At 43.6% G+C, this 68,174-nt stretch overlaps 1 protein-coding gene across 1 annotated transcript; it reads right to left on the bottom strand.

Moving 5' to 3' along the window:
- Nucleotides 1-29,939: 29,939 nt before the first annotated feature.
- On the bottom strand, nucleotides 29,940-60,304 carry gpam (glycerol-3-phosphate acyltransferase, mitochondrial). Its single transcript, XM_007903609.2, has 21 exons — nucleotides 60,182-60,304; nucleotides 58,379-58,501; nucleotides 57,396-57,469; nucleotides 56,078-56,191; nucleotides 55,340-55,489; nucleotides 54,150-54,249; nucleotides 49,266-49,399; nucleotides 47,486-47,585; nucleotides 46,399-46,611; nucleotides 44,015-44,128; nucleotides 41,981-42,066; nucleotides 41,362-41,477; nucleotides 40,686-40,756; nucleotides 39,981-40,245; nucleotides 37,797-37,939; nucleotides 37,245-37,322; nucleotides 36,410-36,535; nucleotides 35,821-35,941; nucleotides 31,699-31,767; nucleotides 31,085-31,143; nucleotides 29,940-30,513 (listed from the first exon to the last, which is right to left on the bottom strand). The coding sequence occupies exons 1-21, from the start codon at nucleotides 60,278-60,280 to the stop codon at nucleotides 30,397-30,399; spliced, it is 2,472 nt and encodes an 823-aa protein (XP_007901800.1). The 5' UTR covers nucleotides 60,281-60,304; the 3' UTR covers nucleotides 29,940-30,396.
- Nucleotides 60,305-68,174: the final 7,870 nt, after the last annotated feature.

Raw genomic sequence — 68,174 nt, 5'->3', positions numbered from 1 at the left:
TGAGATGTTAAAACCAAGGTTCTTGTTCAGGTGGACATTGAAGATCCCATGGCGCTATTTGAAAAGAGAAGGGAGTTTTGACTAGTGTGTCCTGGCCAACAAGCCCTCAGATAAAATTGGTTATTCACTTCACGGCTGTTTGCGGGACGCTGCTTTGCGCAGAATTGGCTGCGGCGTGCCACGCTCACAAAATGCACAGTCGCTACACTTGTCAGTAAATCCTGCGAAGCGCTTTGAGGCACCCTCTTTACGTGAAAGACGCCGTGTCAAATGCAAGGATTATCATTAGTAATGGCTTTACATGTGACCAAAATTTAATTGGTGACAGCCACTATTTCATCTCCATGGGCCAGGCGTTGGACCCAGTGTTGGGACAGACATTGCCTGGAGATGTTAAGGGAAAGGATTTTCACATCGACCATATCTAATTCCTTTAGGAGAAATAAACCCCCATCTGCCATAGCCCCCTGCTGACAGGCTCCAGCCTTTCTGTCACTTCTGACGTATTGTGCCATGTAAATTCATCCGGAGCTGCAGGCAAACTTGCCATTTGGCAATACTGTATCGTGAGAATGATCCCTGGTGTTAGAGGAATGAGCTATGAACAACGACTAGACAAGCCCGCAAAACACATGCAGTCACTCCACCTTACAGTATATCCTGTGAAGCACTTTCAGAAGTCTCGACGACATGATGAGGGCGAAATAGCAAACCCAGAGCAATACTTTAGGATGCCCCAAGACAGCAGAACAAGAGGACAGGTTTAGAGTTTGTAAAGGGCAATTTCAGGACTGACACCAGCAAACGTTTTTCTTTATCAACAGGGTAACTAATAACTGGAACATGTGGCCAGAAAAGATGGTATGAGGCCTGGACAGTGGGACTCGTTTAAATACACAGCATTCTGGAGAGTGGTGGCTACAATTAAATGTATTTAAGGGTAATTCAACTTTTTTTTAAAAAAAAGCAAAGTTCTTTTAATTTTAATTAGGTTACGTTTAATTGTAGAGCAAAAGACTGTTTCCGAACCAGCCTGTAAAGATGAATTTTTTTGGGGGTCAGCCGGTTGTGGCTGACACGCGCAGAAACACATCACGTTCGCTTAAGAGTCTCCAAACCAAACTGAGATTTCCATGCATCGCAGCTACAGATGGAAATCCCAGAGATAAATAGTTGGAATGAAATGCGCACTCTCTCTCTCTCTCTCTTTTCCTGGAGGGACATGTCCTATTTATCTCATGAGGTGCAGGTTGGCGAGAGCCAAGGCTTGGGGGAGCTGTCGGAGTATAACCTGCTAATCACCTGTAAAGGGTCCGTAACTCTGTCTGTCCAGCGCCTTGGGACGTCCTCCCGATGTGAAAGGCGCTATACAAATGTAATTTTGTTGTTGTTGTCGTCGTAAAGTGAAGCCGAACAGCTCAGCATTTTAATACAATTCCATGTTCCCCTGATTTCAGATCCTACATTATTTTTTGGCAGCTTTTACAGTGCCTGCCAGGTTGCCGTGACTGATGTTTTAAGTGATCAGTGGATTTTTTTTTTGCTCCGCTCCTACTCTGTAGGCAGGGACCGTAAAATGATCCCCAGGAGTGGCAATAAAAGCCAGCGTGTTTTAATGCTTTTGTGATACATTTATTGATAACGCAAATCTGCTTAGTTATAGGGTTATGTAATTGTTTGATTGTCTGGACGGTTGCCTTATGAGACACAGGTTGCGTATCGCTGGTGAGTTTCCTTAGTCCACACGCCTCGGTTTACCTAACAGTAAGTAGGAACCCGGTTGCTAATTGATTGGTCAGTAAATTGATTGCAGGGGGTAATAATCCCTTCAAAATTAAATAAATTTAAATAATAATAATAATTTGGTCACTCAATCAACGACTGTTTGTGGGACGCTGCTGTGCGCAATCGGCTGCCGCGTTTCGCCCACAAAATACAGTCAATTCACTTTACAGTGTATCCTGTGAAGCGCTTTGAGACGTCTCGAAGACGCGATAAGACGCTATATCGAATGCAAGGATTATTATAACTTCTTCTCGCAGAGCCGTGGTGAAGCTACGGTTAAAGGAAAAAGCATCAAGGTATTCCAGAGAATATTTGATCATACGTGAGCGAAAACAACAACAACAACAAATTACAGCCTTATAATGCTTTTCACGTCAGGAGGCATCCGAGAGAGGAATAAAAGGGGAATAGGACCAACTAGGATCGAATGGTCTGTTTGTGCATCTTTATTAATCTCTGTAACGCTGTATAACATACGTATTGCTTCTTTTGTTACATTCATCCTGGTAATGGTAGATCTTTTACTGAAGGCTATATTAACAGCGCCCTCAGTCATTCGGTGGATGTACCTCAAAGTTATTAATCCTCAACAACTGTTTCATTCCCCTAGCAACAGTCTCCATCTGAGTTGAATGTAGAACGTGATACGCTTTAAAGCAACTTATCACTCCACACCCCCACCACACCCCACCCCCCTTTCTCTCTCTCTCTCTCGCTCTCTGATAAAATGCTGAGAATGCATTTCTTTACCGCTATCTGAAGGAGTAGCTGGATGTTTTATTTGGCAGATTTCTGGGGGAGAAACGCACTCCGATCCTCCCTTTTCTGTCTCCTGATCATTTATAATTGTTTAAAATAATCCTCTCATTTGATCCAGAGCCTTATCACGTCTCAAAGCATTTCACAGGTTTCACTGTAAAGTAATAATAATAATCCTTTCATTTTGATACAGCGCCTTATCATGTCTTCGAGTCGTCTCAAAGCGCTTCACAGAAGATACTCTAAAGTGAATTGACTGTATTTTGTGGGAGAAACGCGGCAGCCAATTGCGCGCACAGCGACCCACAAACAGTCGTGGATTGAGTGACCAAATTATTATTTTTTATTATTATTTATTCATTTGAAGGGATTATTACCCCCGGAAAGTGATCTGCCAATCGACTAACAACCGGATTCCTACTTACTGCTGGTAATCAAAGGCGTGTGGAGTAAGGAAACTTACCCAACGTTTCGCCCTGCTCAGGAATCGAACCCATGCCCTCTCGCTTGTGAGGCGAGCGCTCTAACCACTGAACTAATGGGTCGGTCAAGGTCCTGGAGGGTGACTGGGATCCTACAGAACAGCTCCCGAGCAAGAGGAGAGGGCAGTGGCTCAGAGGATGTGGGAACAGCAACAACAACCAACATCATCATCATATTGCATTTACACAGTGCCTTGTACATTGGGAGAACGTCCCAAGGTACAGACAGTCAGGGATTTGGACCTGAGCAGGGGTTGGGATCAGGAGGGTGGCTGAAATGCGCCGTCGAAGAGGAGGGTCTTGAGGAGACAAGGGAAGGGGAGAAGCAAAGGGACTGTGGGATGGATTTCCAAAGGTGGAGTGGGAGAGAACTTGGACGGAAAGATTGCAGGGCAAGGAATCTTCTGGCTCAGCTGGCAGCTCAGTCTAACTCAGGATCCGACGCACATTAATGGTGTGATGTCGGCCGAGAAATTTATACCCAGATGAGTCAGTCAGCTCCGAATCAACTCGATAGCCCTCGGCAGGAACTCAGCTTGAGGACTCAGGAAGCGATCATAAATCGACGGTTTCAGTTACTCAAATGGTCACATCCCGTGATTTATCTCTTCGATTAACGTTTAGGTCGCAATTGTAACGTTAGCCTACGAGTAAATGATCAGGTTCAGCGTGTTATTAATCTGGCTTTTGATAAGTTCTTGTGAATCACTGTCAGCCGCCGGGGTCTGTGTCTGTCTTTGAAACAAACCTCTTTCAAAGTTTTATCACGAATGGTTCGGATTACGTGAAGACGGAAAAGAGAGTAACAGACCCTCTCAGAGTAACGGGCAGAGCAAAATTTTAGGGGTTGTTATTTGCAGTGTTTCTTAACACTAATAATAATAATCCTCGCATTTGATATGGTGTCTTATCGCGTCTTTGAGACGTCTCAAAGCGCTTCACAGGATGTACTGTAAATTGCACTGACTGTATACTTTGTGGGTGAACCACGGCAGCCAATTGCTCACAGCAGAGTCCCACACACAGTCATGGATTGAGTGACCACATTTTTTTTTACTAATTTATTTATTTTGAAAGGGTTATTACCCCGGGAAAAGCGATCCGCCAATCGACTAACAACCGGGTTCCTACTTGGAGGCGTGCGGAGTAAGGAAAACTTGCCTAAGGGTTCACCCCACTCAGGAATCGAACCCAGGTCCTCTCGCTTGCGAGGTGAGCGCTCTAACCAATACCCTGAGAACTCCACAAAGTGTGTGTGTGGGGGGGGTGGTTGGGGGTGGTAGTTCTCAGTTTGGTCTCAGTCAAGCCCTAATTTCTGATTAATTAGGCTTCAGCCTGATTCACGAAGGTAGCGCTTTCATCTCTGAGTCTGAAGTTTGTGAGTTCAAACCACCACAATGGGAATGTGAATGACTTGTGAATAAAACTGGGCTGACACTCCAGTGTTGTGCTGGGGGGAGCTATTGTTGGAGGTGCTGTCCTTCAGTTGAGACATTAAACCAAATTCCCCTCTGCCTGTTCAGGTGGATGTTGATGATCCTAGAATAATAATAATAATAATAATAATGATTGGCGCTATTAGAAAAAGAAGAGAGTTTCTCTCTCCAATGGCTTGGGCAACAATTTCCCCCAGCCCCAAGTAAAATTGGTTATTCCGTTTATAGCTGTTTGTTGGCACTTGCTGGCGTGCAAATCGGCAGCATCGTTCGTCTACAAAATACACAGTCATTATACTATACAGAAAAATCCTGTAAAGTGCTTTGAAATGGCCGCCTGATGTGAAAGGCACTAATAGCAAACGCAAGAATTGTTATTGTTATTATTATAATTAGTCAGCTTTCATTAGCAGCTCTTTACAAAGTACTAAACTGCAGTACATTCGAATGATTTGTAAATCCACTAGCTCCAACAAAAAAATTGATGCTGTTATGAATTTCAACGTGACAATCCCCTTAAGGCACGATAGACGTGACTACTGCAAAGTGGGTGGGGTGGGGTGAGTATAAGGTGGAGCCAAGTATACCGATAGGGGGGAAATCGGGTAAATGGGACTCAGAGCGTTGCTTTTCAAAAGAGCCTCAGACAGACACGACGAGCCGAATGGCCTTTTTCTGTGCTGTACAGCTAGTTCCATGATCTCTGTGTCGCCTGTAGAAATGTACATCTGGTGTGAGCTCTTCGAGACCCTGCCCCAGGTGAAGAACGCTAAATATAAATGCAAGGTGTTGTCGTTGTCTTTGGACCCCTGGATCCAAGCCAGGCTGAAATTCACGTTACGCAAACAATAATCGTTTCTTCTGAACCCTCTGGGAGAGTTTAAGCGTTCTGGGAGGCGAGCCTGCATGATCGGGCGCGATACATAAATGCAAGTGGTTGTGGTGAACTGGCTGCCTTTTTCGTGTGAGCAGAGCATAACTCGTACGGCTCGGGGCATCAATGTTTCTTCACTGATGAATACTGAAGAAATCTAAGCAAAAGTAATAGGTTTCAAATAGGACTGCATCATGTCATTTCAGGAGGAGTCCACCATCCCCTCCAGCTGTGAAGAGTTAAAAGGAAACGCTTATTATAACAGTCCCATTGCCGCTGACAATACCTCTCCAACTTAATAAATAATAATAATAATCCTTGCATTTGATATAGCGCTTTTCACGTCTTCTCGACGTCTCAAAGCGCTTCACAGAATAGACTGTAAAGTGAATTGACTATATTTGTGGGCGAAACGCGCAGCCAATTGCGCACAGCAGTGTCCCACAAACAGTCGTGGATTGAATAACCAATTTATTATTGTTTGTTTTTTGGAGGGATTATTATTAGGCTCTGTGTGGAGTAAGGAAACTTGCCCAAGGTTTCGCCCTATGCCTGGAATTGAACCCAGGTGTCTCGCTTGCAAAGCGAGTGCTCTAACCACTGAGCTACAGGACTCCACAACTCAGTGACATATAATGACTTGAATACGTCTCAAAGCACTTTCAGGATTTATGTATAGTGAGGTTACTGTGTACTCTGCAGACTCCCCACCCCACCACTAGATAAAATAGGCCATTAACATCAGGGCTATTTGTAGGACATTGCTGTGTGCAAATTGGCTGCCTGCAAAATAGACAGTCACTATACTTTGCAATAAAATCCTGTGAAGTGCTTTGAAACAGTTCGACATCAAATGCAAAGAATTACTATCATTATTATGATGATGATTATTATTTAATATTATCATTGATTATTATTAAAATAAGTAGAGTCCTGTAGCTCAGTGGTTAGAGCACTCGCCTCGCAAACGAGAGACCTGGGTTCGATTCCAGGCAGGTCACGGAGCCTGGTGCGGGTGAGGACCCAAACTACAGAGTTCTGGATGATCTGCAGCTTGTGGAGGGAAGAGTTGGGAAGGCCAACAAGGATGGAGTTTCCTTAGTCGAGCCTCGAGGTGGACGAACGCGTGTATGAGTGCTTTGGCGGTGAGGGCAGTGGTGGAGTCGGGCAATATTGCAGAGGTGGCGGAAGGCAGAGCGCATCATGGGCACGGATATGGGGGAGAAAGGACAGTCAAGGGTTGAACAAGATATGGTTCCTGACTGGCTTGGTGAGGTGGAGTGTGCAACCACGGATGTTGATGCTGTCAGTGCCTGAGGTGCTGAGGAAGGAATCCAGCATCTCCTCACAGTCAGAGCTTGGCCCTCACAGCCCTCCACAATCTTGCTTCCCCCTACCTCTGTGACCTGCTAACCCCATATCAACCTGTCCGCTCTCTCCACTCAGCAGGGGGTGGCCTGCTCCAGGTCGCCCGCCCGGCCCACCCGACCATCGGCGATCGGGTCTTCAGCCTCTCTGCCCCCACCCTTTGGACCTCCACCCCACAGTACCCTGATCCCACCCCCCAGCTCGGGTCCAAATCCCTGATTGTCCAGCACTTTGGGACGTCCTCTTGACATGAAAGGTGCTGTGTAAACATAATTGCGTATTGTATTATAATCAGCCTGTTCTGGAAACTCTTTACACCCTCTCCCTTCTAACCCCCCCCACCCCCACCCACTACCACTGAGCCAGGCTGACACGCACTAACCGCTACCATGATCAATCCCCACAATGGGACCAGGTTTTCCGTGTGCATTTGAACAGCACCACTTTACACCTTAGATGTTTAATCAATTAACAAGCAGCCAACGAGACAATTAATTGCTGGATGTGTAATGGCATCCAGGGGACCTGGGTTAATAAGGATTTACATTCGAACGATCTGTCGCCCGACCCAGTGAACACAGAAACCATGGCAACCTTTTTATTTCCTTTATTGCTCTTGATTTATTTTGTCTTTCACTCGTCGGGAAGATAATACCAACGGCACATTTTCGTCGGCTGAAACCTCTTCCGCAGAAGTAATTTGTAATTGTTTGATGGGAGGGGAGGAGGGGCGGAATGGGAGAGTGAGGCGGGTTCACTTGCTGTCGATTGCTACAGCTTCAGCCATGGGGAGGAGAGCTGACCAGTTTCTGGGTGGAGATGACATTAATGTTTAACGACATTAATGTTCAATAACTTAATGACGTGAATTGGTCACTTCAATCCACGACTGTTTGTGGGGACGATGCTGTGCGCAATTGGCTGCTGCATTTAGTCCACAAAATATACAGTCAGTTCACTTTACAGCATATTCTGTGAAGCACTTTGAGACATCTCAGACGTGATAAGGGACTACATCAAATGCAAGGATTATTATGTTTCAGCTTTCGCTATTTATTGCAGTAATAACAAGCCTTACACTTGGTATACTGGAGCCCTTTCACGTTGGGAGGAGGTCTCAAGGCACTTCACGGGATTTTCTGTCAAGTGGAGTGACTGTATTTTTGTGGAAAAACACGCCAGACATTTTTACACACAGCGGTGTCCCACAAACAATCATGTGACCAATTATATCTGGGAAATTGTTGGCCAGGACACCGGGAGAGAGAAATTCCCTTCTCTTTTCGAATAGCGCCGTGCAATCTTTACCATCCACCTAGACAGGCAGACGGGACCTCGGTTTAACCTCTCGTCCGAAGGACGGCACCTCTGACAATACGACCACCAACTCACCCCCGCGCCACACACTTCCCAGCGCTGTCAACTTAGTCTAATTGCGTTCAAATTCCTGACGTGGGGGGGGGGGCTTGAACCCACAACCTTCTGACCCAGAAGCGAGAGTGTTGCCAACTGAGCCAGGCTGACACACACGAGTGGAACTGAGAAGTGGGATGGTCCAATATGTGTGTTATAAATGATTGTTATTTACACGGTCTCATTGTTTATCGCTTCAGGACATGTTCTGTTCACACAATACAACTCGGAGATGTTTGATGAAACAAAACTTCACAATAGAGATGAACATTGTTGGGTTTATATGCAAATACACTTGCATTTCAGAATCCTGTCCCAGACTGGACACAGCGTTACATTTCATTGCTTCCTTTGTTCGACTTTATATAGATTATGCGGATGCTTTACTGTTCAATTATTTCTGCCCGTCTGAATGTCTGTTTTATATTCCCGGCTGAGATGGACATAGATTAATTCTGCTTAAGATATACCATTCTGAAGTGTGTTGTAACTCATTGCTCTCGCTCTCTGTGTGTGTGTGTGTGTGTTTGTTTAGTGTGTTTGGTTTCAAATACTCTTTTGCTTTTGAATTACGAGAGAGTACCCTTGTTCAGTGTCATCTTTCCTGAATTTTCTCCAGGTGTCAGCCCGGCTCAGTCGGCAGCACTCTCGCCTGTTAAGTCACGAAATATACAGTCGGTTCACTTAACAATATATTCCGTGAAGCGCTTTGAGACATCTCAACAACATGATAAGACACTAAATCAAATACATGGGTTATTATTATTACAGAGTGACACATTGGTATCGTATATCAGCGTATTATTTGGCTGGCAAAGTTGTCCGTACTTTAATAATAATATTAATTCTTACCTTTGATGTAGGCAATGCTGTATTGCAACTCTCTCGTAATTCAAAAGTTGCTTACTGCCTGCTGGTGAGTTTCAGGTGGTCTCACTCAGAACCACACAGCATCAGGAAATCAAGCTGCAAAGAAAAAATAAATGTATATTGTTATTATTAAATCCCCTGGCAATCTATTCCACATTTTTACTGTGTGAAGTAACTAAATCTGAACGCTCTGGTCACCTTCACCTCTTTCCTCAAGCTGACGTCTGTGTCTTGTTAGAACTGTTGGACTGTGTTAAACTGGACACCTGTTGGGCCTGAGCCCATCAATTTGGGACGTCCTCCCGATGTGAAAGGTGCTATTACTAGTGTCATTTGTTGTTGATGTTGATGCCGGGGAGGTAGAGGAGGGGGGAGATGGAGTGGGTGATGGGGAGAAGGGAGGGGAGAGATGGGAGGGGGGGAAGAGGGGATGGGTGGGGCGAAGAGGGTGGAGGGGGAAAAGGGGTTGAGGGGAAGAGGTTGGAGGAGGAAGAGTAGGGAAAGGGGAAGAAGGGGGGGCGGAAGAAGGGGAGGGCGGAAGAGGGGGGATGAGGGTAAAGGGGAAACTTTAACTGCTTAACACTCTTGTTCCCTAACAGGGTGCAACTTTCTGAGCCAAGACAGGTTCACCAGAGCTTGACTCTTCCCTCCATGGATATGACTGCAGACAGCAAAGCAGATGATTTCATGTCCCATGGCCGACATTAGCAGATTAAAGGTTGCACCGTTGCTGATCAATCAGCCGTTCCAAAAGGGAGCGGAGATTAAACCTGAATCATAACACGTCACCACAGGAGCTGACGGCCTGGGTCAGTCGGTCGGTCAGCTTCTAGTCTTAGGGTCTCCCCCCCATCCTTGGCTCTTGCCAGCCTGTGCCCATTGCTAATAATAATAATCCTGGCATTTGATACAGTGCCTTATCACATCTTCAAGACGTCTCCAAGCGCTCCACAGTACTGCACTGTAAAGTCAATTGACTGTATATTTTGTGGGCGAAACCCGGCAGCCAATTGCGTACAGCAGCGTCCCGCATCAGTCGTGGATTGAGTGACCAAATTATTATTTATTCTTTCATTTACTGATGAGTTTTGAAGGGATTATTATTATTAATTTGTGGGGATTATTACCCCCGGAAAGCAATCCGCCAATCGACTAACAACCTGGTTCCCACTTACTGCGAGGTAAACAGAGGCTTGTGGAATAAGGAAACGTGTCTAAGATTTTGTCCTGCCGGAAATCAAACCGGGGTCCTCTTGCTTCCAAGGCGAGCGCGTTAACCACTACGCACAAGACTTCACGCTCCACGGATGGACAGTAAAGGATTCTGTGGACACGGTCGGAAAAGGGAAGGGTTGATTTTCCCAGTGTCCCTGTTAGCAGTCCTCTAAATTGATCAAATGATGATTTGCCTCATGGTTGTTTGTGCGATCTCTCTACTCTGTCCCGTGGCTGTCACGATTGCTTAACAAACAATTTCTACGTGCTGACAGCAATTGTCTGAGGAGACGTTGTCAAGTTTCAATGCAGTGAGACACGAGGTGCTTCGAATGCGCAAATTATGTTATTAAAGTGCACAATAAAAGGCTCAAAACAGTCCAACTGACAGGGGTAAAGAATGCGTCTGATAACAAAAATAAACACAATTAAAATAAACAAAAAGGCTAAGGAAAAAATGCTTTTGAAAGCTCCCTCTCAAGAGTGTAAATGCTACCTGGGTTGTGTGGGGCTATTTGTAAGGGATAGATGATGGTTATCTCATTTGTAGCTCTCTGACAATTTAATCCCGCAGTCAATTTTATCACACAAAGCACCATTTATGTGCATTGATCTGGGTATTGATTTTTTTTTAACCGCCTTAATAAATACTTTGTTTATTGTTGCATTTCATTCAGGCGAAGATTTCTTCTATATACTGTGCTTACGGTCACTTGCTCTCTCTCTCCAGTTTGGAGTCAGGCTCCGCCACCGTTAAGCACTTCGAGATGCTACCCCAAAAAGTTGTTGTTGTTACCTAACAGTAAGTAGGAATCCATTTGTTAGTCCATTGGCAGATCATTTTTCCTCCACAATAATAATAATAATAATTTGGTCACTCAATCCACAGCTGTTTGTGGGACGCTGCTGTGCCCAATTGGCCTCCGCGTTTCGCCCACAAAACATACAGTCAATTCACTTTACAGGATATTCCGTGAAGCGCTTTGAGACATCTGTATCAAATGCAATTATTATTATTATTTTTCTGATTTATCTCGCTGGTGAAATGTGATGATTGAGATCAGCTTGTGTTATGAATGCAATTACCTCAGAAGCAGCTGATGGATAGAGATGCTGTGGTGGAGGTTCACAGGTTTGTAGCAATGAAAGAAACACTTGAATTTCAATCCCAATTTTTTTGCTTAGCAACAATATTTGATGGCATTGATATACATTGTTCGTCAGAGTAGCTTTGAAGGGGGAATCGAGACAAAGAGCCTGAGGAAAAACAAGCACAACACTCTAATTATCGGATCCATGGCAGTGATAGACTGTTAGTCCGTCGTGATACATTAAACAGCTGGAAGGGCTTTTAATGGTGTGGTCTTCAAATCCAACTAGTGTTTTAAATTGAGCATTGTTAAATATGGCTCGTTCACTTGGCAGCTCTTTGTGAAAGGCTGCTGCCTGCAAATTGGTTGCCGCGTTTTGCCCACGAATATACAGTCAATTCACTTTATAGTATATTCTGTGAAGCGCTTTGAGACGTCTCGAAGACGTGATAAGGGGCTGTATCAAACGCTAGGATTATTATTGTTATTGTTGCAGAAATGGCACTCTCACTGCACAGTGAATATCTTTGGGATGTAAACACTCTCAGATGCCACCCTGTGCCAAGGGTGCTATATAAGTCAATTTGTTGTTTCTACGACGGGATAAGGCTTTACACCAAATAATGAGAATAATAATCCTTGCGTCACATCGGAAGGACGTCTCAAAGTGCTTCACAGGATTTACTGTGAAGTGGAGTGACTGTGTATTTGTAGGCAAACCCTGCAGCACAATTGCCTATTAAACAGTTGGAAGGACGACTGCAAGAGGAAGCATCTCTCTCTCCCTCTCTGTGAGTAACCAGGGTCTTGAAAAAAAACAGAGATCTGCTTTCTCCATGAATAAAATAGCACTCTCTCTCCAGCTAATTCAATCTCAGCTCTAGCTGTCAGTGATCAAAGCTTGAAGCTCACTACCTGGACAGGTACTTCCATCAGAAGGTGAAATATTCAATTCTGAAACTATTGTGGAGAAATCATTCATCAATACAGCACTAGAACTTTCTTCCTTCTCCATAGCAACTTCTGCCCTCCCCGCCTTCCCCCTCAGGTCCTTTTTTATTAAACTGAAAGCGACAGTGAAAGTAACATCTTATCAGCGAGCCATCGATAAAGCACAATCTGGTAAGGAAATGCAGCTGGTTCAATCGTGAACAGAATCTGTAAGAACAGCCCAAACAAGTAACTAAGGAAACTTGCCTAAGGGGAAAGCGTTGGTAAGTTTCCTTACTCCACACGCCTCTGTTTACCTAGCAGTAAGTAGGAACCCACTTGTTAGACGATTGGCGGATCGTTTTTGCGGAGGTAATAATCCCTCCAAGAAATAATGATTATAATGTTATCCACTGTTTGTGGGGACGCTGCTGGGCATAATTGGCTGTCGCGTTTTACCCACAAAATATACGGTCAATTCGCTTTACAGTATATTCTGTGAAGCGCTTTGAGACGTCTCAACAATGGGATAAGGTTCTATATCAAATGCAAGTACTAATATATTATTACAATAAACTTGAGGTTCCCACACAGGTATTTAAGTACATAAGAATTTGCTAGGCGAATGAAGACCAAGATCTATCCAATTCGCCTTCCTGTCAGTCGCATGTTGTGTCTCAAACTACATATTTTATCCCGAGGTATTATTTCCTAACAGAAATCTATCTAATTTATTCTTGAAAGAATTTACACTTCCTGCTTCCCCCGTCTCCCTATATTTACTATTTGCTCACAAAAGTAGAGGTCCACAAAGTTTACCCCCCTTCAATCGCAGGAACTACTGACGAGTAATCTGAAATTTCAGCCTCTGATCACATGAATATTCCTTGCATTTCCACACATCACCTTTCATGTGGAGAGGACATCTTAGAGCACTTCACAGAATTTTATTGCAAAGTATAGTGACTGTGTGTTTTGTGGGTGACCATTGGTTGGTCTTTGAGTATCACAGTGCCAGGGACATTAATTTAAATGCCAGCCGGGTTCATGTACATAGAAACAGGAGTAGACCATTCAGCCCTTCAAGTCTGATCCGCCATTCTATTAGATCATGGCTGATCTGTACCTCAACTTCAATTGGAAATAATCGATGGGTTTGAGTCTGAAGTTATGGGTTCAAGCTTTACATCAGGACGTCACCTCCCAGAACAAGGCGGATGGGGGTCCAACACATTCAGGCATTGCCACACTTCACGGAACGTAATGGGATATAGATTTTGGTTTTATTTGAAAACAAAATGCTTTATTACTTTTATCGGAAAGTAGGAACATTGGTAAGAAAGGTAATACTTAATGGTTTATTAAACAGCTCAGAGCGTTTCAGAAAGCCATTAATCCTGAATGTGTCAGCTTTTTGGGTTTGGGTAGATTACAGGAAGAAACAATGCGAGTGAATTAAGCCCGCTAAGGATGTTTCCGACATGTGGGTCAGCCGAACGAAATAGAGATTTATCATACCGACTTGCTCAGTCTTTCCCGCTGTTACACAGGGGAACAACTAATTCATCATCCTGCGTATTAACCACGTGCCCACAGCAGGGGAATACTAGTTTGTCCACCAGTACTTTCTTCAGTTGAACGTCAAGAAGACCGAGCTTCTCCTGAATGGCTCCCGTCAGCGCCACCATCTATGGTTGCGCACTCCACCTTGCTAAGCCAGTCCGGAAGCTTGGCGTTGTGTTTGACCCTCAACTATCCTTTCTAGCACGCATAAGTACCCTGACCCGTTCTGCCTTCCCCCACCTCCGTTATCTCGCTCGGCTCCACCACTGTCTCACGCCACAGGCTGCCGAAACCCTCATACAAGCATTCATAAGATCGAGGTTTGACTATTCAAACTCCTCGCTTGTCGGCCTCCCCGACTCCTCCCTCTAGATCATCCAGAACTCTGCAGCCCGTGTCCTCTCCCGCACCAGGCTCCGCGACCCTATCACCCCCATCCTCGCCCGACTCCACTGGCTTCCCATCACACAGAGGGTACAGTTCATGACCTTGGTCCTCACCTACAAAGCCCTCCATGGCCTTGCTGCCCCCTATCTCTGTGACCTCCTAAACCCCTACCATCCTGCCCGGTCTCTCCACTCAGTGGGCTCCAGCCTGCTTCCCATCCCCCACCTTGTCCACTCTGCCTCACCATCTTCCTTGCCGCCTTTAAGACCCATCTCAAAACCCTCCTCTTCGACCGTGCTTTCGATCTCCCTGCTTCCCCGCACCGCCCTCCACTCTTCCCAATCCTGACCCCCAACTCGGGTGCGAAACCCTGACTGTTCAGCTCCTTGAGATGTCCTTCCGACATGAAAGGCACTGTACAAATGTAATTTTGTTGTTGTTGCTGTTGTTGCCCACGTCTCAATACAAATATCACACAGGCAAACCTGGTCCAGCACAGTGCTGGAGCTTTGTAATGAATGTGTGCTCAAATTTACTTGTTAACAGAGAGCTGATTTTCATTTGCAAATTCAGTTGCCCAAGGCAGACCATTGCAAACGTACCAAGGCTGCACTCAGATAAAAGAAAATTAAATAACAATAATCCTTGCATTTGATATAGTCGGTAGGACATCTCAAGGCGCTTCACGGGATAGGTTAGGGGAATGACCCATGAGTATCGAACAGGTGACTGAGAGGGGACTTGTATAAAATTCTAAAATAATAATAATAATCCTTGCGTTTGATATAGTGCCTTATCATGTCATTGAGACGTCCTTCACAGAATATATAATGTGTATTTTGTGACGTCTCGGTGGTGTGATAAGGCGCTGTATCAAATGCAAGGATTATTGTTATTATTATTGTCATATTTGGAAGAGAATATTACAAAAAAAAAACGGTTGGGTTTGTTGTCAGAGTCAGGGAGTGTTAAGGAGCGTTGATGATTGGGGAAATAAGAACATAAGAATTTGGTAGGCGAAAGAAAGCCAATGTACATCTAGTTTGCCTTCCACCATCCTGGCAGTCGCTTGACATGTCGTGTCCAAAACTGTCTACTGTATCCCCGAGATATTATTTTCTAGCAGAAATCTGTCTCATTCTTGAAAGAAATAACATTTTCTGCTCACCATCTCCCTCGGGAGCCTGTTCCATACATTTACGACGCGTTCACTGAAATAGTGTTCCTGCAGATTTGCTCTGAATTTGCCTCACTCTGAATGCGTAGCAGAAGATGCTAACAAAGCCTAGTGTGTGTCTCAATCTTGCGGGATCAATTTCCTTCTCATCGCTTTCTCAATTTAATATCTACTTGTGGTAATAACACTGGAAGGAAGCCTTTTGATGAGATCGAAATAAAATGAAAACACTCTCTGACTGAAACAGGCAAAACAAGAGGAATAACTCGACGGTTACTGGAAGGAATCCAGCTACAGTTGCTACAAGCAAAATTGGCTTTATTGTTTTTCTCCTCCTGCGTATTTAACACTGCCACAACAGTGCTACAGAATTGTTGGGACATTGGGTTCGCAGTCTAGGCTCCTGATGACCCTCCAATGCAGCACAACAATAAATTACATTTACACAGCATCTTTCACGTCGGGAGGACATCCCAAGGCTCTGAATGGTCAGGGATTTGGACCCGAGCTGGGAGTTGGGATCAGGAGGGGTGGAGGGCAGGGCGGGTAGGGGTAGGAAAGTGGCCGAAGGCCTTGAGGGTCTTAAGAGGTGGGGGTGTGGGGAATACTGCTTTGTTGGAGGTGCAATCCTTTGGGCGAGGTGTTAACCAAAAGTTCTATCTGCCTTTTCAGGTGGACGTTACCAATTAATCTGTAAATGACCTCAATTTTTGCATTCTCCGCCCCTTTGATCACTTCACCCGCCTCACCCACCCTTAGAGATAAAATTAGTTATTCACTTCAAGGGTATTTGTGTGACATTGCTGTGTGCAAATTGGCTGCCGTGTTCGTCTATAGGCACACAGTCACTACACCTGTGTCGGAACCTTTGCAAAGCGCTTTGACATGACGGTTGCTTTATGAAATGTAAGGATTATTATTATTATTATGTGGCGAGATTTTCAACCTACCCTATGTGGGACAAGGGAAAGTCTTTAGATCCGCTATCTGTTAAATCTTATCACGGTAGTTTCCGTTTGTTCTCCAGTGAAGTATCTTGAAGTACAATAGTGCCGTTTAGTGGTGGTACATTGAGGTTTCCTTTCTCTCTCTCTCTCTCTCTCTCTGTGCCTGTCAAACTCAAGTTTGGGCAGAACCAGACAGGATACTCGAGCTGGTTGAAGATAAGGTTTGTAAATGAGAAAGCGCTCGGTACTTTTCAATGACATCCCGCCCGCCCACATGCAAAATTTTCATCCAGCATCTTCTCAGGTTCTTTCAAAGCAACGGTGGAAAAGAAATTGGCCCCATAACATTGTGTGAACAAGTACTTCTGAAGCAATCACTGTCAAGTACACTGACTATTTCTGAAGTAACGGTTTGCGGGAAGATGGGAAGAGATTCTATACAGATTTATTCCTGCGGCGCTTATAAAGCAGCTGCAGCTTTTAAATCAATTTAGCTTCTGGTTTAATATCTAATGCTAGGGCAAAGTTGGCGTAAGGTGTCAGGCTGGCTCAGTCGGTAGCACTCTTACCTCTGAGTCAGAAGATTGTGGGTCAAAGCTCCCGCATTGGGACTTTGAACTCATGTAGTGTCGGCTGCGGTGCGGTGCTTGGGAGGGGTTCTGCATTGCTGTGAACTGAATCATATATGTCCTGTACATATGTAGAGCGCTCAGTAGTTTGGTTTGGAGACCCTTAAGCGTGGCGATGGGTTTGCATGTGTCAATTTCGTGCACAAAATTCCCTGTACAGTAAACCCAGTGAAGCACCAGAATTCATTTGGAACAACATCCCGACCCAGAGGCTTTTTTTTTGTTTGCCGCCCAGCCGTGTGTCCTGATACACGGAAATCCATTACCGTGCTTAAGAGTATCCAAACCAACCGAGATTTCCATGTATCCCACTTACACATGGAAATCCCAGAGATAGAGTGTTGGAATGGAATGCGCGCTCTCTCTCCCTGGAGGGTGGCATCCTGCGTATACCTAATTCCAGAAAGTATTAGGCGCAGGTTGGCAAAAGCCAAGGCTTGGGGGGATCCCAGAGTGTGTGTTGGGTTAACTGCTGGAGTCTAACCATCTAAAACCGCATGGCTTGCCATCGACATTGCTGTCTGGAAAGCTTTCCTGCTGCTTGTCCAGCTAGGACCACCCTACCAGTTAAGGCTTTGGCTTGCAGAGTTAACAGGAGCTGAGTGGGAAGATCCCCTGTCCCCAGTGACAGGTTTGCCCTTCCAGGTCCTGCCAATGAGCCAGAGGTAAGCCTGTAGCACTCGCCTCGCAAGCGAGAGGACCTGGGTTTGATTCCCGGGCAGGGTGAAATGTTGGGTAAGTTTTCTTACTCCACACGCCTCTGTTTACCTAATAATTCCTCCAAAAATTATTAGAAAAGAAAAAAACAATAATAAATCGGTCATTTTCAATCCACGACTGTTTGTGGTACACTGCTGTGCGCAATTGGCTGCCGTGTTTCGCCCACAAATATACAATCAATTCACTTTACAGTCTATTCTGTGAAACACTTTGAGACATCTAGAAGACATGAAAAGTGCTATATCAAATGCGTGGTTTATTATTATTATTACCAAGTAGTTAGTAGGCACCTGGTTGTTAGTTGATTGCCAGATCACTTTTCTGGGGGAAATAATCCCTTTAAAAAATAATAATACTTTGGTCACTCAATCCACAACTGTTTGTGCAATTGGCTGCCACGTTTCACTCATAAAATATACAGTCAATTCACTTTATAGTATATTCTGTGAAGCACTTTGAGACGTCTCAAAGACATGATATTATGCTATATCAAATGCAAGGATTATTATTATTATGTGATTGAGCTTTGACTACTGCTTTGATTACAAAGTTTGTCGCATGATCGCTCATTCTGAATGTAGCATTAACAGTGTGAGTCAAAGTAATAAGCTGTCTTAATTATGTGTCTGAACTGGTTTGTTTTGAGCTGCGACTGATTGATTTTTTAGGAGATGTACTAAAAGCTTCTTCACTTGTTCTTCCTTTTGCAGACTATTTAGCTGCTACCCGGCACTGGAGCACTGCAAACCCTTGGTTGGGGTTGAAAACTGTATTGAGTTTTGTGGTTTGAAACATTAGCGATTTAATCACCCGGGAACACCAGCGGCAAGATGTATTTGTTGCATAACATCAATCTCCCTTTCAGTCATACAGTTCTATTGATCTACCTTAAAAGGCAGGCCTCCTATATATTGGAAAGAACACCAGGCATTTTACGGAATCAGTTACAATTCATACAGTCCTCTATCTATGTTAGCGTAGCTTCCGGGATTGCAGCTCCCAACAAGTTTGAGCTCTGCTTCTCTGCTTCCTGGAATGCAACTTGATGCCGGCATGAGAGAGAAATGTCGGTCGAGGCATGCGAGAGGGCATTAGGACAAGTGAAGAGCATAAACTACCTATTGCATCCACTCGACTGGCTCTGGCCTCCTCCTGCTTGTCTCTCGTGCCCTCTCTTCTGCCTTTGGTGGCCACACTTTCAGCCACTACCTCCGGAACACACTCCCTCTATCCCTCCGCCTTGCCCGCCCTCCTTCCCCATCTTCAGGTCACGGCCTGAAGACCTTCCTCTGCCTGTGGTCACCTCCCCCGGCCCAGCATTCTGCTCCACCACCGTCAAGCAGTCTGGGATGCTATTCTGCGTGAGGGGCGCTGTGTAAATACAAGGTGTTGTTGGTGTAAACAACAGCACGGAATAGTTGGATCGAATGGTCTGTTTCAGTGTTTGGTTAAACCGCGAGCCCTGAAATTCCATCTAGTCTTAGCCCCTAAGACCAGTTTCCCTTAAAACTTAAGATCGCACGGATTTATGGAAATCCGTAAATTCGAGCTGAATGAAGAAGGGGATGACCTTTGGGGTGAGATGTTAAACTGAGCTCCCGTGTGTGCCTATTCTTTTCTGGCTAACAATCTCCCAAATAGCAAATTAGCTATTCGGTCGATGGCTGTGTGTGCGATGTAACTCTGCTAAAAACTGACTGCTTGTCGCTGCATTTGTCTACGACACACAGAGTCACTGCACTTTACCTGTGGAGTGCTCTGAGATGTTTTGACAACCTGAGTGATAAGGCACTACATTAATTGCAAGGGTTATTACTACTAATCCTTTTTAATCCCATTTGTTGACCAGCCGTTACTAACCACTGCTGAACGATGGTGTTATATATAGCCCACCCTCCCCATCTTGCCTCTTGCTCACTGTTTATTGAAAACTTAGTGAGGTGACACAAATGCTACAGTTCTTGTCGCCCTGTTTGTATGCGAACCTTCTCCAGAAGAATCTACCCCCACCCTTTCCCCCTCCGCCTGTGGGACGCTGCTGTGTACAATTGTCTGCCGTGTTTTGTCTACAAAATACACACATTACAGTATACTATGCGAAGCGCTTTGAGACGTCTCAAAGACATGATAAGGCGCTATATCAAGTGCATGGATTATTATTATCTTCTCCACTCCTCCGACCCCCCCCCCCCCGAAACCCCATGAAAAATCGACCGTTCCCACAATGGTTCCAAAACAGTGATTTTGCCTTAACCCTTGGAGTCTGAAACTGAGTGGCTTTGAAAACCCACAACTTTTTTTCAGGTCTTTTGGCCGAATTTCAAGAGGAATGACGTGTATGGGAGTGCGTTGTTTGTTTGCTCCATCCCCACCCACCCCCTCGACCCCCCCCACTCACACACACACACACACACACACGAGCCTTCCAATTACTTGGCATCGATGGAAACGTTTGAAGCTGTTTCGTTTCAGCACAAACATCAGTAAATAACTCTGCTGCTTAAGTAGCCTTTATCCATGCAGCTCTTTAAAGGGCTTTCAGTATTGAAGTGACCGTACCTGAGTGCTCTATTTAGACCGTACTCTAAATTGAAGTGGAGGCGAGGGCTTCCTGTTTATTTCATTGCAAAGGTCAGACTAGAGTTTTTCTTTCAATGAAATCATTTTGATTATTTGGTTTGGCCACTTCTCATCAGGCCATTTTTGTGAGTGTTTTACATAAAAATCCTTTCTGCTCCGCTCTCTCCCCACTTCCCTACCTGCTGCCTCCGCTCGGCTGGCTCTGGCCTCCTGCTCGTCTGTCGTCCCTTCCGCTCCACCATCGGCGGCCGAACTTTCAGCCACTATGCCCCGAAGCTTTGGAACTCTCTCCCTTAATCCCACCATCTTGCCTCCTCATTCCTCTCTTTTAGATCTCGACTGAAGAAGCTCCTCTTCTAGACTGTGCCTACGGTCGTCTCCTCACTCCCCTCGACTCGGTGTTGGGCTCCACCACTATTAAGCCACAAGGGCACTGTGTAAATACAAGTTTTTGTAACTTTGACCAAAGCTGTTTCTGTGCTGTGGGTGACACGGAAACCCGATTGGAGGGGTTCGTGAAGGAATGGCAAGAGAGGAAGTAACGAAACTGGGAAGCAAAGACTCAGGATGTAAGGGGGTGCTGTTACGTGTTTTTTGGCTTGTGACGTACGGATTGTTGTTGTAGCTCTGTTGGTGTATAAGCTATGATGTAGTATGTCTCGATGACTGTGATACAAGCCTTTTACAAGCCTCATCTTGGCTCAGATTTCAGATTATAGTGTTATAACAGTAGCGTTACTCCATATGCCTGTTAACAATCCCTCCAGAAAAAAAAAGCAATAGTAAAATTGGTCACTTGAATCCACAACTGTTTTGTGGGACATTGCTGTGCGCAATTAGCTGCCGCATTTCGCCCACAAATATACAGTCAATTCACTTTACAGTATATTCTGTGAAGTGTTTTGAAACGTCTCGAAGACATGAAAAAGCACTATATCAAATGCAAGTATTATTATTACCACCCGAAAGTGATCCGCCAATCAACTAATAAGCGGGTTCCTACTTACTAGGTAAACAGAGGTGTGTGGAGAAAGGAAACTTGCTTAAAGTTTCGCCCCAACTGTTCCTCAACACTTAGTATTAAGAACTATGAGAACTGGCACCGAGTGCCGATAGACAAATTGAAATCTCGCCGAGGCCAAACCTGACAGATCTGAACTGATTCTCATTCTGTAGCTTCGGAGAGAATCTCATTGAGGGAAAGCCTGACAAGTGAGCAGTTCTCACAATCCTGATTCCCTGTCTCTGTACGACAAGTGTGAAACGCGGGTATCACAGACACAAGACAGTACATCTCTGGAGCTTTGTTTGCTGAAAATTGCTTGCCGGGTTTGACAAGATAAGTGACTGAATTATCTTTTCCATTTTTCAGGCCTGAAATGAAGGGTTGCGCTCATCCATTTCACTATGAGATTTAAAGACCTCTGCGAAAGATAAAAGTAGACGCTGGGAACAGCATCCCAGCGTGTAGTTAAAAGTGAGGGGAGGCTCCAGTTTACTTGGGTTACAGGTGTGGTTTCCTGCCCCTCATTCACCTCCCTGAAACCTCGCAAGCTCCAAACAGCAGCAAGCAGTAAAGCATATATTGCATCGGTCATTTATCCCCCTCCTTCCACATCCAGGGGAATGAATTGGAAGATACGAGGGGCGTTAGTCCCATTTGTTGACTCTAACCCCAGAATTGCGGTGTACACCAACTTCAGCCTGGACACTATCCTGAAGGACCGTGCTGAGAATTGGCAAAGGGTACTCTGGCCGTGCTCATCCCTTTTCAAAGACAGTGAGGTCCCAAGGCAGGTCAAGCTTGTGGCACATAGGACTTGTGTGCAAACAGTCACCTCTATTTGCCAAGTGCCCTCACATGAGGACCTGGATTAAGCAGCTGGTGTTGAGTAAGCCTGGTCCATGACATTGGACTTGAATTAAACATCAAGAGCTGGCGCTTAAGGGAGCCCAGGTGCCAGAGCACAGAGTGTCAGGGTTATTGATCTGCCAGATCTGCTGTTGATCTAAAATTGGTTACGCCCTGTTTGTTTGCATGTGCCAGAAGGATCATTGCAACATATCATCAGGTTCAACTGTGTTAGTGCTCTGGATGTACTTTGCATCTCTGGTTCATATCCGTGGTAGTGTTCGCACAGGGTTGTTAGAACATGGGTTACCGTACCACAAGTGACTGTTGCAGCTGAGACGTTAAGGACATTTTAAAGGATGTCAGCCTGGCTCATGTGGTCGCACTCTCCTCTGAAGCAGAAGGTTGCAAGTTCAAGCCCTGCATTGGGGCTTTTGAGCTCACAGGCTAATCTGACGCTCCAATGCATTGCTGGGAGCGCTGCAAAACATTGCAGTAAATGCAAACAGCAATGTCCCTCAAACAGTTGTGGATTGAGTGACCAAATTATTATTATTTATTCATTTGAAGGGATTATTATCTACGGAAAAGTGATCCGCCATCTGACTAACAACCAGGGTTCCTACTTACTGCTAGGCAAACAGAAGGGTGTGGGGTAAGGAAAGTTGCCCAGCATTTCACTTGCACTGCCCGGGAATCGAACCCATGTCTTTTCACTTGCGAGGCGAGTGCTCTAACCACTGAGCTACAGGACTCCACGCGAGGATGTGAGGAAAGAGCATTAAAGTTAGGTGAATAGGCCCATTGGAAAAGCTAGTACAATAACATCATAGACTTGTGAGAAAAATGTTCTGCTGTCAGTTGTATGATACATTTGTGGCAATTGGCATCTTGGAATTGCAAATATATTTCACTGGACTAAAAATCCATAATTCACCAGCAATCTCATCACTGCTTACCTGTTGTGGGTTGGATATATATGAAAGGACTGGTAGACCCTGTTTGCCGTTTACATGATAGATGGAGCACCGTGTGGACAATGACATTATGCCCATTTTATTTATACTTGATGAATTGACAGTGAAATTCAGTCAGAACTTAATTCAATTAAATCCCATTTCAATTCAGTGCTGTGGGTTAGTGCCGTCCGTATTCAACTCAACACCCAATCTTTCACAATGCATTTCCAAACATATCAGCAAAAGCCCCACAAGTGTCAAAGGATCGCACAGATGGTGATAAATGACTTCATTTTTTGGTCTGCAATGTAAAACACAGCCAAGGCTTGCTCCTGTAACCGCTCCAAATCTTCTACATTCACTGATTTGCAGTATCTCTTGCATTTATTTTAGATGTTCCCTACAAAATACACTGTCGCTACACTTTTGCAGTATTTAATGATAATCCTTGCATTTGATAAGGTGTTATATCAAATGCAAGGATTATTATTATTAATATAGAGCCTTATCACAAAATTGAGACGTCTCAAAGCGCGTCACAGAATATACTCTAAAGTGAATCAACTCTATATTTTGTGGGTGAAACGTGGCAACCAATTGTGCACAGTAGTGTCCCACAAACAGTCGGGGATTGAGTGACCAAATTATTACTATTATTTTTTCTTGGAAGGCATCATTATCCCTGGAAAGCGATCCGCCCATCGACTATTTGCCAGGTGCCTACTTACTGCTGGGTAAACAGAGGGTGTGGAGTAAGGAAACTTGCCCAAGGTTTCGCAGCATCACCAAAAACAACTTTGTCTAGGTTGTTCTGATGCTGGCCCAAAAGAGAAGGGAGTTTCTTTCTCCCAATGTCCTGGCAAATAATCCGCTGGATGAAATTGGTCACTCGCATTACGGCTGTTTGCAAATTAATTGCTGCGTTCACCTGCAAAATACACAGTCACAACACTTTACAGTCACTCCTGCGAAGCGCTTGGAGACTGTTCAAGAACGTGATGGAGCATCAAATCAAGTGCAAGGTTTATGATAAAGAACCCAAACTAACAGGAAGGCACAATTAGTTAAGTGATAAAATTGATCCTTGCATTTTCATTGCTCAATGGCCTTTCATGTTAGGACGACGTCTCAAAGCCGTCGAGCGTAGTGACTGTGTACTTTGTATGTTGGGAACAAGATTGAATAATGCAGACCTTTTCTGCACATCGACACTGTCTGATATCGATGTTCTGAAAGCAGCGCTGCGGGCGGTCACTGTTGACTGATGAAACAGCACTGACACCCCTGAAATTCTCTGTATAATTGAGGGGCAATTGGCAATGGTCTATTGCCATCTAGTGGTTAGAAACAGCACATATCGCTCCAACCACTTGATCATCACATTCACGAGATTCGATTTGTATTATTTGTTCCAAGGAAATTACCCTCAACGATTAGCCGGCAGTGAATTACTTACCAACTGTTGAGATTTTAATAAAGCAATCCTCCGGCTTCCGTAAAGTTGCAGTAAATCAGTGAGCCCATTCCTTTAGCTCCTTCCCCGCCCGGTTCCACCCTTTGCTTCCTGCTACATCTTCAACTTCCCATTCACAATACCGTGTGAGAGGTGCGTGCGGATTCAGAAAGCCCTGCTGATCTCATCCTTCCAGAATACCCACCCTACAATCTTCCCAACGCAGCACCAAGCTGTTTACCTGTACGACTCCGGCATCCAGGCCTCAACCTCCACTCCCGCCCCGCAGGCCAGATTGGCCACGACTGATGTAGAAAGTTACAGCTCCATGTTTTGGCATGTCACTGGTTTTATGTCCCCGTGGGCTGTATGTAATATCACAAACATGTAGATCTTCACATGCCTCTACAAGATGTAAATCCAACACAAGAATCACTGCAATGCTTATGACAGAGCAGTAGACGGTGCAAAATGGCAGGATCAAGGAAAGAATGCTTGAAGAAGCAGCGGTAGGAGGGTGGCCGAATGCTCAGTCGACGAGGAGGGTCTTGAGACGTGTTTTGAAGGAGGCGAGGGAGGGAGCGAGGCGAAGGGACTGTGGGATGGAGTTCCAAAGGGTGGGGGCTGCAGCTAAAATAGTCAATAAAATAGAGGCAAAGAAAAGGTTGCGATGAAAGCGAGAGAATGAGTAGAAGACAGAGGTGGTGGAAAAAAGACCCATCAGATCGAGATCCTGCCCAGTGAGTGCGAGTGGTGTTAGAAAGTATAATTAGATTTGATCACTTTTTTAAAAAAAAATAAAGAGTATCGCAAGCTGTTTCATAAACTTTATTTTATAAAAGTAACAAAACATTTGACGCAAACCAGATACAAAATATTCGAGATCAGCCTCCTGCAAGTTGCATTTCAACGAAAGGACCCAACAATCTAGTCGCAAAAGGTACTTCAACACTTGTGTACTTACTCACTTGCCACCATCCTCTGCTCAAACCATACAGGTATATATATATATACGCACAACACGCAGACAACGCAGCTTGTACAGAAACGATGTTTCAGCCCTCGTTGGCTCAGCAACAGTCAATAGTGATACTCGCTTGTGCAAGAATGAGGAGCGACTCTGTGCCTCACTCTCAAGACTCCCGTCAAGAACAAATGGACTTACTAGGAACGAGTGAGTAATAGTGTTTCAGATTTGTCAAACTGCAACCCATTGTCCTGTACAAGTGTACAATGTGGTACGGCAGCTCATATAGAAATAGGGTCACAAGCTGCAAATATATATATATATATTACATATATATATATAAGCAAAAAGATGCATGTATTGTCCATTTGCTGCAATAAGTGGTTTCAAACTCTACTGAGTGTATATTTAGGCAGGAATCAAATCAGAATGCCATACAGTGGTGTAGACAATGCAGACACAAGGCCAGTGCTAACAGCAACACCATCCGCAGGTCTATGTCCTTTGCCCTGTTGTAAAGGGCTTTGGGTTTCCAGGCTAATTTGCGATATTTGAAAGCATCCTTGGTAAATGGGGTTCTCAAATTGAAAAATGTGTTTCGTTACAGTAGCAGCCTATCACTATTGCAGAATACATTCAATACACAGCAGTAAAGACCGTTCAATGAAGCCCTCGCTCTTTACCCAGCACAATAGTGTCACTCCTCGTCCAGCAGTATGTAGGAGGTTGACCTGTTAGGGTAATATGTAAGTTATCGACAGTGAATGGAAGATATGTCCAACCGCGATGTCCCCAAACGGGCTCAGCTTTTTCTTTAACAAAGCATTCGTAACCAACACACGGTGTCCAGTAGCACTTACATAACACCCTAAAGATTAACTTATAACCGGTCGTGGCTTCTCTTGTTTTGCTACTTTTAGCTAGAATTGGTCACTTTGTACAACATTAAATAAGGGTTGGCTAAAACTGCAGTCATTTCGTTCCAGTCATTAGTGTACATCGGAAACTATAAACTTAAAAGTACTTTATCAAGCCAGTTCATCACCTGGCTTTTTTTTGCTCAACAATTCTGTGACTTGGGGCTGCCCAATGGCTCAGTGAAGAAAAAAATGTCCGTGCAAGGTGGCTCCGGACTAGAATACTAATAATAAAACTTGCAGTTGATGTAGCGCCTTATCACGTCTTTGAGACGTCTCAAAGCGCTTCACAGAATACACTGCAAAGTGAATTGACTGTGTATTTTGTGGGCGAAACGCCAAGGGAGGAGATCACGCTTAAGCTAACACATCCTCCCTGGTCTGTAATAGCTTAGCCAATTTCAGCCTTAGGCAATCACTGGGCTACGGAGGTCAAATTTGACCCAGGGTTGAGGTTTCCGTGACTCCCTACTGGATATCGTGCACCCGTGAGTGAGCACCAGGTGAGCGGCTGGGTTTGGCTTACAGTGTAGCCCTGTGGAGTCATATAATAATCCTTGCATCTTGCGCCTTATCACGGCGATGAGACGACTCAAAGCGCTTCACAGAACATACCGTGAAGGGGATTGAACTTATATTTTGTGGGACACAAGCAGTCGTGGATTGAGTGAACCAATTTATATGTAAAAAAAAGTTTGAGAGGGATTATTGCCCCATGAAAGCGATCTGCCAATCGACTAACAACTGCCTACTTACTGCTAGGCAAGAAACTTGCCTAAGGTTTTGCCCCGCCCGGGAATCGAACCCGGGTCCTCTCGCTTGCGAGGCGAGTGCTCTAACCACTTTGTCGAGGCTTTCTTCCGCATGTACCCCCGCTTTGATGAGGTTCCGGAGACCCCCCACTGTCACCAAAAGAGCTGTACTTCAGCGTGAGCCAACGGAGGGGAGGGAGAAGTGGTTTTATTTTTTGGGCGGGCGATTCCTGGCAAGCTCCTTGAGGCCTGCTTTGAAAAGCACACGTCAGTCATCTTAGAAACAGAAGGTACTAACACGAGAACAGGTAAATTCCGCATAGTTTAAGTGAATTGAACATTTCTAATTTTTTTTTTAAAAAAGTTAAACAGACTAACAGTGGTAATAGATGGTGCTGTTAATATCTTAAGCAGCCCACCCACCCCCCCAAACCCCACCCTCGCCAATGCTGCCATTATTTTTTGTATGGCTTTTAGTAACGGTTTAAGCTCTTTCTGTCTCATGGAAGCACCAAATAATTAAGGCTTCCAGACAAACTAAGTCCTGAGCCTGAGAGATCAGTGCAATTGTTACGAGCTAAGGCAATGCAGACAATTAAAACGGCTGCACATTGACCTTTTTAAACATCACACGGTTCTAATTTATACCAAAAGTGTTGGGAGAATTTACGATTATTCTCCCTCCAATACACACCCGCGCGCACACACACTTGTGGTATAAATAATCTAGAAGCATTTGATACAATTTCTCTCTCCCCCTCCCCGTGAGAAAGATGATCACAAGAATTATGTGGTCGGTCTCTCATATGCTGCGAATAAAATTAATATCAAATACTTCCAACACTCTGCATAAAACATCCTGCATAGATAATGAACTGACAAACATGCCGCTAACGAACATACTCCAACATACAATTAAACCAATTCAGAAAACTCTTTGGTCTACAGAAAGGTGATAGTTTGTTTAAACAACTAGGGTAAGGTTAATTGGGATTTGCCGATTCAAGGCTTATTTCTCCCCCAACTTACCACAAACGCCAAAGTTTCTTTACTCCAGGCAGCACTCTCAATCCACAACGAACACAAATAAAACACACTGTATATCTTCATGTTTCGCAGAGGGCATCTATTTCTTAATCCCACTTCACTTGCTGCGGGTAAAACTGATAGCAATCTGCCCAGGAACTCATCCATTCAATCAGCTGGACGATCTCCCTCCCATTGGGAGCCATGGCCGTTCGGCAAAGTTCAGGAAGCCAAGCAGTAAAACTTCCATGTAAAAGGCGTCCTGGATAAACGATTGTGTAAGATTGCAACGGTCATGTCTCGTGCTCTTCCGTTAGAGGAGTCGATCGATGTTCATCGTCAGGGCAACAAAAGACCGATGCTGTTCTCGACTGCCTGTTGTTCCTGGGAATACTTTCTGCGAGTCACGAGATGCAATGTGGAAAAAGTATTCCATTCTCTGGCAGCACCGTCTGCTCCGGTCTGGAATCTGTCACCAGCAGCAGCACTACAGGTATCAATGTCACTGAGGGATCGGGGATACTCTGAATGGATGGAGCTGGTTCTAAATAGCTTCCTTCCCAATTCCTCTTGCAACGTGATGGTATATTCTGCTACCACGCAGTTCCTTACAGTTTGGCCAAGCTGAGGGCTGGGGGAGAGGGAACCAGGATTATCTGTCGAGCAGTAGATTTGGAATTGAAATCCAGGGTTTGTAGCCATGAATAGCACTGTTAGCACGCACTCCTGGCCACCAATAGAGTTGCTTTCTGGAAGGACAAGTTTGTGCCCTGGGGGGCATTATCATACCTTAACTCATCTCATTTAGAATCACTTGGCCTTTTCTCTTGAATCGAACCCAGGTCCTCTCGCTTGTGAGGCGAGTGCTCTAGCCACTGAGCCACTACAGGACTCCATAGTGATTAAGTCATTTGGAGGGGGAGAGATGGGGTTATGAGGTGCAGAGGGGAAAAGAGAAACCAATGGAGAACAAAATTCTCAAGGTTACTGTTTAGAAGTTTACAAGCTTATTGTTTATCGATGTTCATTGTCAGGGCAACAAAAGGTCAGCACTGTTCTCGACAACCTGTTGTTTCCCGGGAATGCTTTCCGCAACTCATGAGATGCACAGTGGAAAAAGTGGTGGGTGGGGGTCAGTGGGGGGGGGGGGGGGGGGGGGGAGTGGAGGAGGAACTGAGGGGTGTGTTGCTTTGCTTTTAAATGCCCTAAAAGGTAATTGATCCTGTAAACGTACATTGAGGATCAGCAGCTCTACATTCAGTCACACCAGAGGGCAAAAAGCCCCCAAAATCCTGCAGATTTTTTTCAGTGCATTTGTGTTACTGGCAGGGGCAAGCCAGAGCTCAGGTTAGGGTTCAGCTGGAGACTGCTGCAAAAGTCAGTGAAACCGACAGTTTGACCCCACTCGTTGCCATTCTATCAGGATAGCGATGTCAGGGAGAAACAAAGACAGCAGCAGAAAGAGAGAGAGACAGAGACAGAGACAGAGAAAGAGACAGAGAAAAAAGGGAACTATTTTACAAAACTCCTCCACAGCCTGATCTCAATCGAATTCACAGTGTCTTGCATGTCAGGTTTAGTCACTTTTAGTACTTGGCTTCGCCTGATGGCAATAATGGTCCGAAGTGTCCCAGGGCCCCACATGGTCTGACATACACCTCGTTTGTTATTGCTGAGTTTGACACTCTAGTCCGTGGCCTAGGAACACAGTTCACTAAAGGGCATAATAATCCTTGCGTTTGATAAAGCGCCTTATCACGTCGCGGCATCTCAAAGCGCTTCACAGGATATACTGTAAAGTGAACTGACTATAATTTGTGGGCGAAACATGGCAGCCATATGTAGCCGCTCAACCCAAATGACAGTATCTAGGTTTCCTGCATAAGAATTCAGGGTAATCGCTGAACAGGTGGCCATAGAGCTTGAGCCAATGTAGCCAACAACAACACCTGAATCCAAAGACACGGACACAGATGGATTCCACTGAGTTAAACACAGTACCAGCTCAGCTTGGGGTGTGGGGAGGTGGGGAGGGCGGGGGAGACGAGAACTCAGCCAAGCTATTGAGCCATTAGTCTGCCAGTAAAAACAGTGTTGAAACAATATCCATATTACGAGGATGTACTACTTAAAATATTCACTTCTTTTCTTAGAGGTCGAATAATCGACTTAATTCAAATCAAACGGTTTACGCCATCTGCCTCGGTACATCACCGTTCACGGCGAGATTTCCCCGAGTTTTTTCTACAAGATGTTGAAATGAAGGATGTATTCCAGCAGTTTCTGACGGTTGATCAGAGGTAGAAAGGTGTTGCTTAGTTCCAAAACTGCTTTGTTGTTCCTCTGCACTTCCTTAAAAACCTAGGGCAGATAGAATGATTGACATGTTCATCAAATACTTAACTAATAATAATAATCCTTGCATTTGATAAAGCGCCTTCTCACGTCTCAAAGCGCTTCACAGAATACATTGTAATGTGGATAAATTGTGGGCGATATAATAATAATACAAGTATTTGATACAGCCAGTCTCACTTCGGATGGGGAAACATCTCAAAGGGCTTGGCATTTTTGCACTGGACTTTTGAGCTGACATTTTTAATGTAGCTCCAATCTTCAAACAACTGTTAAATACTTAAAATCTTTTCCTTAAACGTCTCCTTTCCCATGAAGGAATGTCTAAAAGAGCTTGACAAACATAGTGAGCAATGATCATCACTCTCCCGAGCTATTGGGAGCCAGTGGATGTGTAGGAGAGAATGTGGAGTTCAGCTCTGGATAAGTTAGAAGTTAAGGAAAAATCTTCTTTGGGGCCACATGCAATGGACTGCTCTTCACATGGGGCAGTGTCTCGGAGTGAGTTTCAATCAGCATTATGCATGACATCAGTTAAATGCCTCAAATAAAAGATTCAAAGAAAATTAATACAAACCCCAAGATCTTTAAGAGTCTTCATTGCGCTTTTTGCAAGGCAGAAGGTTGCACTCTCACCTGTCACAGAGACAAAGAAAAAAAGTTACTCATATCCAGATTAATAGAAAACAAAACGTGTATGTGTGTGTGGGTGCCTTCGTATGGGAGAGGGGAGCAGGGATGATATTCTGGAAGGACGAGATCAAATGGGCTCAGAGTTCCTTGCTCACCAAACCTCTCTTGTGAAAGACATTGAACAGCTAAAAATAACAAAATTGTTTTCCAGGCAGCATGAACCGAAACACATCAGTGCTAAGAAAGGGCAAGATTTGAAAGATGTTAGTAATAATAATAATAATCCTACATCAAACATTTAGCCAATTGCACACAGAAGTATCCCACAAACCGTCGTGGATTGAGTGACCAAAGTATTATTTATTTTTTTGAAGGGAATATTAGCCCCAGAAACGCGATCCTCCAATTGACTAACAAACGGATTCCGACTTACTCCTTGGTAAACAGAGGTAAGAAACCCAGGACCTCTCGCTTGCGAGGCGAGTGCTCTAACCGCTGACCTACAGGACTGGACAATTAACATAAACCAAAACTCGACTTTGTTTGTTGGGGACTCACCGAACACCGCAATTTTCTTTTCTGTTCTTGACAACAGATACTTGTGAAATGTGTTCACGTATTCCGTCTCTGTGACAAAAAAAACATTGTAAGCAATCAGAAAAAGGAGTTTAGAGCGCTAGAATTCTGAGAATGACAACTTCTGAAATTGGGCTCCTCATTGTCTGAATACATTTGTAAATTCTACTTACAGATAGAGCGACTGTCATTCAAAGAAAAGAAAGATATCATCAGGGGGCACTCTTCATGAATTATTTTAAACAATTCCTAGGACTATATGATAATGACTTGAAATGTGCCCGGTCAATTCACTTTACAGTAACATTTGAAAAATTTGAAGCAGGAGGGAGTGGATCCAATAGTTATGATTCACATAGGGACCAATGATGTAGGTAGGGACGAGTTGAGGAGCACGTTCCGGGAATTGGGAGTTAAGCTAAAGAGTAGAACTTCGAAGGTATTAATCTCGGGATTATTACCTGAGCCAGGGGCAAATTGGTACAGGCAAAAAAAATTAAAGAACTGAATACCTGGCTAGAAGAATGGTGCGGAGGGCAGGGGTTTCACTTTATAGGCCACTGGCACCAGTATTGGGGGAGTCAGGAGCTATTCCAAAGGAATGGACTCCACCTAAACAGGGCTGGGACAAATGTCCTGGCAACACGAATAAATAGGGAGGTAGACAGGGCTTTAAACTACTAAGTGGGGGGGGGGGTAAATTCAATCACATGTAATCCGTCACAATTAAAATTGGGACCGATGAAAGTGGGAGAGCAGATTAACCAGGGAGATGAGCAAAGTGTGTCAAGCGGGGAAAGGAAGCCCAGGGATAGGGTACCGGTGAATAGGACTAATAGCCCGAAGTCAGAATTAAAGGTGCTATATCTGAATGCGTGAAGCATTCAAAACAAGATAGATGAGTTAAATGCACAAATAGAAACAAACGGGTATGATCTAGTAGCCATCACCGAGACATGGTTACAGGGAGATCAAGGGTGGGAGCTAAATATTCCAGGGTACATGGTGTATAGGAAAGGTAGGCAATGTGGTAAATGAGGAGGGAGGGTGGCCCTGCTAATAAAGGATGGGATAAAAACAGTAGAGAGGAAAGATTTTAAATCAGAAAAGCAGGAAGTAGAGTCAGTATGGGTAGAGGTACGTAACAACAAGGGGCAGAAAACTCTAGTGGGAGTAGTTTATAGACCCCCGAACAGCAGTCACAGTATCTCTCAAGGTATAAATCAGGAAATTAGCAGAGCATGTAGCAGAGGAAAAACATTAATTGTGGGTGATTTTAATCTGCACATAGATTGGGACAACCAAATTGGGAAAAATATGATAGAGGAAGAGTTTATAGAATGTATTAGGGATAATTATCTAGATCAGTATGCCGAGGAGCCAACCAGGGAACAGGCCATATTAGACCTTGTTTTGTGCAATGAAGCAGGGCTGATCAGCAAACTGGAAATTAAGGCTCCTCTAGGGCAAAGTGATCATAATATGATGGAATTTAGCATTAAGTTAGAGAGAGAAGTAGTTAAGTCCGAAGCAAAGGTTTTAAATTTAAGTAGAGCCAATTTTGCTGGTATGAGAGAGGATTTAGCCAAAATAAACTGGGAAATTAGACTTAAGGATTTGACAGTAGACCAGCAATGGCAGACGTTTAAGGAGATAGTGCAAAATTCCCAGCGAGCACGTATTCCTTTGAGGAATAAGAATGCCACGGGAAAGGTGGCCCAACCGTGGCTAACTAGAGCAGTTAGGGAAAGTATAAAGTTAAAGGAAGAAGCCTATAAAACAGCTAAGATGAGTAGTAAACCCGAGGATTGGGAGAACTTTAGGGATCAACAAAGGAGAACCAAAAATGTGATGAATAGGAAGAAAATGGAATATGAGGGCAAACTAGCGAAGAACATAAAGACAGACTGCAAGAGTTTTTATAAATATAAAGAGGAAGAGGCTGTCAAAGGTAAATGTGGTTCCGCTACAGGCAGAGACGGGGAGAATTATAGTAAGGGACAAAGACATGGCAGAGTCATTAAACAAGTACTTTGCTACTGTCTTCACCTTAGAAGACACTAAAAACCTACCAAGAATAGAGGGGAACCAAGAAGAAAATGTTAGCGAGCAACTTGGGGAATTAATATTAGTAAAGAAATGGTTTTAGGTAAATTATCAGGTCTTAAAACTGATAAATCTCCTGGACCTGATGGCCTACATCCTAGGGTTTTAAAAGAGGTGGTTACTGAGATAGTGGATGGCTTGTCTTTGATCTTCCAAAATTCTCTGGATTCTGGAACGGTTCCCATTGATTGGAAGATTGCAAACGTAACACCACTATTTAAGAAGGTTGGGAGAGAAAAGATGGGGAACTATAGACCAGTTAGTCTGACATCAGTGGTAGGGAAAATTCTTGAGTCCTTAATTAAAGATGTCATTATGGGATTCCTGGAAGACCATAACAAGATCAGACAGAGTCAACATGGCTTTACAAAAGGGAAGTTATGCTTAACTAATCTTTTAGAGTTTTTTGAAGATGTATCTAGCAGGGTAGACAGGGGGGAACCAGTAGATGTAGTATATTTAGATTTTATAAAGACATTTGACAAAGTGCCACACAAAAGGCTATTGTACAAGGTTAAGGCCCACAGGATTAATGGGAACATATTAGCATGGATTGAAGAGTGGCTAACGGGTAGAAAACAGAGAGTAGGGATAAACGGGTCATTCTCGAATTGGCAGGATGTGACTAGTGGAGTGCCACAAGGATCAGTGCTTGGGCCTCAGCTATTTACAATTTACATCAATGATCTAGACGAGGACATTGAATGTAACGTATCTAAATTCGCGGATGACACTAAAGTAGGTGGGAGGGTAAGCTCTGAGGATGATGCAAAAAGATTGCAAAGGGATAGATAGGCTCGGGGAGGGGGCGAATAGGTGGCAGATGGAATTTAATGTGGGGAAGTGTGAAGTTATTCACCTAGGTAGCAAAAATAAAAAAACAGACTATTTTCTAGAGGGGAAGAGATTAGATAGTGTTAGTGTTCAGAGGGATTTGGGTGTCCTTGTACACCAGTCTCAAAAAGTTAGTTTGCAGGTGCAGCAGCAACTAAGAAGGCGAAGGGCATGTTAGCGTTCATTGAAAAAGGTTTAGAGAACAAGAGTAGGGAAGTCTTGCTGCAACTGTATAGGGTCTTGGTGAGACCGCACCTAGAGTATTGTGTGCAGTTTTGGTCTCCTTATTTAAAAAAGGACATACTTGCCTTAGAGGGGGTGCAGCGTAGATTCACAAGGTTAGTTCCTGGGATGAGGGGACTGACCTATGAGGAAGGCTGAATAAACTAGGGCTGTATTCTCTAGAGTACAGAAGAATTAGGGGAGATGTTATTGAAACATATAAGATTCTTAAAGGGCTGATAAAGTAGACACTGAGGGTCTGTTTCCCCTGGTAGGAGAATCTATAACCAGGGGTCACAGTCTTAAAATTAAGATTAAAATTAAAATCTTAAAATTAAAATTAAGGGTCAGCCTTTTAGTTGAGGAGACATTTCTTCACCCAGAAGGCTGTAGATGCTCAGTCCTTGAACATCTTCAAGGCTGAGACTGATAGATTTTTAAAAACAGAGGGATTAGGGAATATGGGGATAGGGCAGGTAATTAGAGTTAGGTCAGAAGATCATCCATGATCTTATCGAATGGCGTGGCACAGGCTCGAGGGGCCAAATGGCCTACTCCTGCTCCTAATTCTTATGTTCTTATTCTGTGAAGCGCTTTGAGATGGCTCAACGACATGATAATAATAATCCTTGCATTTCATCTAGCTAGCGCCTTAAGCGCTTCACAGAATATACTGTAAAGTGTAGTGACTGCGTGTTTTATAAAGAAAACGCAGCAACTAATTGCGCACTGCAGTGTCCCACAAACAGTCGTGGATTTTTTTTGGAGGGATTATTACCCCCCAGAAAGCGGTCTGCCAATCGACTAGCAACCGGGTTCCTACTTACTGCTGGGTAAATAGAGGCGTGTGGAGTAAGGAAACTTGCCCAACCAAGCAGGTATAAAAATAGAGACTTCAATCACGAATAGTGAGATGTCAGTAATATTGTGAGTGAAACCTACCTTCAACTGGAGCGCTGAAGCTATGAACGAAAACAGCAGCTGAAAAGTAAGCCTCCAACAAAGGACCCAACAGCCTGTGCAGGAAGACGATGAACTCCTTGTGTTCCTGGGACTGACTCACCTGAAAGAGGGAAGATTTATAAAGATTCATGATTACTTCTAATTAATGGATTACTTCTAATTAGCTTTCATTTCTTCGCACCTAATTGTGCGTGGAGAGATTCCTAATGAAGAATTTGCAAACACCGACTGCTTCCGACTCCAGTTCCTTGGGGAACTGTGTATTTGTGAGCGAATGTGGCAGCCATTTTGTGCACAGTAATGTCCCGCAAACAACCATCCTTTACCATCTATCTGAAGCAGGCTTCTCACGCGTAACTCGTTACCAAAAGTGGTTGCTAACCCAACACCAAATGGCCACATGTTAAAGGCCCCCACCACACCCCACTGTTATTCGCCTTGCTAACGAAATGTTAAATCCATCACAAAATACATTTTCCTATAGAAAAAAGGAAACCGTGAAAACTAGGCAGTTTGGGCCTCAGTACTAAACCACACTGTTTACACCTTAGTGTGGTGGTCTCTCTACCTTTAGGTAACGGTCTCGTTGCTCTTCCCCATAGTCGCTGTCATCTTCTTCGTCACTTCTCCAGGACAAACCATCTGGGTACTTGCTAGCCCAAGTCTCCTCCGTAGGACTGGGGCTCAGATCCTCCTGTTCGTTGAGGACACAAAGCAAACCCAGTTACCATTTGACCACCCCTTCCCCACCCCACCCGGCCTGCTGTCCGCACTGTGCCACTTGTGAATAATGATTGTTAAACATCAGCAGATAGAAATGCAAAGAAGTAAGCGATCCATTTTCTGGGTTCCGTGCCTTATTGCATTAATGAAACTCACGCAGAACCAATAGTGAAGAAAGTAGAGACTACTAAACACACAGAGAAGGTCACGGTTCTTTCAGACTATGCCAACAGTAACTGTTAACAAAGGGAGGAAACTACCACTTATTATAATAATAATCCTTGCATTTGATATGTTGCCGTCCAGGAGGGCTTTACTGTGCAGTGGAGTGACTATGTATTTGTAGGCAAATACAGCAGCCAATTTGTGCACAGCAATGTCCCACAACAGGTAGGAAGTGATTTTATTTGAGGGTTTGTTGGCCAGGACACTGACAAAAAGTCCCCTCTCTTTTTGAATAGTGCCATGGAATTTTTAACGTCTTAAAACACGTTACAGGTGCTGTCTGCCTGGTCAGGTGAACTTTCCATCTGAACAGGCAGACAGGACCTCGGTTTAGCCTCCAACAATGGAGTATCAGCTTAGAGTATATGAGTTCAAGTCCCGATGTGGGGCTTGAACCCACAACCTTCTGACTCAAAGGTGAGAGCGCTACCCATTGAGTCAGATTGTTTGCTTACCTCAGCCACCATTAGAATCCCATACTGGATGAACTTTCCCACAGCATCATGTAAAGCCTGGTGCACCGCTTGACAGGGCTGCAAATCAAACGCACAGAATAATATAGAATAAAATAATAATAGAATTGGACAAGTTCTACTCCATAGATTTTCCCCCCAAAAAGGACGAATATAAGGAGCAAAAAAAGAGTAAATAAGAGAGGTGCTTCCATACAGACCTGTCCGCTCCCTCCGCTCAGCGAGATCTGGGCTGCTCCAGGTACCGCGCTCGGCCCGCCCCACCATCTAGCCTTCAGCCTCTCTGCCCCCACCCTTTGGAACTCCATCCCACATCCCTTCACCTCGCTCCATCCCTCGACTCTTTCAAGACCCGTCTCAAGATCCTCCTCTTCGTCCGTGCCTTCAATCACCCTCCAACTCCCCTCCCCCACCCGATCCCAACTTCCAGCTCGGGTCCAAATCCCTGACTGGCCAGACTGACCCGAAAGATGCCGTGTCGATGTCCTGCATTGGCGTCACGCACCTCAAATGTAAAGATTAATTTCCACTCACCAACGCCACGGTCACGTCGTTGGACAGGAGGTGGGACAGACTGGCGGCCGTGCGGATGAGCCGTTCCTGGGAGACAGTTCCTTCGGATGCCACGTGAGCCGGATCCGTGGCCGAGTGTTTCAGAGCGGCGCAGAGGGAACAAGCTGCAACGCAGTGAAGAGGAGAATTGAGTCCAGGAAAAAAAACGTGAAAGCTCTGGGTTACAATAAAGAACTGTCAAGTGTGCACAGTCCAACCAAACAGCTGCTTTTGTATTGCCTGCCATCTACTGGCAGCACTCCAGGGTTTATCCAGCCTTGCAGAACGGATGGAGCGCATTATTCCTCTTGATGAAAGTCCTAGAGGTTTTTGTACTTCATTCTTAATTCTTTTGTCAATTCGGCATTTTTACAGAATCGTTTCACTTGTGACCAGCACAGAAATAAGCTTATAAAAGCCGGGCTCAGCTGAAAGACTGGTCCCAATAGTGAAATGAATTTCTGCTATCATTATTATTTCCCTTCCAACTACGTGCCAAAGTTGTTAATCGACATTTAACAGTCACATTCAGCAAAGCGGTTTCTTAAAAAAAAGTTTCCATTTGATTAATTAATTCATTCACATAATTTGTGCTGATCTTAAACATGCAGCACTCACACCGTTTACATTTAGGAGTTTAAATGCCTCGACTCAGAACATTGAGAGAATAATAGTATTCCTTACATTTGATAAATCGCCTTATCGTGTCTTTGAGATGTCTCAAACTGCTTCACAGAATATACTGTAAAGTGAATTGACTGTATAGTTTGTGGGCAAAACACGGCAGCCAATTGCGTACAGCAGTGCCTCACAAACAGTCGTGGATTGAGTGACCAAATTATTATCATTATATTGTTTGGAGGGATTATTAACCCTGGCAAAGCGATCCACCAATCAACTAACAACCAGGTTCCTAATTAAAGGGAGGCGTGTGGAGGAAGGAAACTTGCCTAAGGTTTTGCCCCACCCAGGAATCAAACCTGTGTCCTCTCACTTGCGAGGCGAGTGCTCTAACCACTAAACTGCAGGACGATTTGAGATAGCTGTCAAATCGTCAAAGCTTCGACTTGTACCTGCAGTGGTATCTGGCGGAGGCTGCCATAGTTTCCAGTGCAAGGCTAAGATCATCGCTTCTCTTTTGTTTAAAAAAAAGGTTCTGACCGACTGATATTTTCACTGGTTTGCTGTGCATAAATATAAACATAATAATAATAAAATATAATGCTAAATTGTGACACATATTACTGTAGAGGTCAGTATACATCCAAAACTCTGGCTTGCAGTTGCAGTTATAGATGATGAGCACTAATATTTCCCAGACCCAAAAGATGGTCAAGTTTCTTTTGCCCTTATACTGTAAAAACCTTTCTAACTTTCAAACAGCATTAACATTGAAATTCTAGTATCCCGGGTGCAGCAATTTAAATACTATGTGCAAGTTTAAAAATAAAAATAAAACACTCAGCACATTCTCTGCTGGGGCCTATGCAGTCTTCATTCCATTCCATCGTTTTAATCTGTCTAGTTTTGCACCTGAAATATTTTCATCAGTTGTGAATGTTCTGTACTACAATTGCATTTATGAGGCGACCTTCATGTAGGATAACATCTCGGAGTGCTTTATGAAGAGAGGATGTCAGGAGATGGGGGAACGATGTTTTAATGCATAAAGGCTGAGCAAGGGAGATGGGGGAACGGCAAGGTGACTATAGCCACAGTCCAAGAGGTAAGTTTTAAGAGGGGACTAAATACCACAGCTAAAACATATTCCAATAGCTATTCGTCACAATGACATAGTAGTATTTTGCTCTTCACAGGATGGCTCAGTTGATAGCACTCTCATCTCTTGAGACTTGGTGCCATAGAGTTATACTAAAAAAAACAAATACACAACCATGTTCTTACAGAATATGTTACTATCGTGACTGAGAATTTAAGATGAGGCAATCAAATCACACAACAACAATAATAGCCCTTGCTTCATTGAAATGTCTCAAAGCGCTTCACGGAATATACCGTAAACGGATTGACTGTGTATCTTGCGGGCAAAACGCACGCACAAAATACAGTCAAAATAAAGCAGCCGGTTCCTCCCTCTCCTGGTATCCCACGGCACGGCACACGGTAAGACTGTGTTTTGGGACGGGGCTGGCCAGTGCCGCTTACCGAGTACGGCCTCAGCGAGGAAGACTTGCAGGATGCCGTTGCTGTAGTAATTCAGCTCGAACAAGGCAGGGATGGTGGTGGCCGGGGCGATGAAGAACTCGCTGTTGCGGCGGGAGCTTCTGACGTTGACGCAGTCGCCCAGTAAATGCAGAGCGTGCATCACCACGTCCTCCGAATTCCCGGAGAATCCCAGGTCAAAGTCATGAGCCAGCACCACCTCCTTCATGCAGAAGAAATCCTCCACCAACTTGGACAAGTTCACACCCTGCGGATAAATTAAAAGGGGCTGCTCTGTCAGCTGCAGGGGATATCGAACGGTATGAAAATACATTATTTGATATATTATTAAATATATTAAAATAAAATAATAATCCTGGCATCTGGATATCGCGCCATATCACATTGTTGAGACGTCCCAAATCGCGTCAGAGTACGTATTGTAAAGTGAATTGACTGTATATGCCTGTGGACAAGACACGGCAACCAATTGCTCACAGCAGTGTCCCACAAACAGTCGTGGACTGAGTGACCATAAATGATATTAAAAATTTTGAACAATTATTACCCTGGAAAGCAATCTGCCAATTGACTAACAACCAAGTTCCTACTTACTGCTAGGTAAACGTGTCTATGTGTTTCGTTCAAACAACTGATTGAGTGAGGCAGCAGGTTTCTGTCTGCGGGCTGGAGTTTGCTGATTCCTACCTGTCTGTGTCGGTAAAGCAGCAAACACGCCACGATGTGAGTGGACATCACGGCCGAGCATTTACTGGCAGCTGGAATTAAAGTAAAGAGGGAAAGAGAGAACAGGTGAATCGATGCCGCAATTTGTAGAATACCTGCATCCAGCAATGAGACACAGGAACACAGTCAGACCTCCTGATCACACATTTCAACAGTGGACAGGAAGTGACTATTACCACATCAACCTGTCTGCTCCCTCAGCTCAGCAGGCTTCTGACTGCTCCATGTCGTCCACAAGCACCCCCCCCGCCACACAAGAAAGGCGCTATACAAATGTAATTTGTTGTTGTTATTCAGCTATGACTTGACAACCAGGAAACCATTTTTATTATACAAGGTTGGATTTTATGGACCCAAACTACCAAATTCTGAGGTCCGAATGCACTGGGAATGCCTAAATCTCTTAGATTTGTAAAATTTCCCTTCTAAAGTGAAACTAGATCAGTTGGGTGTGTGACACATGTGGAATCGCATCACCACGCTTTAAGAGCATCCAAACCAAACTGAATTCCACATGTTCATGGAAATTACTCTGGGTCTGCCACAGAGTCTCATGCCTCACCCAATCCTTCAGGTTGTCAACAGCCAGGGCTTAGAGCCTCAAGAGTTCAAGAGTGTGCTTCAACTGTACGCTTACTGAACAATGCATGAGCGGCGATGTTGGAAATCACTTGGCGTCTGTACTGTTCATCTGAACAGTCAATGGAGTTCATCATCATATCCACCTCAGGTTCACGAAGTTCAAAGCTTGGTCTATTAAGGCACAAAATAGAGGACATCACGGAGTTGGGGGAAGAAAGACAAAGAAGAGTTAGCTATTTGTTACAATAGATAGTCAGTACCCACACACATGAATAATGCTCTAACTCATATGCACCAATTGAAAAAAAAACATTATTTTATTGGAAACCTCGTCACTGATGGAAAATTAATATTTATGCACCCCATTTAAGTTTCCATTCGTTATTCAATTTCTTTGGTGAAATTGCTTTGTTCTAATTCTAATTCAACAGTTGCTGAATTCTTTGGTCTCCCCGGGCAATTGAGCAGGACTGCGTTATGTGAGATTGCAAGAGAGCTTCGGATGAAGGAGAATTTGTGAAAAACATTTAAGAAGTCTGTCATTTCAATTTATAAATGAATGAGATGCAAAGGTAGATCATGTTTTAATTAAGATACAGAGAGGCCCAGTAATAGAGGGCCTCTCTGTATCTTAATACAGATAGTCTCAATTCAACTGGTTAAATGAGTCTTACCCATCGGTGATTATAGTAGGAAGAAGGATTTCCTTCAGGGAGAGAGCAGCAGGCAAGGGACGGTTTCTCTGAACATCAATGTATTCCTGCAATATCAAACAGAACACTCGACATAACTTTGGATGAAACACAATCCTTTTTGCTTGCTACTGCACGATGGTGAAACAGCAACAGCCACCTGCACAGGATTAACTGCACTTTTTTGTTTTGCGGCATTATACTTGTGTTCATTCAAGTGCCTCAACTGTGTATTTTTTGTGGGCGAAACGCAGCAGACAATTGCGCACAGCAGTGCTCCCCAAACAGCAATATCCCACTAACTATAAGGGAGGAATTGAGTTTAATTTTTTTACACAGAGAATTGTTACGAGAATGCACTGCCTGAAAGGGTGGTGCAAAACGATTTAATAACAACCTTTCAAAAGGGAATTAGATAGATACTTGAAAAGGGAAAAATTTCAAGGCTAAGGAAAGAGCGGGGACGTGGGACTGATTGGGTCGCTCTTCCAAAGAGCCAGCACAGGCATCCTGGGCTGTATGGCCTCCTTCTGAGCTGTAATATTATATGATTCTATGAATTTCTCATCTGAAAGAACAACAAACAAACAATGGAGCACAAAGGTGGGGCTTGAACCCACAACCTTCTGACTCAGAAGTGAGAGTACGACCAACTTAGCTAGTCTGACACCAAATTATTACTGAATTCTTACAAGTTTTATTGACGTAGTCACTCCAGTGTTCTAGTTGCCAACAAATGTTTTCAACAGATCACCACTCTAAATAAAGAGTGGACAAGAAAGTTGAGTTCAAAAAATAAAACATATCTTTTTTTTAAATTGGGAGGAGTAGATTGCATTTTTTATGAGGAGTTCAGTTAAATGGCAACTGAAACACACGGCACTTTTTTCTTTCAAGCAAAACTTAATAAACTGAACAGGATTGAACACTGAATCCAGTTTACGAGATAAAACACGCAGCTGACAGTGACAATGTGAAGCATTCAGTGTTGGGGAGGGGCAAAGTGACATTCCCGTCAGGAATGTGCAACCCTCACCCCACAAGAGAATGCAGCACTCAAGAGGAATGTCAGCCAATGATCCCACTCATGCTCTGCCTTCCACCCGTTTATTCCCGAGCTCTTTCGCTTTGGGTTTTGACAGTGCTTTTATTCTTTCATGTCATGTAATTCCATTCCATCTTACACTGGGAGTCGGTCAAATGGGCTGTCCTTTCACTCATCAGATCTATCGTGCCATGGCCCAACTCGGAACAAAATGAAATTGCACAGGGCCCCCAAACAGAACGTTGGGAGTCTGTCTGTCTCCTTTTCAAATGAGGGCTTAAAGGGTTAAATTACAAGGACAGGTTGCATAAAGTTGGTCTCTATTCCCTAGAGTTTAGGCAGTTGAAGAGTGATCTGATTGAAGTTTATAAATAATAAAGGACTTGAAATGGCCTAATCTTGTTTCTGTGTTTCTATGTTCTGCCCTCACCTCCACAATCCTCTTCGCCCTCAAAATTCCGTCAAAAATTCCTCTCTCTGGAAAGAGCCCACATTTTCATGGGCAAAATGTGAACTTAACTTGCTCTGGGTAAAATAAATGATCTATTCACCCTCTCCCTTCTCTAAGTCTGAGAACATGACTCTTTGTTGTGGATCACAAGACCAAACTAAATAAACAAGGTATTGGGCAATCTGACTTACTGAATAATGCACTCGGTGAATTATAATACGTGTGGTTCAGAAAACAGGAAGATCAGATTTGGAAACGTTTTGTCATATTTTAACAATTCCGAGTAATAATAATAATAATCCTTGCATTTGCTATAGCGCCTTATCACGTCTTCTAGACGTCCCAAAGCTCTTCACCTAATACACTGTGAAGTGAATAGGATTGTATATTTTGTGGGCGAACCGCGGCATCCAATTGCGCACAGCAGTGTCCCACAAACAGTCATGGATTGAGGGACCAAATTATTATCATTAGTTTTTTTTTAACTCCAGGTTTGATATGAAAATGTTCCATCACTTGCCTTCACAGAAAATGGTTGTCCAAAATCCACCCGGACACAGCCGAAGTTTTTGCGAAGCATTCGGACGACTCCTTGCAAGGCTCCCCAGAGGCTCTCTTTCTTTTTGGGTTTCCCCTAGAAAACAGCATGTTGCAACATTACTGCACTCAGCTCGGGGCTGGGTGAAATGGATTAAAACACAATTTCCGCTCGCTCCATCACAAGCAGTCATTCTATAGCAATTATGGTGATAATGGGTAATACTAATCCTCCTTGCACTTGATATAGCGCCTAATCAAATCGTCGAGATGACTCGAAGCGCTTCACAGACGATACTGTAAAGCAAAGTGGATTTAGTGGGTGAAACGCAGCAGCCAATTGCGCACAGCAGTGTCCCACAAACAGCCGTGGATTGAGTGACCAATTTTTGTTTTTGCTTTGCCTTTTGGAGGGATTATTACCCCTGGAAAGCAATCCACCAATCGGCTAACAACCGGGTTCCTATTTACTGCTCGGTAAACAGGCGTGTGGAGTAAGGAAACTTGTGTGTGGTGTAAGATACGTCTCCCCAAGTGATAATGTACCACTCACTGTCGGCAATCGCTTGGTCAAGAGATACTTAACAGCAATAATCACAGAACCTTGATCTACATGTCGGGGGTGATGAACTTAACTGTGAATGGAATGTTGTGGCTTTGTGGCATTTTATTTGATCTACGGGCGATAAGGATAGTGATTTCCTGTTGAATCATGGTGTGCAGGCATGGAGGGAAGGAAGGTTTGTGTAGTAAAAGCTCACAGGTGCAATGGGCTGCCTTGAAAACAAATGCAATGAAATAGCTGGGGATGGAGACAGGAATGTTCCTGACAAGGACAAAGAGAGTACAGTGAAATTCGGTGAATTGAGTATCGGATAATTGAATATTTCACTAGTTTATTAAATAGAATTCAGAGCTCCAGTAGGCGAGTCTCCTATTATAGTCCAGTCCGTCCGCTTGCACAGATAGTTTGCAGCTTATTGAATCATTTTCACTGTCAAATTGAACATTCAATGAATAGAATTTCACTGTGTGAAACTAAGAATGAGATCGGAGCAGCCTGAATTTCAGCAGTGTCAGCCTCGAATAAATACCCGATCAGTCTTACAATGTTTTGAGATCCACTGAGTAGAGCTCTGTTTGTTGCTGGCACCCGCTTGAAGGAGGAGGGGTGACAGACAGAGCAAGCACTGCAATGCAGCACAAGATAAAGACAAACTTGACACCAATATTCCTCTCTACGCTATCCTGTTGTTAACCAAATGCTTCAGGAGAGATAACACTATTTAACAGCAGCTCGCATTTATACATCACCTTTCACATAGAGTAGTGTCCCAAAGCGCTTCACAGAGCAGGGAGATTGGGGGTGTGGGGGGTTGGGGGGGAAACTGGCTCAAAGAGGTAGTTGTTGTGGCCGCTTTCAACAACAGCAACAACAACTTGCATTTATACATCAGCCCTCATGCAGGGTAGCGTCCCAGGTTTTCAAGTGCGACCTGGAGTTAGGGATGGAAGGGGCAGGGCGGAGGGATAGAGAACATTCCAGAGTTTTAAAGACAGATGTGGGGGAGGGGGGGGTTGAAGGATTTAGGGAAAGAGTTCCAGAGTGAAGATTGTTTGGGGGGAGGGAGCAGCTGGATGCCTGATACATGTGGAAACCCATCCATGAAGCCAACTCCATCTCCAGAGAGCTGTCATTATAAGCTGTCTCCCTCCCTGCAGCCACGTTCCCTTCTGGCCACAAATTCACCAGACACTTGGCTCTGGATTTGCCAAATGGTGCAACGGAAACCCTTCTGTTGTGTGCCCTTGGGCTCAGAACAATGAAGGAAAACTGCGTGCCCACATGTCTTATGTATTACGAGGTTCATTAAATTACCTTCTGAGTGGCCCAGTACATATCAACTTGTATTTATATTGCACTCCTCACGCAGGGTAGGGTCCCAGAGTGCTTCTACACAAAGCTGAAAGCACTGTACAAGATTAATTGGGGAGTCCGCCAATAGCACATCATCTGCCAGCAGAAATGCTTCAATTATATCGAAAACCATCCAATATATCACTGAGTGAATATATTGAACAGGGAGGATGACAGTGGATGACCTTGCTTTAATCCAACCCCCCACCCTCTTCCTTTTGGGTGTCCGCAGCAGGGTTCCAACGTATCTGATAAATGTGCCATGACTCACCACCAAAGCACCACCTTTAAGAGCTAGAAAATCAGTGGGGCCGCGGGTATATTGTCTCCCGTCTTTTACAGCATTTAAAATCTGGTTTCGGTACGATGGCAACACGAGAAAACATTGAGAGAAGGCGAATGGACTTTTTAAATACAGTCAAAAGAGAAAGCACTGAAACGTTACCCACCAGCTGCTCGCTGTTATAATTGCCTTCAATGATTCGGTCATACGAGATGCCCACTGGAATAACCATGATGTCAGACACAGCATTTGCATAGAGGCTGTCCACCACAATCGACAGGAGGCCAGTCCTGGGGGCGTAGGGTTTACCACTGCGAGAACGTGTGCCTTCCACAAATATCTCCAGGAACTGGTGTTGACGAAGAAGCTCCTCGATATACTGCCAAAAGATAAACGGGAATTAATACTTTGCGCAAATGGCTGCCGCGTTTTGCCCACAAAATACAGAGTCAATTCACTTTACGGTATATTCTGTGAAGTGCTTTGAGACGTCTCAAAGACGTGATCAAGCACTATATCAAATGCAAGGATTATTATTATATTAATACAGTAATAACCTAACTGTAATCACCACACTCGACCAAGTGCTTTCCATTCAACAATAGATCAGCAAACTCCCTGATGACTCGTACAACAACAACAACAGACATTTGTATAGCGCCTTTCACTTGGAGAGGACGTCCAAGTGAAAGGCGTTATACAAATGTCTTGGACAGTTTATTACGGAGGACAGAAGGAAAACCGATTCATCTGCTTATAAAATGCAGATTTCACGTCCATGTACAAATCAGGGGTGCAGCAGGTTTTCAATGCTGGGTTATGCCAAGTTTATCAAAATTTCTACATATGAACGCCACCTACACATAGGAATTCCCGTTTGTCTGTGATGGACTGAGATGCACACTCTCTCTCACTTCCCAGAGGAACATACTGTGCTTATCTAGTTCGGAAATTACTAGGTGTAGGTTATTGTGAGTCAAAGCTGGAGGACTCCAGATTAAATCTTTTAGTACCTGCTGAAGTTTAAGCAGCTTGAACCTCAGCGCTTGCCATTGAGACCACTGACTGGCAAGCTTCCTGCTGCTCGTCCAGCTAGCACCACCTTACCCTTTAGAGCTTTGGTTTGCAGGGTCCTTGCCCCCCCCACCCCCCAATGAGGATCGATTCTGCTGTAAAACTGTGGCAAACGCGTGATGGTAAGTCAGTCTTCGGGGTACATTTGACATCTCTAAACCGTCTCCGTAAAAACCTACCACACGCAGGACGGATCTGTACAGTACATCTTTCTGTCCATCTTCGCTGACATCCAACTTTCGACGGATGAAGAAGCCACCCAGCTTCCGTATCAGCGTGCTGTGAAACAAAGCGTCTCAAATATATCAGCATGCACGAACAATTTGCTTTTATATAGCGCCTCTCATGCAGGGCAGCGTCCCAGAGCGCTTGATAGTGGCAGAGCACGACCCCGAGCCGGGGGAAGGGGAGGTGACCGTAGGCACGGTCGAATAGGAAGGTCTTCAGGCACGATCTGAAGATGGGGAAGGAAGGGACAAGGGGGAGGCATAGAGGAAGGGTGTTCCAGAGTTTCGGGACATATTGGTTGAAAGTTCACAGATGAAGTACATTACCTGGCAAATATTATGGTTAATTAAATACTTAGAGAAATGCAATACTGAAAAACCTTTCTCAGTTGTCAACCCTATATAGCCTCATCTCTCATGATGTACAGTTTTGAGCGATGTCTTCCCATGAATGTCAGAGCTGATTCTAATGATGGCTCTTTGCCTGCAATTATAATTTGCAACCCTCTATTTTAAAACTGATTACGAATCGGTCTAATGTGGGGGCTCAGCTGGTCACCTCACACCTGCTTACTTCGCCCTCTGCACAAAAAGCAGCCTTGGTACCTAATAACCACTGAGGATTTGCATTTTGTTTTGTGCTCGTCAAAATGAGGAACGTAAGTGCTTGGCAAAAGAAACACCCATTGTGTTTTTGTATCCAATATCAGCATCTGCAGTCCCAAGCCAATTGCAATCTGAGCCAGACACAAAGTAAAGTCACTTCCCTTTTGCCCTAAGATCGTGAAGTAATCTGAACCTCAGGCTAGCAGCCACACTATACAGTGTCACTTCCATTTCCCACAGAAATCACCCCCTCGTGGCCTTGTCTGAATGAGACAGAACAATTCAGCACCAACTTGGCCAGGAGATCACAGGCAATTTCTTACTCCAGCTCCCGTGTGCCCGACACAAACTGAACACACCCTCTATAGAGCCCTCACAGCCAGCAGAGTGAGGAGACTGATCCCATGGCAAACGAACCAGAGGGGAGATGAGGAGAATTTTTTTTATTACAGTGAATTGTTACGGTTTGGAACGCTCTGCCTGAAAGGCTGGTGGAAACAGATTCAATAACAACTTTCAAAAGGGAATTGGATAGATACTTGAAAAGCAAACATTTGCAGGGGTATGGGGAAATAGTGGGACTAATTGGGTAGCTCTTCCAAAGAGTCGGCACAGGCACGATGGGCTGAATGGCCTCCTTCTGTGCAGTAATATTCTATGATTCGATCAGTCTGGGCTGCATTTCAAACACGGGTTCCAGAGTTGAAACCGTCAGTGTGTTGTACCAATGGGTCTCTGAATCTCTTGGATTATATTGTACATTAAATACCTTTAGTATATTCAGAGGCACTAGGACATTTGTTGCGAACCATGGCAACATTTGCTGGCCCGTTTGATTTTTTTAATACAAGAATGAGCAAAGTCAAATTAAAGCCCCATCGGAAAGAGAAAATGACATGAAATAGTTTAACGAGCAATCACGATGCCAAGGGAATACAGTCAGGCAAATCAGAAGGTGCAAATACCCTACCTAGACTTCCCATTAATCCTGTGCTTAATACTGATGAAATATTTAGATGCGCAAAATCAATAGCTTTGTTGTTCCTAACAAGCTTATTTTCAGTAGCGCACAGAACTATGTGTGTGTGTGTGTGTGTGTGTGAGAGAGATAGTATTTTGCACTCACCTGAAAATGGGGAGATTCAGGTTATTTCCAGCTGCGATGTGCGGTGCTTTGATGTTATGACAGAAGAGAATGAAAGTGAGCAGCAGGTAGTCGATGTGTGATTTGTGTACAGGTAGAAAGACCAGTGGAGCATTCTGCGAAGAGAGAGAGGGAGGGATGCAAAGTCAATAGCAGCAGAAATAACTGAATCAGGAGAAACTGCCATAATACAAACTCACAAATAAGACCAAACATTGTCATATAATAATCCTTGTATTTGATATAGCTCCTTATAAAGTCTTTGAGACGTCTCAAAGCGCTTCACAGAATACACTGTAAAGTGAATTGACTGTGTAATTTGCGGGCGAAAAGATTCATAAATCCAAAATACACTAAACTATTCAATAATAATCCTCGCATTTGATATAGGGCCTTATCATGTCGTTGAGACGTCTCAAAGCGCTTCACAGAATGTACTGTGAAGAGAATTGACTATTATTTAAAACAATTTTTTCCTTGCATTGCTCACTTTTTTTCCATTACTTCTACTTAAAAAAGGGGACAACAAATTGGATCCAAATATAACAATTTGGTTACATCTATACTGTATAGGCCACTCATCATTTTTTTCCCTCAATGTGAAATTATAATAATATAATCATAATCCTTGTATTTGATATAGCACCTTATTGCGTCTTCGAGACATATCAAAGTGCTTCACAGGATACACTTTAAAGTGAATCGACTGGATATTTTGTGGGCGAAACGCGGCAGCCAATTGCGCACAGCAGTTTCCTACAAACAGTCGTGGATTGATTACATTTAAAAGTAAGAAGTGTTGCACAGCAACAGAGATTAGAAGAATGTTTCCGCCTCCCTCACAAAACAGTAACGAACAGAATCCCTATGAAACTTGGTGATGTTACGATGATTATTAGCTCCTAAACACACAGCAAGAATAACTACGTGAAAATATTGGAGGATACAAGTTACAGACAAGAGTTAAACAAATACTCCACAACAGTTACTGATGCTAAGACCATTGGGAGCAAAGTGCAATGTTGTCAGTGATGGGAATGAGGCCAGTGTTGGTTAGTGAAGATGTGGATGAATGCTCCGGAGTTTACCCTTGTATACCTTTGGAAATCAGGAAATATCCAGGCAGCATTTTCTGCCAGGAGGTAAGGCTGAGGGAGCTAGGTGTTTGTATGCCTGTGAAAGGGGCAAGCTTGAAGGGCCAAGCAGCCTATTCTCATTCCACATTTTCTTAAAAAGAATCATAGAATATTACAGCACAGAAGGAGGCCATTCAGCCCATCGTGCCTGTGCTGGCTCTTTGGAAGAGCGACCCAATTAGTCCCACTCCCCCGCTCTTTCTGTAGCCTTGCAAATTTGTACTTTTCAAGTATCTATCCAATTCCCTTTTGAAAGTCGTTATTGAATCTGCCTCTACCACCCTTTCAGGCAGTGCATCCCAGACCATTAACAGCTCTCGCTCTTACGATCTTACCTCACTGAGATGCTGGAAAGAATGAGTTAAAATTGGGAGACAGCCCTGACTATGGAAACCTTGCTAACTAGAAATAAATTAAAATTCACGAATATGATCACTCGTGCATGAAATATACGGCGCGCGTGATCCATCACTGCCAGAAAAACAGATCAGAAACTCCCTGGTGAACAAAGTAAATGCCTTGTACAAAGACAACAGCAAGCTCAAGGTTAATCTATTCTTGGGAGATTTCAGGTGACGTTTATAAACCGAAGCTGTGCTTATGACATTATCTGCACAAGTCAGGTTACAGCCCACCTCTCTAAATCATTCTCCGACACTCTCGTTTTCAGTCACCAATTAACAAACATCAATTCTGCATATCCTAACTGGCTGAGCGCATATCTCCCCGATTGTTGCTGTGTAAATAAATGGAAAATGTATTTAACAGGAGTGGGACAAAAATCATCTTCTCCAAATGAATCATTGAACATTTTGCGTTCTCCCACAGAGCGAGCACAAAGAGTTGCTGTAAAAGCTCTTTCGTTCTCTTAAAGCACCGCTCCACTGGGTGATGTTAACTGAGGTGGTTGCATTTCTTCTTTGTAGTTTCGCGAGACTTTCTTGGCTTACCTTTCGACATGCCGCTGTATCAATTCACAACAATGCAAGGACAATCCCATTTAAACAACAGACGATCTCAAGTCAAATGTCAAACCGTCTTCATCTCCACCCACAACCCCCACCCCTTCCACCATGACTCAGTCAGTAAAACTGCTCCCTAGAGGTGAAACTGAACCGTACACATCTAGAAAGTCCCAGGCTTGAACTGTGGGAAGCTGTCTGTTCTCAGCTGTTGTCAACAATTGGTAACATTATCCCTGGAATAAATTGTGGGGGGGGGGGTGAAAAATCAACCAGGTTTCCAGTTCTTGACCCAGCAATCCCTGATAGACGGTGCCTGTATGTGGGCATTGTGAGGGAACAGAATCGGGCTCGGCTGGGCTACAGTCTAGCCTTCACTTGTGTAGCCTTGCACGTGAATAATAATTATATTACTATTAACAATAACGATAATCCTTGCATTTGATAAAGCACCTCATCGTGCAGTCAAAATGTCTCAAAGTGCTTAACAGTATTTACTGTAAAGTTCAGTGACTGAATTTGTAGGCGAAGAAAGAATATTAAGTGAGAGAGATACCAGAGAGCTTGCAGCGCCCATAGATAGTAATCCTTGCATTCGATATAGCACCTCATCATGTCATGGAGTCCTTTAGTTCAGTGGTTAGAGCACTCGCCTTGCAAGCGAGACACCCGGGTTTAATTCCAGGCAGGGCGAAACCTTGGGTAAATTTCCTTACTCCACACGCCTAATAATAATCCCTCCAAAACCCAAAACAATAATAAATTGGTCATTTTCAATCCACGACTGTTTGTGGGACATTGCTGTGCGCAATTGGCAGCCGCGTTTCGCCCACAAATATACAGTCAATTCACTTTACAGTCTATTCTGTGAAGCGCTTTAAGAAAACGTGAAAAGTGCTATATCAAATGCAAGGATTATTATTGTTATTATTATTATCTCAAAGCGCTTCACAGAATATGCTATAAAATGGATTGATTGATTGAGTATTTTATGATCGAAAATGCACAATACACAATAGTATAATAAACCAGCCAGGTTCAGCATCTTTAGAAGAAGGAAGGGAAATCATTAGCCAGAAGAAAGTCTATTTTGGTCTCCAAATAACAGAGGTCATTGAATTAAATTCTATCCCTTTGAAACATACACATTAGACGCTTTGAGATGCTCGAAGACGTGATAAGGTGCTATAGAATTGCAAGGATTATTATTATTATCCCTCTCACTCGTGAGAAAGTCTAAGCTTCCCTAATGCTTATGACTTAGAAATGTCTGAAGCTTTTCAGATTATCACTGCACAGTATTTGGGTTAACCCAGTTTGCCATTCGTTCTGCCACACTCAAGCAACTGAAATAACATTGGTAGACCATTGTTATTATGATTACTTTTTATAACCAGTTGTGTAGCAGTAGTCAATTCTATACTATTGAAAAGTAATCTTAAACTAAGATTTATGGGATTGGTATTCATTGAGTGATGCCATGTGATTATATTTTTCAGATAATTGGCAAAAGAACCAGAGGGGAGATGAGAACTTTTAACGCAGAGAGTTGTTAAGATCTGGAATGCACTGCCTGAAAGGGTGTTGGAAGCAGATTTTATACTAACTTTCATAAGGGAATTGGATATAGATTTGAAACGGAAAAATTTACTAAAACACCAACAACACGATTGCATTTATAGAGCGCCTTTCACGTCGGGAGGACGTCCCAAGGTGCTGGACAGTCGGATCTGGCTAAGGCTATAGGGACATCTGCAACAGTGTCTGTGACACTGGGGAGAATGCGAGTCCAGTTTCATTTCCTGCCCAATGATGTTGACCTGAAAGTGCATAGGATAAATGTTGATTGTTTCTCTGTTAAATGAACGGCAAAAAGCCAGAGGAGACACCCACAAAGCTTCAGTTCTAGAGCTCCTGAGGCACTTAGTATATTGTTATCTCATAAATATTAATCTTCATCCGCACCCCCAAAATAAAAGTTTAACTCTCATTTCAGGAACCATAGACTTTCAATGCCACTACAATTCAGACATTATCTAATCTCTGCTCCTTACCTCGGTTAAAATATTGATCCCTTTTTCTCCCATCAGGCGTCCATTCATTTGCTGACACCTTCCTTATCAATCATTGATCAAATTGATCTAAAGCAGAGAGCAGATGAACCCTTTGCTTCCCACTCCTTACCTTAACCCAGCTGTTCGCCTGCATGTACACAATCATTACAACGACTAAAACTCTCTGAAGCGCATTCATCAACACATCCTCCTCTGAGCTGGACTGGCTTCCAGCTGACATGCCTTGCAATGGAACGTCGGCGTCGAGCCAGTCCTCTGTGGCGGTCTCAGTCGTGGTCTCTAATCCGGTTCCTGAGCCAGGCGGGTCCACAGTATTCCAGGGCATTGCTGATGACTGCACAGCCCGGCCTGGCTCATCGGCAGGACTCTGACGGGCAGATCAGTCACTGGGGGCAGGGAGTCATCCCACTCAGCTCCTGTTAACACTGCACATTCCATTCCAACAATCAAGTCTCTGGGATTTCCATGTGTAGGTGGAAATCTCAGCTTGGTTTAGGTACTCTTAAACATGGGAATGGGTTTCAGCATGTATCAGACACACGGCTGACCACAAAAAAATACATAAGGCGCTAAATCAAATACAAGGATTATATATTTTTTAAATTCCTAATCATAAACAGGCAATACCTAACCCATTTGCGTCCGTAACATTAACACGGCCAATCCTGACATTAACCTGCCTGTGTGGCTTACCTCGGAAGCAGCTTTCTTCACCATTTCCAGTTGCCCTTTGTGTATCTGAATGCTCCAAAAGAAACCATTGAACAGCTTAAGCAGCACCCAACCCGTCAGCCTGAGAACACAAAATGAAAGCTATAATAATCCTTGCATTTGATATAGTAATTTGGTCACCCAATCCACGACCGTGGGACACTGCCGTGCGCAAATGGCTGCCGCATTTCGCCAACAAAATACGTAGTCATTATACTTTACAGTGACCAAATTATTATTATTTTTTTTAAGGGATTATTACTCCCGCAAAAGCGATCTGCCAATCGACTAACTACTTACTGCTAGATAAACAGGGCGTGGTGCAAGGAAACTTGCCCTTCCCGGGAATCGAACCCAGGTTCTCTCGCTTGTGAGCCGAGTGCGCCAACCACTAAGCTACAGGACTCTACAGGTAGAAAGGTAAGTAAGAGACTAGAGACTATCTCCCCCTTCGGTAGACTTATTTTTTTTATTGCAGGGAAGATGGAATACAACCTATACAGAAAGTGCCACAAAGTACCTTTGACGTGCGGGTTTTGTCAAATCTTGAGCAACTCTCAGCAAGTTAGCTATTGATCTATTTGCTTTCTCTCAGGGAAAGCACAAACAGTGAACAATCTGATTGGGGCTAGCTTCTCCCTCCAGTCTCTAGTTCCCGTCATATGTTTGGACTGCATTGTATTTTTGTACAATTAGCTCCATTTGTAATCAGTGCGACCTTGGCTTTATCGAGTGAAGTTTCAGAGGAGAAACCGTGGTTACGGTTAAAGAGAAATAAAACAACCCATCAGTGACGCAAATTTCATTAGCAGCAACAAGATGAGGGGCCAAGACTTGATACTGACTGAAAGTGGCCTTGATCCCTGTTGGGCCTTGGGACGTCCTCAGACAGCGTCAAAGAGCGAGACCTGAGTTTCTATAGGGATAATTTTCCGTTCTTCTCTCTCTTTTCTCCCTTCCCTCAGTGGAGAGGGGCAAAAGGAATAATACAATAACAAACTACAGATCAAAGGAAAATACCAGAGTCATCCAATGGACAAAGCAGAGAACACTTTGTTCGACCACTTTGTGTCTATTTGGTGGCTCATTCGTACAATGTTCCTGAAACTCTACAATCTAATCCTAACTATAGCTGAAATTTGGATACAGAAGTCTGTGGTGTGAATCATTACCGGATTATGGCTGGCGAGATGTTGGACACCATTTGCTGAAGGACTCCCCGAGCTTTTCGTTTCTCTTTACACAAAGCTTTCGAGTCGGGCTGCACAATGCATTCCACAGGCATCCTTTGAACCACCGTCTCCACAATGGCCTTCTGCACTCTGGTCAACAGATTCAGAAACGTAATGAATAAACATGCAGATAATTAATTCATTCATTCATCAACATACCTTGGCTTCAATAAAATATTGTGGGAATAAGCTTCAAATGTTTCGGACAAATTATTAAATACAATGAGATGTTACTTTAAGGAACCACAGGATATAGATCCTCGGTGTCAGCCTGCGTCAAATTGGTCGTCTCTCAATCAGAAGGTTGTGGATTCAAGCCCCAGGTCGGGAATTTGAGAACACAATCATGGCTGACACTGGGAGTCCGCCTCATTGTCAGAGGAGCTGAGCTTCGAATGAGATGCTAAACCAAGGTCCTTGCTCAGGTTAAAGATCCCATTGGTACTACTCGAAAAGAGATAATAATATCTCAGAATTTTTTTAAAAATTGGTCATTCAATTCATTGCTGTGCAACAAAATGGCTGCCGTGTTTGCTTACGAAATACAAAGTCAGTACCTATTACAGTAAATCCTGTGAAGAGCTTCAGATGTCTTGACGACATGATAAACCATTACATCAAATGCATTATTAACGGGATTATTGAAACGCCGCAAAAGTATGAGAAGTGTTGCTGTACCTGGTGTTATTTAAAACATTTTCAATCACGTTCCTTGGAAACATATCACGATGTACATCGCGGTCTTGAACAAATAGCACATAGCAGAGACGCCGTGCCAGCCACCCTCGGTACCTAGTGAGCAAATTCAGACACTGTAAATATCCCAAATCAGCACTTCAATGTACCAGAGCTCTGCGTCCATCCGTTTCCACTTTGAGCCCAACCCAAATGTTTCATTTTCTGCCTCAAAGAATTATAATTTTTTCTAAAGAGAAAAATAAGCATTAGCTGCCCGCATTCCTTTTTAAATCATTTGCCTCTTTTAACAAAGAACTCCCCCACCACCCGCCCTCCACCCCCACCCCACAAACACACCCTGTCCAGATGTCCAGTTTATCCAGTCAATATCTGAGCAAAGTAGAGCAAGAAGTTGCCAGGTTTAAGTCCTGATGGTGTCCTGAGCGAGTTGATCTCAGTCAAGGAAGCACTATTGCTACCAATGAAAATCAACCAGCTTTCCGCTCCTGAAAGAGGGAGCGTGTTCGAGTGTAGGGACATAACAAGGCTCAGCTATGATCTACTCCAACCAAAACACAGTCAGTTCTCACACACAGAAATGGCATTATCAGTGGATATCCAGCTCCTGTAGAACCATAACCCCTCCCCCAGCATAAGTCAAAGACCTTGAGGGGTGGGGTGGGTGGGGGAAGATTTGCTCTACAAAACCATATCAGGTAATTGAAGTACAAATTGTGTACAAAGCTTATTTTAAATTCCTTCCGCGAACCAAAAATATACAATTTTCTTCAGTTTGCCGACATGTTCTATGCCCAACAGCCTCTATAACAACAATATTCGCCAACTAGATTTGCTGTGTTGTGACATTAGGTCTGAAAAAAGGTGACCGAGCCAACACCTCTCAGTACTTCAGGTCACAGTTTATCGTACTCAACCCAGCTCGCTGCACAAGCTGTTACAAATTACCTGGATGTGCATTAAAAAGGGGCACAGAACCATTTTCATATCGCCTCACACATCAAAAGTAAACCCAGTAAATCACAATGGCTATATTACTTACAAAGTTTTTCACAGAAGGCATTGTGTTAATATTGAAGTCAGTCTCCATTCAGCACATTCTTACATAAACTTCGGAAAGCTTGATCCAACAAATTTTGAAATTGGAACACATTATTTTGCCGAGAAGTCACCAGTAACAGTCTCCTGATCAGCTGTAAGTGCTTGGATTATAAGATGGTTTTGATATCATTTTGTTGATTAAATAAAAAAAACTAACTTGACATTGTGCATTTCTTTCTCTGTCATAAATTCATCATACCTGGTGTGAGTTTCATTGATATAGATCACATTCCGCAGACCCAAGGAAGGGATACTAGCATTGAAGAACTTTTCCTAGTATGAGGAAAGAAAGATATTGAAGTCAGTTTTCTGCATGACAGAGGGTGTTTGTTCAAGCGCAAGAACATCTTCTGTACATTTCTGCTTCTAAACTCTTCTGGATTCTTTCTTCCCACCCTTGCAGAACTGTCAATGTCTCGCCCACAAAGTACACAGTCACTACACTTTACAGTATATCCTGTGAAACAATTTGAGACGTCTCAACAACATGATAAGACGCTATATCAGATCCAAAGATTATTGTTATTATTGTCGTCGACAAGAATGCTAGGAGCAATTCTCCGAAGGTCAGTAAATGTGCAGTCTTTGGCATTAGGAAATCTCATTTCTAACCTCATGTCACTGAGAAGGGTCAACTTATAAACCAGCAAAATGTTTTCACCCAAAGCTAAGAAGTTTGACCCAATTGTGTAGCTTTGCATGAAAAAAACTAACTCATTACATCAGCAGGATTAAGTCTCACAAATGTCCAGCTTTGTTCTTATGAAATCAATTGAGCACCGCCATTAAACGAAGGAATCAAATTTAGAAACACAGAAACAGGAGGAGGCCATTCAGCCCCTCAAGCCTGTTCCGCCATTCTATAAGATCATGGCTGATCTGTACTTCAACTCCAATTACCTGCCCTTGCTCAGTATCCCTTGATAGCCTATCCTAACAAATATGTATCCACCTCAGTTTCGAAAATGTGAATCAAATTTATCAATAACTTCAGTACTTAAGTATTATAAAGCACAATTAGTATGGTCAGATAATCTTAATATTGACTATCTCTCCTCCCTCATGCCTTCTGTCCTGCTATAATCTTTTATTTCTCTTCTACTTAGTGTCTTTGATTGTTGCAATCTTTTACTTTCGATTGTTTTATTGACGTATTGTATTGCAGTGCCTTGTTTTAGTTACCCTGCTCAATGGAGAACACACGTGGCAACATCTTCCCACAAACGGACGCTTTCTGCTCAGTAACGACTCCCGCCCGATGGCAGCAGCAGATCGAAACACGGCCAAACTCCGGCAGTTCTCCACCTGGAAGAGATCACAACAGCACAGGAGGCGTGAGCGAGCACTGGCCAGAATTAGATCGCAAACTGAAACAGCCTTTAGGGCTTCGAAGTGAAATCGCGACAAAAGAAAAAGCTGGTGAGACTCTGGCATTTACCCCAAACCCTGGCTCTTGCCAACCCGCATCTATTACTCTCCGGAATTAGGTGAGCAGGAGGCGACCCTCCAGGGAGAGAGAGAGCGCATTCCATTCCAACAATTTATCTGGGATGTCCATGTGTAGGTGGGATGCAGGGAATTCTCAGGTTGGTTTGGAGACTCTTTAAGCACGTGATGGGTTTCCGCATGTGTCAGACACCAGTCTGATCAAAAACCAAAACCTTTCTGCACGTTGTTTAGCTGATCTGGTTACTTTTCTTTAACGCTTATGTATGATTGAACAAAGGGTGCTTTTTTCATCCAAAGAGGCTTAGTCGTAAGTTGGTCAGAGGGAGCAGGGTCATTGCTTTTGCAGTATAACTTGTTATAAAACTGGCAACAAACAACAATCTGTATTCAGAGTACTGCATCAGAGTAGAACAAAGAATGTTTGTGAGTTACGACCGATGTCAAAAAGGTGCCAGCATGCAACAATGTTAAAATCAGCGTCTGCAAACACTGCACGCTCAATCTGGAATCCGTTAGCGTAGTGGTTAGCGTGGTCGACTCGCAAGTGAGAGGACCTTGGTTCGATTCCCAGTCAGGGCGAAACCTTAGGCAAGTTTCCTTAATCCACACGCCTCTCTTTACCCACCATTAAGTAGGAATCTGGCTGTTAGTCAATTGGCTTTCCGGGGGTAATAATTCCCCCAAAAAGAAAATTGGTCACTCAAACCACAACTGTTTAATGGGACTTTGCTGTGCACAGTTGATTGCTGAGTTTTGTCCACAAAATACACATTTAATTCACTTTACAATATATTGTGTGAAGCGCTTTGAGACCTCTCAACGATGTCATAAGGCGCTATATCAAATGGAAGGATTATTATCATTTCATATTATTTACACAGAATGTTTTCTATCCAAAGATAATCCTCAAATGTTTACTTAAACTCTACATTACAGTTTATGCTTTGTGTCAATATTTCTGTATGTCATGTTTCACTTGCGTAAATTTAAGACAATGACCAAATGATTAAAGCGGAAAATAGAAAAAACAATCTTCACACACAAAAGTGGAAATCTCAATCACAAATCTCTTATTCAGGCAGAGTTAATTTTATTTCCGAAATTGGAATTCGATAGATTTTTTCCAACAGAGTAATATTAAAAATAATTCATACATACAGACACACACACACACACACACACAAACAATTTGGTCACTCAACCCACACCCGTTTGTGGGCAATTAGCTGCCGCGTTTCGCCTACAAAATACAGTCTATTCACTTTACAGTCTATTCTGTGAAGCGCTTTGAGACGTCTCGAAGACGTGATAAGGCGATATATCAAACGCAATAATTATTATTATTATTAAAATGTAATGGGATTTTACGCACATGTAATGGAACATGTGTTTCGATCAAGTGGGCCATGTGGCGAAAAGAGAGGTGCGCAGACTCATTGGAGCAAATGGCATGTTTTGTATCCTCCGATTTTAAGCTGGGAAAACAAAGTTACGCCTAAATCTGACAAGATTGATTTCAGCTTTGCCTTGGCTCACCAGTTCATCACCGCTGTGCTTTCCTCCGTTGCCATGCTGTTCTCTGGAGTTGGATAAATAAACACCCTCCCCTGCGGTTGTCAGTGCCGGCTCCGTCATGCCTCCTCAGACCGCGGACACGCACAAGCTCTGCGAATCGAGACAAAGCAAAATGAAATACAAAGCAACGTCTGGGGATTGAAACAAAGGGAAAAAAAACACCGCAAAATATTATTAAAATAATTTCTTGTGGACTTTAGAGCAATTTAGTTCCTTCATTTATTTCACCAGGAAGAGGACTCCAGTGGACTCTTTAGCAGTGGTTTGTGAACTGTGCCACAGCAAAGAATGTACGAGGCACCACAATGGTGCATGTCAGCGATTACAATATTTCAGACAACAATACAGTGGGATACTGGAGGAAGAGATTTACATAGAAATTTGGAAGGAAGCGAATTCAGAAACACAGAAACAGGAGTAGCCCATTCAGCCCCTCGAGCCTGTTCTGACATTGAATAAGATCAAGGCTGATCTGTACCTCGACTCCAATTACCCGCCCTTGCCCCGTATCCCTTGATACCCTGAGCTAACAAATAGCTATCCACCTCAGTCTTGAAAACTTGAATGGATCAGCATCCACAGCCTTTTGGGGAGAGAGTTCCAGATTTCCACTCCCCTTTGGGTGAAAAACTGCCTCCTGATTTCACTCCTAAGTGGCCTGGCTCTAATTTTAAGATGATGCCCCCTCGTTCTGGATTCTCCCATCCACCAGAGGAAATATCCTATCTAATCCCTTTATTATTTTTCAAAAAAACACTTCACTTTCAGCATTGTACATTTCATTGTCACTATAAGAAAACGCCAGTTATGTAGGATGTGCATGCAATCCAATATCGTGGCAACAGCACAACAGAATCGGTAACCCTGGGTGATTTAACCAGTATGCACAAACCGAAAGCCAATTCTCAACACGTTTGTTTCCCCACTTGGTATGTGAAACTGTACTTAACAAGAGTGAAATCTGGTGACGGGGTAGAAATCAATATGAAAATTGGCTGCCGCATTTCACCCAGTCAATTCACTTTACAGTATACAGAGTGAAGCGCTTTGAGACATCTCAACCACGTGAAAAGGCACTATATCAATTATTATTGTGACAAATCTTTCCCAAACTATCAGGACGATGATCAGCGCAAACAGCTTAAAAGGAAGATCATATCAGAGCTTCTTATCACCAAAGCAAAGATACTTGAAGCTGCTAAGTTTTCCCTCCCTTGGCTAAGAACAGGATCAGCAAGTTTATCGGGTTTGTGCAGCATTGCTGAACGACAACTTTTATTTTAGGCTAAAAAAAACTTTTCTTGAATTTTATTTGAATAAATATTGTATAAATGTATTGTATTTAATCATATTCTTCCCATTTCAGCTTTACAACTTGACAAATCGATAACCATGTAATTTTATTAATTAATTTTAATTTGACTTTACAACCCTATAAATAAAAAAAGTAGTAATGATGCTTGCAATTGATTATATACATTTTATATAGCACACTCGCCTTGCAAGCCAGAGGACCTGAGTTCGATTCCCGGACGGGGAGACACCTCAGGCAAGTTTCCTTACAACAACAACAACAACTTGGATTTATATATCACCTTCCATGCCGGACGGCGTCTCAGAGCGCTTCACAGTAACGGATCCCGGGGCCGAACCAGGGGGAGGGGAGGAAGGTGACCAAAGGTGAGATTGAAAAGAAAGGTCTTCAGCCAAGACCTGAAAGTGGGAAGAGAGGGGGCGAGGCGAAGGGAGTGAGGAAAGGAGTTCCAGAGCCTCGGGGCGTAGTGGTTGACGGCACGGAGCGAAGGATAAGGAGGAGGCCAGACCCGGTGGAGTGTGTTACTCCACACACAGGCCTCTGTTTACCTAGCAGTAAGTAGGCACCCGGTTGTCAGTCGATTGGCGGATCGCTTAAAAAAAAATAATTTGGTCACTCAATCAGCGACTGTTTGTGCGATGCTGCTGTGCACAATTGGCTGCTGCGTTTCTCCCACAAAATACACAGTCAATTCACTTTACAGCATATTCTGTGAAGCGCCTTTGAGACGTCCCGATGACGTGATAAGGTGCTGTATCAAATGCAAGGATTATTATTACACGATATATTATATACAGCGCCTCATTGAATCATTGAAACTGCTCAAAGTACTGCATAAGATTTGCTCTGAAGTGTAGGAACTGTGTATTTGTTTGGAGTTACAATGCCAAATAAAATCGCATTCCAACTGCCCTGCTATTCGTTCTACCTCGACCTCTACTCATCTCAAGCTAAGCAGGAGGCGTCCCTCCAGGGAGCGAGAGCGCGCGGATTCCATTCCAACAACCTCTCTCTGGGATTTCCACGTGTAGGTGGGATGCATGGAGCTCTCAGCTGGGTTTGGATACCCTTAAGCAACGGTGGTGGGTTTCCTCGTGTGTCATGCGCGCATCCGGTTGACCCCAACCCACACAAAAAAAAATCACGTTCTGTTCTTTGCTTAAATGAATGACTCGAGGTTCTCTCTCGCGCCGTGGCTTAGTTAGTCGGTGTTCTCGCTCTTTAACTTTGTCCCTGCCCAAAAGCTCGCTGCTCGCCCCTCATTGAACCCATAACCTGTACAAAAAGATAAACGTTCAGTGGATCTTTGAACACATGCATACCTAAAACAGAGAACATTGCTCCCCCCGCCCCAGCCCCAGCCTCTCAGTAAATATCAAGATCAATATATTTGATTTGAAACGTGATTTCTGGCTTCTTCTGAGGTCTAAACTGCGGCTTTACACGCGCGCGCGCACTGGGAGGAAGTTGCAGAGAATTCAACTGTAGTCAAATTCTGACACATTGAACGTGTTACTCATTGCAGATTTGAAAGGTATTATATATATATTATATGTATAATAAACTAAACACAATCCAGTCAGCCATGCAACATGGCAACTTTGCAACAAGCAAAACAAAGCAACAAGAGGCTGCAGGTTTCATTTCTTCGCTCTCCCCGCTTACCAAAGAATCGCACAGAAAAGGATACTTGGCAGGTTTAATTTCACACTGCGGTGTTGTACTCGACAGGGCTTGAAAAACTGGGAACCTCAAAAAAATCATAGAATGGAATGCTGCAAACTGTCTATTGGCGGTTCGTCAAACCTGCGCTGGGAGTTTCTCTTCATCAATCTAACCATTCGTGTTACCTGCTAATACAGCATTCCTGTTTTTCAAGTATCTTTATCAATCCCTTTTCAACAAATCTATGGACTCTTGCTCAACCCTGCTTTGTGGTTTCATCCACCCTCGAGTATAGAAAGGTTTCAAACCTCCCCTTTTAATTCGCTTTGTGATAATTCTAGATGTGCGTCCTCTCATGACAAATGTTCTGAAACTGTTCCCTCTGTCCCACCGTCAGATTCAGGACCGCCTTAGGCTCACGGAACTTGTCCGTAGACTGGGCTACGACAGTGCTGTAGAATAGTTGTGTAGCCGTGTGAGTCTTTGGAAGGCTTGAAAATAAAATTATCCTGGATATGAGACGGCTGTTATAAACCAAACCATTGTAGTCTGTTCCTCATTCAGTTGGCGGATAGCAATATCAATGGCAAGCTGTGTGGTTTCAGCTGGTTAGACTCCAGCAGTTACTCCAACCTACACACTGGGTAGAGTTGGAGTAACTGCTTTGTTACTCCAACCTACCCAGTGTGTAAGCCTTGGCTCTCGCTAACCTGTGCCTAATAATTTCCGGAATTAGGTAAGCAGGATGTGTCCCTCCAGAAGCGAGTGCGGATTCATTCCAACAATCTATCTCTGGGATTTCCATATGTAGATGGGATACATGGAAATCGCAGCTTGATTTGGATACTCTTAACAACAAAAGCAACAACAAATGACATCTGTATAGCGCCTTTCATGTCAGGACATCCTAAGACACTGGACCCATCCTTAAGCATGGTGATGGGTTTCCGCACGTCACATGTTTTTCAGCTGTCCAAAAAAAAATGAGGGAAACACAAAATTACAAGCTTCCCAATGGCTCAAAGGGTGAATGCCTCACCTAATGAAAATTTGGATACTCTTTAGCATGACGATGGGTTTCCTCACGTGTCAAGGACACCTGACCGAGCAAACAAAATCACAGCTGGATGGTGCCTTTATCCACTAGGCCGTCGGCAGATGTATAAATCAAAACTGTGTATGAAAAAACTTTTCTTCACCAGCTATCTATCTTAGTACGTAATCATTGGTGAACGATCATTCTTGCCTTTATTGACTAACACTCTTTTAACACTGTGTGTTTAGCGATAAGAGGTTCGGGTGACCACCAAATGGAGTCATTTGAGTGGCTGGCACTGATGGCATGATTTTCTCGTTCCATAAAGCCATGTAGCTTCGTGGGAACTTTGCCAACATAATGTTTTTTCCCTGCTAACTGGTTATATTTGAACATGCTGCATCTGGTTACCTAGCAGTAAGTAGGAACCTGGTTGTTAGTCAATTGGCGGATCGCTTTTCCGGGGGGATAATAATCCCTTCAAAAAAGTAATAATAATTTGATCACTCAATCCATGACTGTTTGTGGGTCACTGCCGTGTGCTGTGTGGCTGCTGCATTTCACGCACAAAACACACAGTCAATTTGCTTTACAGTATTTTCTGTGAAGCGCTTTGAGACGTCTCGACGATGTGATAAGGCGCTATATCAAATGCAAGGATTATTATTATTACCCCTTATTATTATTAGCTGTTGTCCCTACTCCACAGCAGCAAAATAGGTGTGCTCAGTGTTACACATGTAAGCTTAGAGTATTAAAGATGAGGGCTTAGACCACAATATATTTAGGTACAATAGAAAGGCCAATATCAAATGCAAATGTAGATGTAGCACTACCACAATGACACACTCACCACTGAATGAGATGTGTTTGCACAAATTCTTTGTTAGCAGAAATAATCTCAACCTCAAAGCAAAAATTATGTCCTGTACATAAGCAAAAAAAGCCCTGTGCCTGGGGGTAAGTTACAGTCCCATTAACATTTACCTGCATATTGACAGCTTTTATGCAAGAAAAATAACATCTTACAAAGGAAAGTCACCTGTTGAGTACAACACACAATATGTATTGATAGCAAGCTCGCTGTGTTATTTACTGCAAACAACAAACCCTGTCCAAGTATACAGAGAAGACCATATACAGAAATAAACTGCTGAAGTTGTCCCATTTGCAATAGTTTGAATCCAACCCCTAGTTCAGGTGCAAACCCTTGATTGTTCAGCCCTTCGGGGCATCCTCCCAATATGAAAATCGCTGTATAAATGCAATTGGTTGTTGTTTTTTAACTCAAAGGACAGCTATACAAAGGGAAATTCTGCTGTCTCAGTGCAGGGCAACCTGGACTGGTAAAACAAACATCCTGTGTGAGTCAGGAGGCAGAACCGTGCTGCTGAGCAGAAAGGCGGTCAGCAATTGCTTAGAGTACTCGCCTTGCAAGCGAGAGACCTGAGTTTGATTCCTGGCAGGGCGAAACGTTAGGCTAGTTTCATTACTCCACACCCCTCCGTTTACCTAGCAATACATAGGAACCCAGTTATTCGTCGATTGGTGGATCACTTTTCCGAGGGTAATAATTCCTTCAAAAAAAATGATAATAAACTGATCACTCAATGCACAACTGTTTGTGTGACGCTACTGTGCACAATTGGCTGCCACTTTTCATCCACAAAATATACAGTCAATTCACAGTATATTCTGTTAAGCACTTTGAGATGTCTTAAAGACAAATGCAAGGATTATTGTCGCATGAAAGATATATACCGCCTCATCAGCCGCCTCCTCCTCACAAAGAAGTGACAGAGAGTTTTTGATGGGGAGAAATAGATTCCCTCAGGTATATTCAAGGATAGTGAGATGGTTTTGAAATAGAGACTGCATCTAAGATTGCCAAACTCTGGACTCTCTTAAAATTCTATGGAAATAAAGTCAATCTAGACCCGGGTTGGAATATCTATCTCTACATTCCCTGAAATCATTGGTTTCAATTACTTTTGACTCATTTGAACAAACCTCAAATGAAAGAAACGCGAAAGTGTTCAACAATGGGGAATAGCGCAGATGAAAAACCCTCTCCCCAGCCCCCACAATACACAAATAAAACATCTAACTCTGCAGTGCGGATTATGCTGAAACGTATCCCACCATATTAGTGCTCCTGAATTATTCTTCCTCAGGACCACAAGGCTGTAGCTATCCTTACCTTCTTCAGTCTTCTGCTTTTGTCTTCCACTTCAAGCCTTTAAAACACAGCTTGCATCACTATCCCTGCTACCTGATTGCCCAGGTAGGTCACACAAAAGCTGACAAACCTCTCCCACCTGGGGAAGGGCAACATTCAAGGTTACATTTTTCAAGGAAGAGGGGAAAAAAATATTCTACGGAATGCAGACAAGTATCGGAGCTTGCATAATACAGAATACGTTCCAAGGTGTCAGCTTGGTTCAATTGGTAACACTCTCAACTTCTGATCCACTTCTGGGTTCACGACTCAAATCAGGACCGAAACCTTAGAGTCAGTCCATCCTGATACATACTGAGAGGACACAGCATTGTCAGAGATGCCTTCCTTCAAATGGATTGTTAAACGCAGGTCCTGTGGAAATTAATGATCCCAAGACATTATTTAAAACATATTCAGCGCCTTGGGACGTCCTCCCGACGTGAAAGGCGCTCTATAAATGGAATCGTGTTGTTGTTGTTGTTGTTAAAACATAAGTGAATTTCTTCCAGTTTCCTGTCCAGATAATAATCTTCCAGATTAATTGGCCATTTATTTCATGCACTTCCTGGTTAGCTGCAATGTGCAATCTGGCTGCCACTTAGTCTACAAACAGTCAATACCCATGACCACAATTACTTATGAAGCTCTTTCAGATGTTGACTTTGTAGGTATTATATTAAGACACAAGGAAATGCTATTAATAATAGTATTCAAAATTAATTCTACATTAACTGTAGTCTTGAAAAGTCATTTCAACAACAAAAAATACAGTCCCGTCAGAAATTGTGACGTCTCACTAATTCGCACCCACGGTTTCCGAGGCTCAGTGAATCTCCCTCCGCTGGCCTCTGCCCACCCAATGTCAGCTGCTGAGATCCATGACCAAGCTCTGCCTCATACTGGATAAAAAGTCTACAGGCTCTGAATCACCCTCACGTTCTTTAAATAAAACAACACCATCCATTCATCCACAAATGCACACAAAGCTTCCTCGGCACTTGGGATTTCAAAACACTGAATTACAGGCTGGGTGACTTACCCTGGTCGAGATTGAGAGAGGAGAGACTCCGTCCGGGAGCTGTGTATCTATCTGCCTGGAGTGCAGCAGTTAATCTCCTTTTGCTGACCAGGTGCTTTAACATAAGTGTTTGTCGCAGAGAGCCTCGGGATTCTGGTTTACATTTGCTGACTGAACAGAGGCAGTCGCCAAGACAACTCCACGGCTGAAAGGTACAGCCTTTCAACCCACAGCTTTGGAGGCGGTAAATGTTTTTGTGCAATATTGTGGACAGACAGAAGCAAAAATCAGCTGCGACTAAATAACCATTTATAAAAATAGGAGCAAATTACCAACGCTGCCAATATCAGTTTCTAATTTGCTTCCAGGTTGCTGCGGTGGTGTTAAGAGCCTGGGAAACCGTTAGTGAAGGAACACATAGAAACAGGAGTAGACCATTCAGCCCCTGGACCCTGTTCCGCCTTTCTACGGGGATCACGTCTGAAAATGTGAATGGATCCAGCGTCCGAGGTTCCAGATTTCCACTACCCTTTGGAAAAAACCTCAACCAGATCACCCCTCAACCTTTTTATCTCAAGGGAACAGAAACGTTTTATGGCAACCTGTCCTCGTAATTTAACCCCTTAAGCCCCGGTACAAGGTGGGCTTCCAAGAAAAGCCGTATTCGTACATGTTCATTTGAAAATGGCCGGGTTTGAA

The sequence above is a fragment of the Callorhinchus milii genome, unplaced genomic scaffold, assembly GCF_018977255.1.
Source record: "Callorhinchus milii isolate IMCB2004 unplaced genomic scaffold, IMCB_Cmil_1.0 Scaffold7, whole genome shotgun sequence".
NCBI lineage: Eukaryota > Metazoa > Chordata > Chondrichthyes > Chimaeriformes > Callorhinchidae > Callorhinchus > Callorhinchus milii.
This window is presented reverse-complemented; position numbering and strand designations above follow the sequence as displayed.

Excerpts from the sequence above, each read along its gene's own strand:
- gpam (XM_007903609.2), bottom strand. The coding sequence starts at position 60,280 with ATGACGGAGCCGGCACTGACAACCGCAGGGGAGGGTGTTTATTTATCC. Across the intron at positions 54,250-55,339 it reads ATCTCGCCAGCCATAATCCG|GCTGACGGGTTGGGTGCTGC; the intron begins GTAATGATTCAC and ends TTGTGTTCTCAG. Across the intron at positions 42,067-44,014 it reads GACAACCATTTTCTGTGAAG|GAATACATTGATGTTCAGAG; the intron begins GCAAGTGATGGA and ends TTGATATTGCAG.